The sequence below is a fragment of the Garra rufa genome, chromosome 7 (genome assembly GCF_049309525.1).
Source record: "Garra rufa chromosome 7, GarRuf1.0, whole genome shotgun sequence".
In the NCBI taxonomy this organism is placed as follows: domain Eukaryota; kingdom Metazoa; phylum Chordata; class Actinopteri; order Cypriniformes; family Cyprinidae; genus Garra; species Garra rufa.
This window is the reverse complement of record NC_133367.1, coordinates 43,385,453-43,446,400: the sequence shown is the minus strand read 5'-3', so window position 1 is coordinate 43,446,400 and position 60,948 is coordinate 43,385,453. Positions and strand designations below refer to the sequence as shown.

At 34.9% G+C, this 60,948-nt stretch overlaps 3 protein-coding genes across 8 annotated transcripts in view; 1 reads left to right on the top strand and 2 right to left on the bottom strand.

The window, feature by feature from the left end:
- Positions 1 to 227: 227 nt before the first annotated feature.
- traf5 (Tnf receptor-associated factor 5) lies at positions 228 to 19,927 on the bottom strand. The gene is made up of 11 exons (XM_073844282.1): positions 19,796 to 19,927; positions 11,239 to 11,462; positions 11,071 to 11,128; positions 10,882 to 10,983; positions 10,614 to 10,778; positions 10,454 to 10,531; positions 7,766 to 7,840; positions 7,573 to 7,665; positions 7,309 to 7,428; positions 5,535 to 5,703; positions 228 to 1,400 (listed from the first exon to the last, which is right to left on the bottom strand). The coding sequence occupies exons 2-11, from the start codon at positions 11,454 to 11,456 to the stop codon at positions 835 to 837; spliced, it is 1,644 nt and encodes a 547-aa protein (XP_073700383.1). The 5' UTR covers positions 11,457 to 11,462; positions 19,796 to 19,927; the 3' UTR covers positions 228 to 834.
- Positions 19,928 to 26,688: 6,761 nt separating this feature from the next.
- Positions 26,689 to 43,299, bottom strand: rcor3 (REST corepressor 3). The gene is made up of 12 exons (XM_073844086.1): positions 43,122 to 43,299; positions 42,967 to 43,023; positions 41,968 to 42,045; positions 41,826 to 41,878; positions 41,583 to 41,744; positions 40,030 to 40,154; positions 39,864 to 39,942; positions 39,341 to 39,559; positions 38,225 to 38,302; positions 32,711 to 32,768; positions 32,385 to 32,626; positions 26,689 to 29,103 (listed from the first exon to the last, which is right to left on the bottom strand). Exons 1-12 carry the CDS (start codon positions 43,243 to 43,245, stop codon positions 28,750 to 28,752), a joined length of 1,629 nt encoding a protein of 542 aa, XP_073700187.1. The 5' UTR covers positions 43,246 to 43,299; the 3' UTR covers positions 26,689 to 28,749.
- A 14,763-nt stretch (positions 43,300 to 58,062) lies between these two features.
- Positions 58,063 to 60,948, top strand: part of elavl2 (ELAV like neuron-specific RNA binding protein 2) — a 20,542-nt gene continuing 17,656 nt past the window's right edge. For all 6 annotated transcript variants that reach the window (XM_073844018.1, XM_073844017.1, XM_073844020.1 and 3 more), the window contains exon 1: positions 58,063 to 58,134. In XM_073844018.1, the coding sequence (XP_073700119.1) occupies positions 58,063 to 58,134 (72 nt within the window). The remainder of the gene's footprint in view (positions 58,135 to 60,948) is intronic.

Genomic DNA, 60,948 nt, shown 5'->3' with positions numbered 1-60,948 from the left:
GATTACTTTTTTCAAGTAACTAGTAAAGTAACACATTACTTTTACATTTGCAACAAAATATCTGAGATATTGTTTTAAATAAGTAATACAAGTTCCTTTGTTTTGGCATTTATTCACTGACATCTTTACTGTTCCCATGTTGAGAGGAATTGAGAATAAGTACAGAGTCAGAGGCACTTATTAATGTCACTTTTGGTGTGAAAAGACCCTTACACTTGCCAAAAATATATCACTTGTGTTTTCCTTTATTAAAAACCAAACAAGTAGGCTCAGCTCAGGAGACAAACAGAACTGCAAAAGTAACATAATATACTTTCCACAATATACAATACAACACACAATATTTGAAACTATTTTTTTAATTAACTGGAAATCAGTGCAAAGAGAGAAGGGGGTAGACTAAAAAACATTAAAACCAGGGCCAGAATTGAACCCAGGTATATATGGGCCAACAGGTTGCAGACAAGTGTGCTACAGTACAATCTGCATCACTCAAACGGACAAGACAAAGACCATTAAGCAGACATGGATCTAGGCTTGAAATAACCAGTAGTCATCATAATTGCATAAATGATTATGTTTTGGGCCTTTTGCTAACAACTGACACTTTCATCATGTGCACAATTTCATTCATACACAACCAAATTGATATTTTCATAAATATGGCACCTATGAGCAATACATTCAACACCTTCATCTGGTTTAAAATGATTCAGACTAATCTGTGCATGTAAACATAACCAGTGTTACTACAACAAATATCTTCAACTGGATATTATGTGACACTACAGTGACTCCTGGGACAATTGATTCTTCCTATAGTCAAAATTCATGCTACAAATCCTCTAATCCAGTTGTGTCCACCTTCACTTTGATGAAAAGCGTGTCATCTCTCACATAAACGGCATTTCGAGGGGCCTCCAAGTCGCCATGGGACATGAATCTCGGGAACCCTGTGGCCACATTAGCATCAGATGTTGGCCGACGAAAGCTATCACTGCTGGTATCGGGGGTAAAAGTAATGCTCTGGTGGTTCCTAGAGCCACTTTGATCCAGTAATGTTAATGTTATGTTCTGTCTGAACGGCCATGGTAAGAGCGTGTCGAAGTCTCCACGCATTATCGTGATGTAGAGCGACAGGTGAGTGCCTCTCCCTGAGTTGTCCCCACCGAGGTAGGCTCGCACGCTGAGCTTGTAGCCGCTACGACTTGTGTAGAAGGGGGTTGAGTTGAGGGGGGTGCCGGCCTCTTTCCGGTGCCAGTAGTCACGCACTTTCCAGATCAGCTTCCCGTCGTAGGAAGTGGATTCCAGCTGGCGGAAACGCTGCTCGTTACACTGCAGCTGCTCCACGTGGATGTCTAACAAGCGGGTATGGCGTTGACACGTCTGCTCTAATGCACCTGAGGGGCACAAACACATACAGTTCTACTGTTACCAGTTTTACAAAGAACATCCGGATATTATTGTTCTGTGTGAGACCAGAAACAAACTCTATAATTTACTCTGTCCTGTCTAAGCCAAGACAGACCAACCCGATCTCATGGCAATTCGTACATACAGGTGCATCTCAATAAATTAGAATGTCGTGGAAAAGTTCATTTATTTCAGTAATTCAACTCAAATTGTGAAACTCGTGTAATACATAAATTCAATGCACACAGACTGAAGTAGTTTAAGTCTTTGGTTCTTTTAATTGTGATGATTTGGCTCACATTTAACAAAAACCCACCAATCCAATATCTCAACTAATTAGAACACTTCAGACTAATAAAAACACATTTTTAGTGAATTGTTGGCCTTTTGGAAAGTATGTTCATTTACTGTATATGTACTCAATACTTGGCAGGGGCTCCTTTTGCTTTAATTACTGCCTCAATTTGGTGTGGCATGGAGGTGATCAGTCTGTGGCGCTGCTGAGGTGGTATGGAAGCCCAGGTTTGTTTGACAGTGGCCTTCAGCTCATCTGCATTTTTTGTCTCTTGTTTCTCATTTTCCTCTTGACATTACCCTATAGATTCTCTATGGGGTTCATGGTCATTTAACCTTTTGGCAGTGTGGGCAGGTGGCAAATTCTGCTGGAAAATGAAATCAGCATCTTTAAAAGGCTGGTCAGCAATAGGAAGCACAAAGATGTCTCTGATGTTGTCTGTGATTCAGGAGTGGCTTAACAAGAGGAATACGACAATTGTAGCCACATTTCTTGACACGTCTGTGTGTGGTGGCTCTTGATGCCTTGATCCCAGCCTCAGTCCATTCCTTGTGAAGTTCACCCAAATTCTTGAATCAATTTTGCTTGACAAGCCTCTCAAGGCTGCGGTTCTCTCGGTTGGTTGTGCATTTTTTCCTCAACACTTTTTCCTTCCACTCAACTTTCTGTTAACATGCTTGGATGCAGCACTCTGTGAACAACCAGCTTCTTTGGCAATGAATGTCTGTGGCTTACCCTCCTTGTGAAGGGTGTCAATGATTGTGTTCTGGGCAACTGTCAGATCAGCAGTCTTCCCCATGATTGTGTAGCCTAGTGCAGTGGTTTTCAATCCTGGTCCTGGGGACCCACTGCTCTGCACATTTTGTATGTCTCCCTTATCTGACACACTCAGTTCAGCACATGGATCTCTCTCCTAATGAGATGACAATCTGAATCAGGTGTGTTAAATAAGGGAGACACACAAAATGTGCAGAGCAGTGGGTCCCCAGGACCAGGATTGAAAACCACTGGCCTAGTGAACCAAACTGAGAGACCATTTTGAATGCTCAGGAAAACTTTGCAGGTTTTTTGAGTTGGTTAGCTGATTGGCATGTCACCATATTCTAATTTTTTGAGATAGTGAATTAGTGGGTTTTTGTTAAATGTGAGCCAAATCATCACAATTAAAAGAACCAAAGGTTGTATGAATTCACCACCTCGTAAAATACATACGAACTGGTCGTGAGATAGCGTTGGACACACTGAGCCAGGGGTGTCCAAATTCGGTCCTGCAGCTCAAACTAGAAAAAGTCAAAGAAGTAGAAGTCAAAGAAAATGTCGAAGAGGTAGAAGCCACAAAAACAAGTCAAAGAAGTATAATGGTGCGTTCACACCGGACGCGACTTGCGCGGAAAAAACGTGCTATTCGCGCGTAGTTGAACGCTTGAACATTTGAGTTTACTCGCGCCATTCGCGCGGTAAAATTCGCGTCATTCGCTCGTGACATTTTCTTCACAACAGACGCGAATTCACGTCATGGGAGGGGCTTCTGCCACTCGTCAGCGGGAAAGTAGTTGTAAAATAGGTGAATGAGCTCAATTTGCCAGCTTTAGCTTGCTTGTAGTCTCAATATGTATGTATATGTAGGTCAAATTGAGTAAAGAGCGTTTTTTAAAACTTACCAGATTGTCCGACCTCTTCACTCACTTTCTTCCTACCAAGATCCCTTTTATTCCTGTTTCTACAAAAGTCCAAAGATGTATCGTACAGCTCCGAGGAACCACAGACAGCAACGGTGATTTTGTCCGCCATTGTTGTTTCGGATTTCTGCCTCCGTCACTACTAGAGCAAGCTCCTGATTGGTTAACGCGGCGCGGATTTTCGCCAAAGATCAGATTTTTGAACTCGCGCGTTTCGCGCGATTTGCGCGAATGGCGCGGCAATCGCTTGAAACGCTCAATGCGCGCCGCGCTATTCGCGCCGCCTCATTTGCGCGTTTCGCGCCGCAGGATGGCTATTCGCGTCTTTGCATTGACTTAACATGTAAATCACTCGCGCTTGCCGCTTCATTCGCGTCCGGTGTGAACGCACCTTAAGTCAAAGAAAAAGTTGAAGAGGCAGAAGCTATAGAAGAACCCAAGAAGTAGAAGTCAAAGAAAATGTTGAATAGGCAGATGCAATATAAAAAGTCAAAGAAAAAGTTGAAGAGGCAGAAGCCATAGATGAAGTCGAAGAAGTAGAAGCTACAGAAGAAGTTGAAGTAGAAGTCAAAGAAAATGTTGAAGAGGCAGATGCCATATAAAAAGACAAAAAAAAAGTAAAAGAGGCAGAAGCCACAGAAGAAGTCGAATAAGTAGAAGTTAAAGAAAAAGTTGAAGAGGCAGAAGACATAGAAGAAGTCAAATAAGTAGAAGCCGAAGAAGTAGAAGCCATAGAAGTCAAAGAAGTAGAAGTCGGAGAAAAAGTTGAAGAGGCAGAAACCATAGAAGAAGTCGAAGAAGTAGAAATCGAAGAGGCAGATGTCATAGAGGAAGTCAAAGTAGAAGTTAAAGAAAAACTTGAAGAGGCACAAGACATAAAAGAAGTCAAAGAAATAGAAAGTTACAGAAGGACAAACATCACTGCAACACTCCACTGATTTGGGCTTTATGGTGCTGTGACAAAACTCAATTCTGTCCATGAAAACACATTTGGAATTTACAAAAAAGCACCTAAAGGAGCCTCAGACTCTGAGAAACAAGATTCTGATGAACCTCAATTGTGACCCTGGACCACAAAACTAGTCTTAACTAACACAGATACATTTCTTTTATGCCCAAATCTTTAGGGTATTAAGTGAAGATCATGTTCCAAGAAGATATTTTGTAAATGTCCTACCGTAAATATATCAAAAACTAGTTTTTGATTAGTAATATGCATTGCTAAGAACTTCATTTGGACAACTTTTCTCAATATTTAGATTTTTTTGCACCCTCTGATTTTCAAATAGTTGCATCTTAAGCAAGTATTATCCTATCCTAACAAACCATACATCAATGGAAAGCTTATTTATTCACCTTTCAGATGATGTGTAAATATATTGTTAAAAGGTTGACTCTTATGATTTTTATAGTTTTGTGGTCCAGGGTCACAATTCTAAGCATCATGTTCGAAGGAAACCAGGCACTGCTCATCACCTGCATAGCAGCATCAGTGGCAGAAAACCCAGTCCAGAGCATTCAGAACCTCAGACTGGGCAGATGGTTCATCTTCCAACAGGGCAATGACCCTAAGCACACAGCAAGAGTGTGAGCTTATAGACAACTGTGAATGTTCTTGAGTGGCCCAGCCAGAGCCTGGGCTTAAACCCAATCAAATATTTCTGGGGGAAACCTGAAAATGTCTGCCAGACCCCATTCAAGCTGACAGAGCTTGAGAGGTGAAGAGGTGAATCTAAGCATGGCAGATAATTGCCAAATGTTGATGTGCCAATCTTGTTGCATCATACCCAAAAAGACTTGAGGCTGTTAAGTGCTTCAGCTAAGTACTGAGTTAAGGATGTGAATACTTATGCACTTATTTCAGTGTTTTTGGCTTATCACAACAAGTCTGAGAACACAACATATAATTGTCCATCCATCCGTTTTCCAAACTGCTTGTCATGTAGAGTCATAGGGTTGCTGGAGCCTCTCCCAATATTACATGGATGATTCCATGATGTTTTTGGATTCTGAGGGCAATCAGAAAGCTAAGAGGAACCAGAGACCTTCATTCACCTGAGCCTGAACTTTTGAATGTTTGCATTCTATTAACTTCTATTTAAGTAAATGCTGTCAACATTCCTGTGTCTATGTCAGATTTGACTTACCCAGGTGTTCCCTGAGGCTTTCTGTGACGGCCACCTGCTGTCTGAGGGAGTCCAGTGATGCCCGAAGGCTGGGGAGCTCTTCATTCAATTCAGAGCCCAGAACGCCCCGCAGATCCCTCAGTTCACGCTGCACATTGCAGATCCGCACTTTCTGCTCCTCCACAGACCTCTGGCACACAAACACACATCATACAGCCAACTCCGACTTACATTCAATTGTTATGTAACTACCCTGATAGCACATGTACATCTCGGAGACGTCTGCATTTACATCTGCAAGACGTAGTTTGCTCATCTGCATGACGTTTATTGGACGTTTCTATCAGATGTCAAATAGTCGTCTATTAGATGTCTTTAAGATGTTTATGAGTTAGAATGTATGTAAAACTCTCCAAACTCCAAACACAGGCCAGATCTTCAGACTGATCTGACTCCAGTTGCTGTATCTTTTCTAACTGATCCGACTTACGGTTTTCTTAAAAATTACGATTAAAACTGGGAAAAATGCCATAGACTTACATTCAAACTCATTCAAATTAACTTGCTAATCATGCTAGTAGCATGCTAATTATGCTAGAATCATGCTAACATGCGAGTAACATACTAATCATGCTAGAAACATGCTAATAGCATGCTAATTATGCTAGAATCATGCTGACAACATGCTAGTAACATACCAATCATGCCAGAAACATGCTAGTAGCATGCCAATTATGCTAGAATCATGTTAAAAACATGCTATTAACATACTAAACATGCTAGAAACATGCTAGTAGCATGCTAAAAACATGCTATTAACATACTAATCATGCTAGAGACATTCTAGTAGCATGCTAAAAACATGCTATTAACATGCTAATCATTTTAGAAACAAGATCGCAACTTGTTAATCATGTTAGAATCATGCGAGCAACATGCTAATCATGCTATAAACATATTAACAACTTGCTAATCATGTTAACAACATGCTAACAGTTTGCTAATCATGCTAACAACATGCTAGCAATTTGTTAATCATTTTAGAAACAATATCGCAACTTGTTAATCATGTTAGAATCATGCGAGCAACATGCTAATCATGCTAGACACATGCTAGCAACTTGCTAATCATGCTATAAACATATTAACAACTTGCTAATCATGTTAACAACATGCTAACAGTTTGCTAATCATGCTAACAACATGCTAGCAACGTGCTAATCATGTTATAAACGTGCTAGTAACTTGTTAATCATCTATCTATCATCAACGTTAAGCTTTTTAAACTACTTTAAACTTCAAACTATTTCAGACTTAAACAGTCAAACTTATGTGAAACTTATTAAACTTTTTAAAGCTTTCAAACTTTTCAAACTTTCAGGTCCGGCTTTCTCAAGCCAACTTAAAGTTTGTCTTGACAAACTTTTTTTTATCTAGTTTATTATGTGATTATGTAAAAAGAGCTACATTGACTTCCCTGGTTGCAGATATTTTGTGCCAGTTTTCCAAGAAGAGATGTTTTTGTTCTCTTGAACACAAGATGGAAATTCCAACTTTTTTATTCACTATGAACCAATAATGACCGATGACCACTATGTACATAAATAATGGCAATAATACATTAATATACAACGAATGGTGAGGATTCTCTGAATAACAAAACTCACTTACACCACAGCTGCTACAGGTTCAGAACTTCCTTTAACTTTATATTGTGAGAGTTTATTAGAGATGACTTTATTTCTAAAATGACAGGGTAATTAGCTGTTTTGTATTTAACACAAGGTTTCTTTACCTGTAAGGTAGTAAGTGTGCTGTCACAAAGGGTGAGATCCCGGTCCAGATTGCTGACCACAAGACTTTTGTCCTTCAGCGCTCCCTGCTGGACAAGCATATCCTTCTGCAATTGTTCCACCTACAACCAAGACCATTTGTATGTCATGCAAAAATAACGCTGAGCAAACAGGAATCCCTTTAATCATAGCATTTAATGGGATGTACTATGAACCAGAATATCTCCATGATTATTTATTGCATTTTGCACTGACATGTTTCACACCTGTTTCTCAAGTTTGGTGTTGCTTTCCAGAACAAGCCGAACATGGGAACTGAACTCTGAGTTTTCATGAACTTGCACTTTCCCTCTTTTACCCTGGAAAGAAAGACAGAGGTCAAAGGCTGAGATCTGCAAATGCATTATAGCTCCAGACAAACAGAAACATTTACTGAACAGCAACTGATTGTTTTCTTACTCTGAATGTGCAGCCATAGTTTTTATAAATGCAGTCAGTCTCCACTTCAAGACACTCATCAGCATGAGCCTGCAGCTGTGGGGGATCAACAAGCAGCAATGAGCAAATTAAAATATCGGACTATTCATGGAGCCCCTAAGGGGACATGTTGATGGTAAAACATGAGTTGGAAGGGGAAACTTATATTTTAATGCTCTCAAAACGTTTGCCTCAGCCCGTGAACTCTAAATTAGTTTGCAAATCTTTTGCGTACTTTCCTAACTTTAACAATGCAAAATGAAAAACTGGTGATGGACATTATATGACTAACTTTTTCCAAAGTTTCATGGATGAATGCAATAGCATTGAAAAATGCTGAGTTTCACAGGGGAACCAATCGCAATACTTTTGTGAGGAAACATAAATGTTTTGAAAGAGAAAGTTTCCAAAGGGAACACAATGGTTTTGCATGTAAATGCAAAAGTATTAAAACATAATCTTATGTTTTTTCCATTTTCGTGTCTCCTTAGGGCCTTCGTATTAATCTGAAGAGAGCAATTTGGGTCATTCCTGGGATTCGGCAATATTTCAGTCCCCTAACTTAATTGTTTGAAGCTTTTCACAATACTTTTGTATGCCCACTATAATGAATTAAATAATTTAATAATAATGCATTTTAATATTTTTTTGCATAAAACAATGTCTTATATCCATCTTAAACCAAGCGTTTTGTCATGTCCCTGAAGCACTTAAGTTTGTACTTAGAAAATGATTAACAAAACGTGTGCATAGTGTCTATGATTTTTGACAGTAATGTAACCCTTACGAAAAAGTTTATTCAAGTGTGCTATTAGTATACTTCTTTTTAAACTAAAAATGGGAAAGTATACTTTCAGTCTACTTTTTATGGGCTTCTCAGAAATATACTTAAAATGACATTTAAGTATATTTGAGCTATACTATGCTCTGAGAATCTGTGTTTTCATTGTTATACACTAGGGGCGCTATTGCACTGTATCTTCTGTACAGAATTTCCGAAACACAAGTGAAGAAGAAACCGAAACAACAGATACTTCCACATGTAATCGAACACAATCGTCAGACTTAAAACAGCATCAAAACTTACGAGTATACTTGCAGTATAAAAGACCGAGACTATACTTGTATTGGATTGTAGTGCACTAAAAATGCATAAAAAAGCATTTAATTAGTAAACTATCAGTACACCTATAAGTTCAATTTTAGTATACTTGCAGTACAAACTGAAAACATAGATGTAAACTAGTTGTGTACTCAAAGTTTACTACTGTTATACTTAAAGTATACTTAAAAGTATACTTTTATATACTAGAAAGTGGGCCAATTTAGTCCCAAGGAGTATTGAAATAGTACACTTAATAGTACTGTTACTACTAGTACACTCATATTTGTATACTTACTACATAAAGTGTACTTAAAAAAATACTTGAACTTTACGTAAGTATACTTAATAAAATAAACTTGAAGTATACTTCTTTTTGGTAAGGGATGAGAGACAAAACCAAAAATGAAAACTTAAGGCAATGTAAACCTTCAAATGTGTTACAGACTTTAAACCTATCACACCTTGTCACCTTTATATTTTTGGAAAAATATAGAGAAGACAATTAAGAATAAAAGCATTTCTTGCTGATTACCATCTGACATCCCTTACTGAAAGAAGTATACTTCAAGTTTATTTTATTAAGTATACTTAAGTATATTTTTAAGTATACTTTATGTAGCAAGTATACAAATATCAGTGTACTAGTAGTATACTATTAAGTGTACTATTTCAATACTCATTGGGACTAAATTGGCCCTCTTTCTAGTGTTTAAAAGTATACTTTTAAGTATAACAGTAGTAAACTTTGAGTACACAACTAGTTTACATCTATGTTTTCAGTTTGTACTCCAAGTATACTGAAATATATTTTAGATATACTGATGGTTTACTAATTAAATACTTTTTATGCATTTTTAGTACACTTTGAAGTATAGTCTCAGTAAACTACTAGTTTAGAAGTTTTATAATGCAAGTATACTTGTAAGTGAACTTTACATCAAACTTTAAGTATACTATTATGTCCCTATTTAGGTATTAATTTGTATATATTTTGTTATATGAATATCTGAACACACAAAACATCAAAAGAAAGAACAGAGTATCTGCTTGTAAACAATTTTTTTTTATTTTAGCTTCATGCATCCTTTATTATAAACACTTGAATGTGGGTACGTTTTATAAATAATACATAAACAAACAACATATTGAATTTTGAAAGACTTTTGATGATAATCAAAACGTAGATGGAGCTGATCAACACCCCAAAGCTTGACAGTCATTATTATCTCTTCATGAGTCGACATTTTATTCATTACGTTACTCAGTTTTCCATATCTATGGTTTTGATGCTGTTTTATGTCTGACGATTGTGTTAGATTACATGTGGAAGCATCTGTTGTTTCGGTTTCTTCTTGTGTTTTGGAAATTCTGTTCAGAAGATGTGTAACAGCGCCCCTAGAGAACAAGTATAGCTCAAATATACTTAGACTTAGAAGTATAAGTATACTTAAATGTAATTTTAAGTATATTTCTGAAAAGTTGAAATGTTACCGAATCAGAGAAATGAGCTGAAATGCATGATAGAACTGTTTAACGGTGCATTAAAGTATCTAACGACACCACACCTTCTGTCTTTTGATCATCTGAAGACATTTGTTGGGACACAGGACTTCAAACTCAGGGCATGAAGTCTTCTGATGGACCTGCCATAGTTCAGAGACATAATTATAAACAAACACACCTCAGATGTCTCTATGCAGTATTGAGACAGGGAAACGTTCTGACCAGCAGTTGAGTTACGGGCAACGAAAGCTTGCAATGGTGGCAGGACTCCAGTCGGAAGGAGCAGATGTTCCTCTGATGGTCCATTAGGTTTTTGCGTAACACACTGTCACTGCACCCTATATTCGAACATCGAATTCGCTCGTACTGACAAGCTTTTAGATGATCCTGAGAAAGAGAGGTTGCACTGTTTTTACTCAACTCTGAATAATGGAAACAAGCTGGTTTTATTGTCATTTTACAGCACATTAGGTAATGCTTTGCCTTTTACCTGAAGGTTACATAAGGGAACCCTCTGTGGGCAGTCTGGGGCGTTGCTACAGTAGACCTCTAAGTTTAGCAGTTCCCGTTTACAGCAGTTGTCTTGAAAAATCTGCAAGCATTGCATGTACAATGGAAAATAAAGCTGTGCTTCCGATAAGTGCACATGAATATGCGTATAAAATATTAATGTTCTCACCTCCTCTAGTTTTATGGGAATGCTGTCTAAAGGACATTTCGAACTTCCTCCATTTTCACTGAAAAGAGGAAGGTTTGCACATTGCCAAAGATACCAAGTTATGCACTGTTTATCTTTGTTGATGGGCGACAGATTGTTGGATTTATTCAATGAATGAGTTGTTCTTACATGTAAGCCCTCACACACTGAGCACAGAAGATGTGGCCGCAGCCCGTCTGGTGAGGGTTCAGGACGATCCCGCCGCAGGACGGGCAAATGAACTGTTGCTCTAACCGCAAGACAAAGCGCAGCGTGCGATTGGTCAGAAAGGATTCCAGCTCCCATGACCTCATGGGCTCCGAGTTCTGACGGGACAATCCGGGACACTCGTTCTCCTCTGTGGCCATGAAAACCTGGTAGCATTAACGAAAACTTGATGCAATGCAGAAACCTGCATAGACAAATGCAATTCTATTTCATGTTCCTCTTCTTTTTTTTTAGCATCATTCAAGTTGATCTATAAATGTGACCCTGGACGACAAAACCAGCCTTAAGTAGCAAAGGATATTTGTAGCAATAGCCAAAAATAAATTTTTCTGGCTGGCTTGAGAAAGCCTAGCTTGAAAGTTTAAAGCAGCAGTTTAAAGTTGTAAACTTTATATAGATAAATGATAATGATTAGCATGTTGCTAGCATGATTCGAATGTAGTTAACATGATTCTAACATTTTTCTAGCATGTTTAGTATGTTTCTAGCATGATTAGCAAGTTACTAGCATCATGTTTCTAGCATTATTAGCAAGTTACTAGCATGTCATTAGCATGTTTCTAACATGATTAACAAGTTGCTAGTATGTTTCTAGCATGGTTAGCAAGTTACTGGCATGTTTCTTACATTACTAGCAAGTTGCTGGCATGTTTTTAGCATGATTAGCAAGTTTTTACCATGTTTCTGACATGATTAGCAAGTTGCTAGCATGTTTATTGCATTATTAACAAGCTATTAGCATGTTGTTAGCATGTTTCTAACATGATTAGCAAGTTACTAGCATGTCATTAGCAAGTTTCTAGCATGTTTCTAACATTATTAACCAGTTGCTAGCACTTTTCAAACATGTTTCTATTATGTTCTATCTAGTCAGTTGCTAGCATGTTTCCAGCATGTTTCTAGCATGATTACTAAGTTGCTAGCATGTTTCTAGGTTGACTAACAAGTTGCTAGCATTTCTCTAGCATGTTTGCTAGCATGTTTCTAGCATGATAAGCGAGTTGCTAACGTGTTTCTAGCCTGACTAGCAAGTTGCTAGTATGTTTCTAGCATGGTTAGCAAGTTACTAGCATGTTTCTAACATGATTAGCAAGTTGCAAGCATGTTTATAACATTATTAATAAGCTATTAGCATGCTGTTAGCATGTTTCTAACATGATTAGCAAGTTACTAGCATGTTTTTAACATGATTAGCAAGTTACTAGCATGTTTCTAACATTATTAACCAGTTGCTAGCACTTTTCAAACATGTTTCTATCATGATTAGTCAGTTGCTAGCATGTTTATAGCATTATTAATAAGCTATTAGCATGCTGTTAGCATGTTTCTAACATGATTAGCAAGTTACTAGCATGTTTATTGCATTATTAACAAGCTATTAGCATGTTATTAGCATGTTTCTAACATGATTAGCAAGTTACTAGCATGTCATTATTAAGTTTCTAGCATGTTTCTAACATTATTAACCAGTTGCTAGCACTTTTCAAACATGTTTCTATCATGTTCTATCTAGTCAGTTGCTAGCATGTTTCCAGCATGTTTCTAGCATGATTACTAAGTTGCTAGCATGTTTCTAGGTTGACTAGCAAGTTGCTAGCATGTTTCTAGGTTGACTAGCAAGTTGCTAGCATTTCTCTAGCATGTTTGCTAGCATGTTTCTAGCATTATAAGCGAGTTGCTAACGTGTTTCTAGCCTGACTAGCAAGTTGCTAGTATGTTTCTAGCATGGTTAGCAAGTTACTAGCATGTTTCTAACATGATTAGCAAGTTGCAAGCATGTTTATAGCATTATTAATAAGCTATTAGCATGCTGTTAGCATGTTTCTAACATGATTAGCAAGTTACTAGCATGTTTCTAACACGATTAGCAAGTTACTAGCATGTTTCTAACATTATTAACCAGTTGCTAGCACTTTTCAAACATGTTTCTATCATGATTAGTCAGTTGCTAGCATGTTTATAGCATTATTAATAAGCTATTAGCATGCTGTTAGCATGTTTCTAACATGATTAGCAAGTTACTAGCATGTTTCTAACATGATTAGCAAGTTACTAGCATGTTTTCTAACATTATTAACCAGTTGCTAGCACTTTTCAAACATGTTTCTATCATGATTAGTCAGTTGCTAGCATGTTTTCAGCATGATTAGCAAGTTGCTAGCATGTTTATAGCATTATTAATAAGCTATTCGCATGCTGTTAGCATGTTTCTAACATGATTAGCAAGTTGCAAGCATGTTTATAGCATTATTAATAAGCTGTTAGCATGTTGTTAGCATGTTTCTAACATGATTAGCAAGTTACAAGGAAGTTTCTAACATGATTAGCAAGTTACTAGCATGTTTCTAACATTATTAACCAGTTGCTAGCACTTTTCAAACATGTTTCTATCATGATTAGTCAGTTGCTAGCATGTTTCCAGCACGATTAGCAAGTTGCTAGCATGTTTATAGCATTATTAACAAGCTATTAGCATGCTGTTAGCATGTTTCTAACATGATTAGCAAACTACTAGCATGTCATTAGCAAGTTTCTAGCATGTTTCTAGCATTATTAACCAGTTGCTAGCACTTTTCAAACATGTTTCTATCATGATTAGTCAGTTGCTAGCATGTTTCCAGCATGTTTCTAGCATGATTACTAAGTTGCTAGAATGTTTATAGGTTGACTAGCAAGTTGCTAGCATTTCTCTAGCATGTTTGCTAGCATGTTTCTAGCATGATTAGCAAGGTGCTAGCATGTTTCTAGCATGATTAGCAAGTTTCTACCATGTTCTAGCCCAACTAACACATTGTTAACATGTTTATAGCATCATTAACCCCTTAGCATTCCTGTCAAACTTAACTCAATGCAAAACGTCCTGCCGGTGGAACGTTGGAACGCTAAGGTGTTAACAAGCTATTAGCATGTTGTTAGCATGTTTCTAACATGAATAGCAGGTTACTAGCATGTCATTAGCAAGTTTCTAGCATGTTTCTAACATTATTAACCAGTTGCTAGCACTTTTCAAACATGTTTCTATCATGATTAGTCAGTTGCTAGCATGTTTCCAGCATGTTTATCAAGTTGCTAGCATGTTTCTAACATGATAAGCGAGCTGCTAACGTGTTTCTAGCCTGACTAACAAGTTGCTAGCATGTTTCTAGCATGTTTCTATCATGATTAGTCAGTTGCTAGCATGTTTCCAGCATGTTTCTAGCATGATTACTAAGTTGCTAGCATGTTTCTAGGTTGACTAAAAAGTTGCTAGCATTTCTCTAGCATGTTTCTAGCATGATAAGCGAGTTGTTAACTTGTTTCTAGCCTGACTAACAAGTTGCTAGCATGTTTCCAGCATGTTTCTAGCATGATTACTAAGTTGCTAGCGTGTTTCTAGGTTGACTAGCAAGTTGCTAGCATGTTTCTAGGTTGACTAGCAAGTTGCTAGCATTTCTCTAGCATGTTTGCTAGCATGTTTCTAGCATGATAAGCGAGTTGCTAACGTGTTTCTAGCCTAACTAGCAAGTTGCTAGTATGTTTCTAGCATGGTTAGCAAGTTACTAGCATGTTTCTAGCATGATTAGCAAGTTTCTACCATGTTCTAGCCCAACTAACTCATTGCTAACATGTTTATAGCATCATTAACAAGCTATTAGCATGTTGTTAGCATGTTTCTAACATGATTAGCAGGTTACTAGCATGTCATTAGCAAGTTTCTAGCATGTTTCTAACATTATTAACCAGTTGCTAACACTTTTCAAACATGTTTCTATCATGATTAGTCAGTTGCTAGCATGTTTCTAGCATGATAAGCGAGCTGCTAACGTGTTTCTAGCCAGACTAACAAGTTGCTAGCATGTTTCTAGCATGTTTCTATCATGATTAGTCAGTTGCTAGCATGTTTCCAGCATGTTTCTAGCATGATTACTAAGTTGCTAGCATGTTTCTAGGTTGACTAGAAAGTTGCTAGCATTTCTCTAGCATGTTTCTAGCATGATAAGCGAGTTGCTAACTTGTTTCTAGCCCGACTAACAAGTTGCTAGCATGTTTATAGCATGATTAGCAAGTTGCTAGCATGTTTCTAGCATGATTAACAAGTTGCTAGCATGTTTCTAGCATGATTAGCAAGTTGCTAGCATGTTTCTAGCATGATTAGCAAGTTTCTACCATGTTCTAGCCCAACTAACTCATTGCTAACATGTTTATAGCATCATTAACAAGCTATTAGCATGTTGTTAGCATGTTTCTAACATGATTAGCAGGTTACTAGCATGTCATTAGCAAGTTTCTAACATGTTTCTAACATTATTAACCAGTTGCTAACACTTTTCAAACATGTTTCTATCATGATTAGTCAGTTGCTATCATGTTTCTAGCATGATAAGCGAGCTGCTAACGTGTTTCTAGCCAGACTAACAAGTTGCTAGCATGTTTCTAGCATGTTTCTATCATGATTAGTCAGTTGCTAGCATGTTTCCAGCATGTTTCTAGCATGATTACTAAGTTGCTAGCATGTTTCTAGGTTGACTAGAAAGTTGCTAGCATTTCTCTAGCATGTTTCTAGCATGATAAGCGAGTTGCTAACTTGTTTCTAGTCTGACTAACAAGTTGCTAGCATGTTTCTAGCATGATTAGCAAGTTGCTAGCATGTTTCTAGCATGATTAACAAGTTGCTAGCATGTTTCTAGCATGATTAGCAAGTTGCTAGCATGTTTCTAGCATGATTAGCAAGTTTCTACCATGTTCTAGCCCAACTAACACATTGCTAACATGTTTATAGCATCATTAACCCCTTAGCATTCCTGTCAAACTTAACTCAATGCAAAACGTCCTGCCGGTGGAACGTTGGAACGCTAAGGTGTTAACAAGCTATTAGCATGTTGTTAGCATGTTTCTAACATGATTAGCAGGTTACTAGCATGTCATTAGCAAGTTTCTAGCATGTTTCTAACATTATTAACCAGTTGCTAGCATTTTGCTAGCATGATTAACATGTTACTAGCATGATTGTAGTTGCTAAACTAGGCTAGATAGTTAAATAGATTAGAAATATTAGAAAGAATGGAAGTTTTATTGTATTATAAATCTAGTTGATAGAAGGGCAGTTCGATTGAGTCTCAAGGGATTGTGGGAGTTTTGTCAGTTGGAGTTTGAATTTTGTCAGTTGGAGTTTGAATAGTGTTGATCAGTTGAACATTCCTCAATGTAAGTCTATGGGATTTTTATGATTTTTAATCTTCAATATTATGAAAACTATAAGTCGGATCAGTCTGAAAAGATAGAGCACACTCAGTGAGATCAGTCTGAAGAGCTGGCCTGAGTTCGGTGGTTCTAGTTTGAAAGCTCTAGGAGGAGGAGCGTTCAGAAATGTAGTCTAAGAAGAATAGTAGGTTAGCTTTCTCAAGCCAACCTAACTATGTTCCATTAAGATATTTTATACATTTCCTACCGTAACTATATGAAAACTTAATTGTTGATTAGTAATATGCATTGCTAAGAACTTCATTTGGACAACTTTAAAGGCCATTTTCTCAATATATAGATTTTTAATTTTTGCACCCTCAGATTTTCAAATAGTTGCATCTCGGCCAAATGTTGTCCTATTCTAACAAACCATACATCAGTGGAAAGCTTATTTATTTAATCAGCGTTGAAAAAATTTCCCGGGAATTTTGGAAATATAAACACTTCTTGATATTTGCTAGTTAAACGCGAATACCACAGATCAAATATATTTATATAAATATCCTTGGGCTCAAATGCAGAAAGTGTGAAAAGAGAAAATGGAGGGAATTTCCCCCTTTAGGTGACTAGGGGGGATTGTGTGTGGGGGAGGGTCATTTTTAGATATTATTATTATCTGATCTAAATGTTTGCTCCGTCAGTGCATTTGTTAAGTTGGTTTGAGAAAGCCAGTTTACTGAAATGCTATTTAAACTTATTCTTGTATTCTTATTCTCAGACTGCTCCTCCTCCTCGAGCTTTAACTCTCCAAACTCCAAACTCAGGCCAGATCTTCAGACTGATCTGACTCCAGCTGCTGGATCTTTTCTAACTGATCCGACTTACGGTTTTTCTAAAAATGACGATTAAAACTGGGAAAAATCCCATAGACTTACATTGAGGGAATGTTCAACTGATCAACACTATTCAAACTATTACACAACCTTTTTCATCTCTCGCCCATATATTTATATTCATAGAATGTACTTAATTAGTGTACACAGTAAACATACTATGTACACAAAATCTTTTATTTTGGATGCCATTAGAATATTAGAATAATATATTTAAAAGGTTTACTTCAGTATTAAATTAAATTACGATGGGGTGTTTTTTGAATAGTTTGGATGCCAGCATTTACCCTGCACTGCGAAAGATGATTTTCGTATTTAGTATTTCATGTTTACAAGTATATTTTGTCCCGTTTTCTGAAAAAAGAATTATAAAAATGTTGTTAGTTTCTGCTTAAAGCAAGCAAAAATATCTGTATAGGGTAAGAAAAATATTCTTTATTAAAAGGCTAAACAAGATTATTTGTCTTGCCCCATTGGCAGATATTTTTGCTTGTTATAAGCAAAAACTAACAAAATTTTAATTATTTATTCAGGAAAAATAGACATAATATCTTATATCATTTTAATTGTTAGGTAAATGCATCTGGATTCAATACATTTGAGATATTTATATTAGAAAACAGGACATAAATACTATGGAAGAAAATCATTTTTTGCGGTGTGTGAAGTTACACACACAAAAAAAGGTTTTCTTCTCCGGAAAATAATTTTAATTAGTAATCAATTTAGAATTTTCTTCCTTCTCCTCAATACCAAGTCCTCAATCCATTTTAGTCTTTTATAGCATCGCACAAACTAAAATCAGTTCCTTTTCCTGTTTAGCTTTTACAGCAATCATTTTTGACCATTTTTTTAATACTTTTTTGGTGATTTTGTCACTGTTTGATAAAATTAGAAAGAAAAGAAGCTAACTTTACTTTTAATTCCATCCCATCCTGATTATTTTCTAATGATAACCATTACACCGCAAAAAAATGATTTCTTCCTTAGTATTTACGTGTTTTCTAATATAAATACCTAAAAATTCTTAAATCAATATGCATTTACCTGACAAGTAAAATGACTTAAGATATCATGTCTAGTTTTCTATAAATACTCAAAATTGAGTTATCTGACAGTGGGGCAAGAACAATAATCTTGTTTAGCCTTTTAATTAAGATCTTTTTTCTTACCCCATTGGCAGATATTTTGGCTTGCTTTAAGCAAAAACTAACATAAGATATTTTGTCCTGTTTTCTAAAAAAATATGGTAGTTTTTGCTTAAAGCAAGCCAAAATATTGGCCAATCGGATAAGAAAAATTAAGAACTAAATTTTGATTATTTATTCAGAAAACAGGACAAAATATCTTAAGTCACTTTACTTGTCAAGCGAATGCATCCGGATCCAAGATTTTTGAGATATTTATACTAGAAAACAGGACAAAAATACTTTAAAAAATACTTTTTTTCAGTGTATGTAAAGCAATTCTAAAAAATAATAAGCAAAAATAATTAAAAGGGTTCCAAAAGTCTAGTAAACCTTTTTATAGAAAGACTTCCTTTTACTTTTAGATCAAATAAATCTTATGTTTAGTTAATAAATGCACTATGCGATCTAAAACGAATTAATGTTAAGAAAATATTTGGCTTGGATACAACTATTTGAAAATCTGACATCTGAAGGTGGAAAAAAGTCAAAATATTGAGAAAATCGCCTTTAAAGTTGTTTAAATGAAGTCCTTAGCAATGCATATTAAGTTTGGATATATTTACAGTAGGAAATGTACAAAATATATTCGCAGAACACGATCTTTACTTAATATCCTAATGATTTTCAACAGAAAAGAAAAAGCGATCATTTTGACCCATGCAATGTATTTTTAGCGATTGCCACGAATATATATTGCTACTTAAAACAGGTTTTGTGGTCCAGAGTCACAATTATGGCTGGAAGGTATAGTTTAATTTGACTTTCAGTTTTGTCAAACCTCAAAGTGTAGAAGTGTGAACAAATATCTATTCTTTACTCTTTTCCATGATCAATTGTTCACTTATCATGCAAGTAGATTATGCTATTATAGCCGCAACCAAACGGTAAAAATTAGACCTTTATTTAGTTGCATAACTTTGCTCATGTAGTTTTTAAAGCCCGAGCATGAACACTGCGGGCTGTTCCTGTGTGTGAAAGAGTGCAAACATATGGGGAATCCCCAGTGCAAGAACATGACACTATGAATCTAAACGCAACTAAAGCAGTTTACTATTACATGCCTTTAGAAATGCGCGCATTCACCAACCGGAGCCAAGCCTCGGCGTGCTTATCGTAAAAACGCAACCAGTAACTCAAACAACCATGTATTTCACATTTAAACATTTACTTTCGCTTTGCACTATCAGCAATATAACTCGCAATATTTATTTCAGAATGCATAGGGCTACGTACCTGAGGGTTGATGGCTTTAACATGTCATTTTGACTAATGTGGCAGAGCATTCAGTGGATATAATCCTGAATTATATTATTTGACAGCTCCGCGGCTGAGCGCGCAGTGCCGATGCACTTCGCTTAGTACGTCACTCTTATTTAGCCACGCTTTTAATGCGAACGGAAAACGGAATGACTGATCCTACTACGGCAAGGGCTTGGCTCATGAATATTAATTACGCAACGTCACAGAAGTTACCAAGCAACGTATGCATTAGCTAATGCATATTCATAACGGAAGCCTTGGCTATAGTAGGTTTTGCCCTTTCTTGAACGGAAAGCGCACTGCAGGAAGAGAAACTAAATTAAATGTAGCTGCAAGCAGCAATTACAGGGCCAAGTATCAGAACAGAACAAGTGCAGAAATGAAGAAGTGATTTTAGTCAAAATGGGTGACAAATCATAAAAGCAACCACTAGTAATATGATATAATCAGTTATCACTTTTGACCACAAGGTGGCACTGTGTCAAAACCTTTTGAGTACTTTCAGGTCATGGTCTTGATGGTACATACAAAGTTTTTGTAATGGTACACCAATGCGCATTTGTAAAAATGTAAATGTGTTTAGAATTTTCTATCATAATACTCTATTGTAGTCAATGGCAATTTCGTGTTTTGTTCAATTATAGCGCCAACAAGAGGCACAATCCCGCCAAATTTGGTGTGTGTCCTTAGTGTGTGCTCATACATATGTGTGTAAAATTTGGTGAAGATATCTCATTTTGTTTTGGATGTTTGTAATGTTACACCAATGCATTGATAAAAAATTTAAATTTTTAATCATAACACTCTATTGTAGTCAATGGCAATTTCGCGTTTTGTTCAATTATAGCGCCAACAAGAGGCACAATCCCGCCAAATTTGGTGTGTGTCCTTAGTGTGTGCTCATACATATGTGTGTAAAATTTGATGAAGATATCTCATTTTGTTTTGGAGTTATAGACATTATAGACATTTCTATATTCTATATGAGAAGAGAAGAAATGACCAACAGCTGATTTTGTTTGCATTTTTTTTTTTTTTTGCCACTTACGATCAAAATTTTGTAATGTTTGTAATGTTACACCAATGCATTGATAAAAATTTAACATTTTTAATCATAACACTCTATTGTAGTCAATGGCAATTTCGCGTTTTGTTCAATTATAGCGCCCCCAGGAGGCACAATCCCACCAAATTTGGTGTGTGGTCTTAGAGTGTGCTCATACATACGTGTGTAAAATTTGGTGAAGATATCTCATTTTGTTTTGGAGTTATAGACATTATAGGCATTTCTATATTCTATATGAGAAGAGATGACCAACAGCGGATTTTGTTTGCATTTTTTTTTTTTGGCCACTTACTATCAAAATTTTGTAATGTTTGTAATGTTACACCAATGCATTGATAAAAATGTAGGGTCCCACTTTACGTTAGGTGGCCTTAACTACTATATACTTACATTTAAATTAAGCATTTGGTACAATGTACTTATTGTGTACATACATATTTTTACATTGTACTTATCTTTTCTTAAAAACATATATGTAATTACATTTGTAATTAATTTCTGTAATTACCACTGACCCATCCCTTACACCCTAACCCACCCTTAAACCTACCCAAACCACCAAACCTGTCCCTAACCTTACCCATATCCCACCTTAATAGAAGCAAAAGTGTTTTGCAATGCAATATGACCACATTGAGTGCATTGTACTTATTTTTTAATGTAAGTACATAATAGTTAAGGCCACCTAATATAAAGTGTGACCAAATGTAGCATTTTATATCATAATACTCTATTGTACTCAATGGCAATTTCACCTTTTGTTCAATTATAGCGCCACCAAGAGGCACAATCCCACCAAATTTAGTGTGTGGTCTTAGAGTGTGCCCATACATACTTGTGTAAAAATTTGGTGAAAATATCTCATTTTGTTTTGGAGTTATAGACATTATAGACATTTCTATATTCTATATGAGAAGAGATGACCAACAGCTGACTTTGTGTGCAATTTTTTTTTTTTTTTTTTTTTTTTTGCCACTTACTATCAAAATTTTGGCAATTTGGCACTGCCATATTACCAGCACGATATGTTTCAGAATTTCCTATGGTTGTTTTTGTGTTGATAGATGTAACTGTTTCTAAGATATTGGCAAATGTTTAATAAGCGCTAAAATGCAACATTACACAAACCATAAGGCGAAATAAATGACCAATGGCTGACTTTGTTTGCATTTTTTTGCCAGTTACTATCAAAATTGCCGGCATACTACGTTTCCAAATTTCCTAGGGTGGTTTCGTGTCGATAGGAGTAACGGTTGCTAAGATATTAGCAAATGTTTATTAATCACTAAAATGCAACGTTGCACAAACCATAAGGCAAAACCTGGCATGTTTGGTATCGCTAGACTCGGCAAGGATTCAGGAGTCTAAAAAGGTCACTCCTATGAAAATAAGTCGACCACTCCCAAAGTAATATGCATGTGAATATTTGATTTTACCACTAGGTTGTGTTGGCTTGAAACTTCTCAGGCTCCTTCAGGGTATCGTGCTGATGACCCATACCAAGTTTTGTAACGATACATCAATCAGGTCATAGTCTTGATGGTACATACAAATGTACTGGTGTAATGGTTGTAATGGTACAGCAATGCACTGGTAAAAATGTAGCATTTTATATCATAATACTCCATTGTAGTCAATGGCAATTTCACGTTTTGTTCAATTTTAGTGCCACCAAGAGGCACAATCCCACTAAATTTGGTGTGTGTCCTTAGAGTGTGTCCATACATATGTGTGTCAAATTTGGTGAAAATATCTCATTTTGGTTTGGAGTTATAGACATTTTTCAATATGAGAAGAGAAGAGAAAAAATGACCAACGTCTGACTTTGTTTGCATTTTTTTTGGCACTTACTATCAAAACTTTGCCAATTGGGCATTAGCGTATTGATAGGATAAAATATTGATGCCCATTTTGTGTTGATAGGAGTAATGGTTTCTAAGATACTGGCAAATGTTTTTAAGCGCTAAAATGCAATGTTACACAAACCATAAGGCAAAAACTGGCATGTTTGGTATCGCTAGACTCGGCAAGGATTCAGGAGTCTAAAAAGGTGACTTCTGTGAAAATAAGTCAACCACACCCAAAGTTATAAGCATGTGAATATTTGATTTTACCACTAGGTGGCGCTGACTCGAAACTTCTCAGGCTCCTTCAGGGCATTATGCTGATGAAACATACCAAGTATTGTAATGATACATAAATCAGGTCATGGTCTTGATGGTACATTCAGAGTTTTGTAATGGTACATCAATGCATTGGTAAAAATGTAGCATTTTATGTCTTAACACTCTATTGTAGTCAATGGCAATTTCGCGGTTTGTTCAATTATAGCGCCACAATCCCACCAAATTTGGCGTGTGTCCTTAGAGTGTGCCCATACGTATGTGTGCCAAATTTGGTGAAAATATCTCATTTTGTTTTGGAGTTATAGACATTTTTCTATATGAGAAGAAAAAACGACAGACTTACTATCAAAAATTGGGCATTAGCATATTGATAGGATGTAGTATTGATGGGCATTTCGTGTTGATAGGAGTAACAGTTTCTAAGATGTGGGCAACTGTTTTTTAAATGCTAAAATGCAACGTTGCACAAACCATAAGGCAAAACCTGGCATCGCTGGATTCAGCAAGGATTCAGGAGTCTAAAAAGTCACCCAAAGTTATAAGTATGTGAATATTTGATTTGGCTCGAAACTTCTCAGACTCCTTCGGGGCATCGTGCTGATGACCCATACCGAGTTTTGTAAGGATACCTCAATGCGTTCAAAAATTCGACTAGGCATGATGCACCGAATCTAAAGAGACCAGTTTAGTGATTTTTGGCCAAACCACATGTGTATGGGCACAAACCATTGTTTGTAAGCTAAATTAGCCATTTTTCATATTTCCTGACCACTAGGTGGAACTGTACCAAAACGGTGCAGGTAACCTCGGGTAATGCTTGTTTTAACACACACCAAGTTTGGTCTCAATAGGTCAAACTGTTGCGGAGATATAGCCTCACAATCATTTTTCGTCGAATTTGTTTGCGCATTATTTGAAAACAGTTTGACTAATCCACTTGAATTCCAGAACTGTTTTCCAGCATGGTCTGAAGATGATATGAGCCAATTTTGGTGAAAACCAGAAAAAAGTCTAGGACAAGTTAGAAAAAGTAGGTTTTACGAACTATTGAAAATAGAACTAAAATTAAACCTTACAATTGTTGAAATTTCGACTTCATTTGACTAAGCATGACACTCCAGTGTACAAATTCTAGATGAAATGAAAATGAAATCAGAGTCTGTGTTCAAACGTGTTTTAATGTTTCCATATGACGAGCACATGACACTTCACATATGAACATGCTTTAGGCACAAATTTAGACTTTTCATTATTATACATATAATGCCACCACACTCTGAGCTGCCTACAACCTGAATATTAAAAAGTAAAAACTGAAATTAGGTTGTATAAAATAAAAAAAAAAAAACAAACAGGGATATTAAAAGGAATATCACCCTTAAAAATAAGAAAACTAAAGTTTTCAATTGTTTTCAATATGCAGCCAATCTGAACACAGTAGAAAGTAAGTGCCAGGAGCACAGATATACATATCAAATTCTAGTTAAGACTTCAAAAAACTTCTAAGGAACTACCAGGAAAAGTAGATCAATTATGAATGATTAAAATTGTACACAAGTGAAAAGTGTTTACACAGTGACCGATTGCATGCACAAGAATATTCCAGCATTATTGAAGATTGGTCATATTCTGATTATGTAAATGTCTGACTAGCATAATCAGATTAACATTTCAGATTTTAGAAATCCTGATAAGACCGAACACATATGTCTGTTGTAATCAGCATTTTGAGTCCTGTAAAAAACATATTCAGAATATTCTCCCTAACTGAATATCTGCACATCCAAAGAACTACAAGGTAATTCTGGATCATACAGCTGTGAGAAGTCAGGCTACTAATGGAAAATATTATAGGAGAACTCTTATTTAAGATTCAGTCTTATGTTCCTGTTGCTTAAATTAAATACTAAAACAAATGGCAAGGGGATTATCACTATTTCCAGAAAACGCTCATTACATGTACACAGTGATATTCAGAGCTTTGGATTTTGTAAACATTTTCAGAATAAGGGTTTAACCAGAATATAGACCTTTGAAGGATTAGCTCACTTCCAGAACCAAAATTTACAGATCCAAGAAGTTCATGTCTTTCATTCTTCAGTTGAAAAGAAACTGTTTTTTTGAGGAAAACTTTTCAGATTTCTCTCCATGTAGTGGACTTCTATGGTGCCCAAGAGTTTGAATTTCCAAAATGCAGTTTAGACACAGCTGTAAAGAGCTCTAAATGATCCCAGCCGAAGAAAAACTGTCTTATCTAGCGAAACGATTTTAAAGTGGGAGGAAAAAAAATGAGAAGGGAGTTTTTCGACATACCCTAACTGTATTAAACAGGGGTACGCATGTGCGTCGCAGAGTTAGACAAGATGAGCATTTGAGTTATAAATGTTTAAAATATAAACTGCACATTTGTTTTTTAGAAAATAACCAATCGTTTTGCAAGATAAGACCCTTCTTCCTCAGCTGGGATTGTTTAGAGCCCTTTGAAGCTGCATTTAAACCTCATTTTTTAAGTTTAAACTCGGGGGCACCATAGAAGTCCATTATATGGAGAGAAACCCTGAAATGTTTTCCTCAAAAAACAATTTCTTAAAATAGTCCTTTTTTTTTTTTTTAGAAAATAACCAATCGTTTCGCTAGATGAGACCCTTCTTCCTCAGCTGGGATTGTTTAGAGCCCTTTGAAGCTGCATTTAAACCTCATTTAAGTTCAAACTCGGGGGCACCATAGAAGTCCATTATATGGAGAGAAATCCTGAAATGTTTTCCTCAAAAAACAATTAAAATAGTCTTTTTTTTTTTTTTTTAAGAAAATAACCAATTGTTTCGCTAGATGAGACCCTTCTTCCTCAGCTGGGATTGTTTAGAGCCCTTTGAAGCTGCATTTAAACCTCATTTTTTAAGTTCAAACTCGGGGGCACCATAGAAGTCCATTATATGGAGAGAAATCCTGAAATGTTCTCCCCAAAAAATTTAATTTCGTTAAATTGGATTACTATTATTATTATTAATTTTTTTTAGAAAATAACCAATCGTTTCACTAGATAAGACCCTTCCTCCGCGGCTGGGATCGTTTCGAGTCCCTTGAAGCTGCATTTTGGAAGTTCAAACTCGGGGGCACCATTCAAGTCCACTATATGGAGAGAAATCCTGAAATGTTCTCCTCAAAAAACATAATTTCAATCGTTTCGTTAGATGAGACAGTTTTTCCTCGGCTGGGGTCATTTAGAGTCCTTTGAAGTTGCATTTATACTGCATTTTGGAAGTTCATACTCGGGGGCACCATAGAAGTCCATTATATTAATAAAATTTCTGATACATCTTTTCTTTACGACTGAAGAAAGAAAACAAGACAAACATTTTGGATGATGTAAATTATCTATAACTTTTCAATCTGGTAGTGAACTAATCCTTTAATTGGAAAATGACGTGCACATAACCATGATCTGATAAACTGGTTTCCAAACCACAGGGTAGAAAAAGGGTAACGCTACATGCATATTCTGATTAACGAACAGCACACCACTAATGAAACAACCCAGGTCAACAGCTTAATGTCTGGTTGGAAAATGTGGATCATTTACACTTATTTCTGCAAATCAAACAGGTTTATAAACAAATGCTATTTAACAAAAGGTTGTAAATCACCTTGATAATTGTGTTTTATACTTAAAAGGGACTTGAAGTAGTTTTTGGTATCCATGACCAGTAGAAAAAAAAAAGTTCCATGACTTTCATTAGCAATTAAGTATGAGATTATGTTCTTGTTAAGAGCACTTTGATGGCAAGAGAATCTGGACAGGTGATTTTCTGTCGGTCTGTAGCACCAAATATTAAAATATAAAACACATAAAATGACACGACACAGTAAATCAACCACAAACACACTGATGAACAAAACGACAAGCAAAACCTGTTTAAAGAGGTTTGCGATTTCATCATAGATACTAAAGAACAAGAAAAAGTGCTGAGATAGAACACAATATCTTAAAGAATTAAAGGGATAGTTCACATAAAACTAGAGTTTACCCATGATTGACTCACCCTGAAGCTATCCTACTGCCATAAAATTATTTGCTTACTTAGATTTTTTTTTGTCTTGTTTCCAGCCAAAATATCTAAACAATTTTAAATCAGGAAGTAAAAATTTTATTCTTGTTTTCAGAATAAACAAGTCAAAATTAAGTGAGTTTTTGCTTAGAAAGGGCAAAATAATCCGCCAATGGGGTAAGCAATTTTTTATTTTTTTTTTCAAACAGAATACAAGATAACTTTGCTTACGCCATTGGCAGATTATTTTGCTTGTTTTAAGCAAAAACACTTAATTTCAACTTGTTTTTTTCTGAAAACAAGACAATTTGTACTCGTCTAGAAAATCCTTCTTGATTTAATTTTTTTGGTGATATTTTGGCTGGAAACAAGACCAAAAAAAAAAAAAATCTAAGTAAGAAAAGCATTTTTTGCTGTGTAGGCATTTATGACTTTCTTCTTTCAGACAAATACAATCAGAGTTATATTTAAAAAGATATATAAAGGCAGTGAATGGTTGTTGACATTTACAAGTCCAATAAAGTGCATCCATCCATCAAAAAAGTGCTTCACACAGATCCAAGGCCTTTTGAAGTGAATCGATGGTGTTTGTGTAGGATGCAAAAAAAAATGCTTTTCTTCCATTTTTTCGGCTTGTTTCCAGCCAAAATATCTAAAAATCCTTAAAATCAAGAAGTATTTTCTAGACGAGTAAAAAGTAGTGTTGTTTTCAGAAAAAAAAAACAAGCCAAAATTATTTTTTTATTCCCAAAAGCTTTTACTTGTTTCAAGCAAAAACTAAAACTTAATTTTGGCTTGTTTTTTGAAAACAAGACAATAAGTTTTACTCGTCTAGAAAATCCTTTTTGATTTAAGACTTTAGATATTATGGCTGGAAACAAGACAAAAAAAAATATCTAAGTAAGAAAAGCACTTTTTGCAGTGAGAAAAACATCCATATTTCAAACTTTATAAACTCTAATATCTTGTTTTAAATATGGATATTTTTCTTATATAAACTCAACGATTCTCTTCAGAAGGCCTTTATTAACCACCCAGAGCCATGTGGAGTACTTTTTATGATGGATGGACAAAGTTTTTTGGACTTCAAAATCTCAACGCCCATTCACTGCCATTATAAAGCTTGGAAGAGCTGCCAGGACCATTTTTAATAAAACTCAGATTGCATTAGTCTGAAAGAAGAGTCATATACACTCTTAAAAAATAAAGGTGCTTTAAAACGTTCTTCACAGCGATGCCATAGAAGAACCATTTTTGGTTCCACAAAGAACCATTCAGTCAAAGGATCTTCAAAGAACCATCTCTTTCTTACCTTTTAATATTCTAAAGAACATTCTTTTGCCAACAGAAAGGTTCTTAAAATGTTAAAGGTTCTTTATGGAACCGTTTAAACAAAAAAGGTTCTTCTATGGCATCGTGAAGCACCGTTATTTTTAAGAGTGCACACGTATGGCTTGACAATGAGTAAATCACAGGGTAATTTTCATATTTTGGTTAACTATCCCTTTATAGTATAATGTTACAACATGATTACAAAATCTAAAATAAAATAAAAAATCAGTTCAAATAAATAGAAAGTTACTTAACTAATATATACAGCTTAAAACAATAATTTGTTTCCTAGTATTCACAATGAGAACTGCTAACTAATTATTACCTTCATCTGCAATGTCACAAGTATAAAACACATCAGTGTAGAGAGGAGGAGGGCGTCTCAGACTGGATGCCCACCAGAGTGGGCAGCTGCTGGCCCGGCGCTGCAGAGGCTGTGCTGGGAACAGGTGCTGTGGGTCTGGGGTTGAGGCGTGGAGGGAGCGGGTTGGAGGGTCGAATGAGTGGCGGTGGTTGGTTCAGGGCAGGACGGGGCTGTAGGAAGCGGGCTTGCTGCTGCAGAGGCGGCGGCTGACGGTGTAACGCCGGAGTGGCAGGAAGAGATGGACGCAGAAGCGGTGGAGGCTGGTTGAGAGAGGTGCAGCTGCTGGCTGCTGTTAGGGATGAGGATGTGGCTACAGGAGATGGACCGGAGGCTGGGGTCACCTGACCCTAAATGTGAGAGACAATTACTTTTTAATTTTTTCTTACTTATGCACAAAAAAGAAGAACTAAGATGCAAGGGAAGTGATTTAAAACGTTGACATTTTTTTACAATATACTATAAGCCTACGCAACCGTTCGGGTTGTTCAGTGCACCGGCTACTTTTCAGCGCCTCATGAACCGCATTCTCTGGCCTCATGTTGCATATGCCGCGGCCTATCTAGATGATATTATCATAAATAGCAATGACTGCCGGCATCATATTGAGCATTTGAGGGCAGTTCTGAGAGCGCTGAGGGTAGCCAGACTCAAATTAATAAGATGACGGAAGTTACTATAAAGAAACTTTTACATTTGTATTATTTCAAGTAGTGGTGGGCCGTTATCGGCGTTAACGTGCTGCGTTAACGTGAGACTCTTATCGTGCGATAAAAAAAAATATCGCCGTTAATCTATTCTCAAATTTGGGTTGGGAGCTGGGTCTAAACTACGCAAGCTATGATGACTTTCACCTTGATAGTTTAACGCGGATGTATACCGAAGACTATAGAATATGGTCGCGCGTTTATGTCTCCTCCGCCAAAACACAGACGGGGTCGCGTCGTCCTCCATTCATAAAAACCGAATCTACTATAGCGAAATGCCACGTAAATTCGTAGTTTTTTGGATTCATAAATCAAATGTTGGTCTGTCACTTAATTCAAATCGCGATATGGACTAGTGTATGTGAAAACTGAAATGCAAAAAGACCGTTTTAATATGAATCCGATATGTTCCGTTTGCCTAGCTGTATGTATGAATAATGGAGACGAGCTTTTACTACACGCATACTGAAACACACGTGATGCTCCCGGTAATTTTTGGCATTTTCATCTCACATGAACAGATAAACTCAATCTCCAAAAACTGCTGTGAGTGTCACTTTTACCGTTTCATTTGAGAAAACTAGCATCATATCATACTGTATGACACAGAAACTTCACGGCAACCTGTCAAAATAAAAGTACGGTGTAACATGAACGTAGAAGTAGTGGAAACGTAGGGGAAACACTGGCTACCATAGATATACATACGTAGATGTATATTTTTATCACACTGCACAACAATAATACTGTTTTTTTTATTACAGTAAGGGCTAAATTTAGGGTTGGGTAGGTGTTTCACGTAAAAAAAAAAAAACAATCTAATAGGTAGAAAAAATAATTTCATTGTTAGTTAGTTAGTAAACAGTACATCTTATTGGACATAATTTATTTTCATCAACAAATTATCATAGAACAGCTTTATGAGCTTTATGATCCATTCTCAAAGACTTACTTTTACACTGCATTGTTTTTAGGGTTGGGTATTGTGATTTTTATGGTTTCAATTCGATTCGATTTCGATTCGATTCGATATCGATGAGCTATCAATATTCCATTTAAAAATGTTAGTTTTGCAGACATGGGATCCATATTTTGATATAAATGCTGGTAACTGAAACTCTCCTACTTACGTTTATTACTGAAATACACATCTACACTAATAATAGGGTGCACACAGTTGTTTATTTTAAACAAATTTTATTTTGAATGAACACTGTAACAAGAAGTCATAAATATGTGCATCCATTGTACACCATGTAAACAAACTGCAAAATGCACATTACTGTAAAAAAATAAAAAGACTGTAAATATGCAACAGTGAAATCTATTAAGAACTTCAAACATGTTTAAGAAATAAAACATTTTTCTAAATTCAAAACGTTCAAAACAGGCCCATCATAATAGAAAACATTCTGACTGTCCATAAAACTAACAGTTCTTAACTAAGCCTAATCATTTTTGATCACCAGATTTTTCTGCAAAAAAAGCAGCTGATGGTGACACCTTCAGGACGAGAGGTGAATATTCATATCCTCTTACGTGAAGCTGAAGCACGCGCATTTAGAATCGATTCTGGGATTTCCCGAACCGATATCGTTGCGTTAAAATGAAGATTGATTAAAATCGGAGAATCGATATTTTTTTACCCAGCCCTAATTGTTTTTAGCCCCTTGCAATGAAAACTACAGAGATTTGATTATTAAACCAAGCATTATTGGGAGATGTAGTGACAACTGACATCACTGTAAGTGACTGCTATACTGTTATAGAAATCTCATTGATTTATATCACAAGGTACCAGAATTTTATTAACTTTTGGAGACATACACTACCAGTCAAAAGTTTTTGAACGGTAGGATTTATTTATTTATTTAATTTTTAATGTCTCTACTGCTTACAAAGACTGCATTTATGAAATCCGAAATACAGCAAAAACAGTAATATTGTGAAATATTTTTACTATTTAAAACTACCTTCTATTTGAAAATATTTTAAAATCTAATTTATTCTTGTGATCAAAGCTACATTTCCAGCATAATTACTCCAGGCTTCAGTGTCACACATGATCCTTCAGAAATCATTCTAATATGTTGATTTGCCGTTTAAGAAACGTATTATAATTATTAATATTTAAAACGTTTTTAAAACGTAATTTGATCAGAATTTATATGAAATAAAAAGCTTTTGCAACATTATACACTACACCATTCAAAAGCTTGGAATCGGTATAATGTTTTTTGCAGGGGAAAGAAATTATAGAAATTAATACTTTTATCTAGCAAGGATGCTTTAAATTGATCCAAAGTGATAAATGCATTTATAATGGTTACAGAAGATTTCCATTTCAGATAAACACCGTTCTACTTACCTTTCTATTTAAAGAAACCTAAAAAAAAAAAAAATGAGACTCAGCTGTTTTCAACATAATACATGTTTTTGAGCAGCAAATCAGAATATTCATTAATGTTATGAATGATTTCTAACGGGTTTTGTGACTGGGGTAATGATGCTACAAATTCAGCATTGAAATCATGGAAATAAACTGTATTTTAAAATACATTTAAACAGAAAACAGTTATTTTTAATAGTAAAAATATTTCAGAATTTTGCAGTTTTTGCTGTACTTTGGATCAAATAAATGCAGGTTTAATGAGCAGAAGAGACTAAAAAAAAAAAAAAAAAAAAAAAAAAAACATTAAAAATGGTACCGTTCAAAAACTTTTGACTTGTGTACATACCAGCAACTCATTTGGGACTACTCTCACCTGCTCACAATATGAGCCATAAATGCCTGATGCATCAACTATGATACTCATAAACATGCATGCAAACTTTTGTTTTTAGATTTTAATGTCAGGTCCAATAAAGTTCTACTTGGGATTTCTACTATTATTTTAGAAATTAGACTTAGGATGAATGCCTACCTCTTCCTCCTCCTCATCTGTGCTCTTTCCTGAGGAGGGGTTGCTGTTCTTTCCATCCTCACCAGAGTTGGCTCCGTCTCCATTAGGAGTGTGAGTTCCCTGCTCCGCCTCCCATTCCTGAAGCACCTCGTCCAAGTTAAAGCGCCGCCGATAGTTTACAAAGAAATTCTTCACCTGTCCCACCGTTTTATTCCCGATCACATCAGCAATAGCCTGGAAGTCCTTCCCATATTTTCGCACTCCTGGTTAAATGAGGCAAAAAAATTGTCATTAATTAAATTTTGCATAGGAACAGAGTGAAACTGACGCGTTAACCGTTCACTTACCTTGTACTGCCAAGAGCTGCTCATCTGTCGTCCAGCGTGCATTAATTTTTTGGGTGCACTGGAACAAAAACGTAAAAGTTAGCAAAATGATAATGGTAACATGCAACAGTGTTTACCACTGTGGTGGTACTTGCAAGCAGGGCCTAGAACTAACTTATTGCCACATCTGGAGACTTTTGGCCAAATTACCAGCCATAAATATTTTTTCCTGGCCATTTTTATCACGATACAAACAAAGATGGAACACATGTAGCATGAGCAGCTTTTTTTATTTACATTTGATTGTATCGTTTCAACATCTGAAACAAAAACAGAATGGTCTGACTTGACTTTAGCTTTGTGAAATTAGGCTAAAACCTGTATAAAACAAAAACAGCAGACAGGCTAACTTTCACTCTCTGACAGCAGGTGGCGCTTGTGGAACAGAGGGAAAAAATGGCATTGAAACTCCTCTGAAGTCTGTTCCTGTGCAATTAATCGAAATTAAGTTTCGATTTTGGCTTCAAACGATTAAGAAAATACAATAATGGAGATAAAACGACTATTGCTCCCGATTCCACCCCCTTTGTGCGTTTTCGCTCCTCTATAAAAGCCTAATTGCACATGCAAATCAGGAAAATCATGTAACGCAACTTGCATAAAATAGGATGTGCTTGATTTACTAAAGTTCATTTGATGTTAATGACAATAATCCTGAATATTACTGATGAACTGATTAAAAAGTACGCTACTGTTCTCATGCATTTTACTACTATAGAGTATAGTAATAATTCAGTACTTTTTCCTGTTTTATTGTTTGTTTCCTCTTTTCTGATCATTTGGAATGAGGATAAAAAAACCCCACAAACAAATAAGTTCAAACATCCATTTAATATCCATTATTTCCTGAATATTACTGATGAACTGATGAAAGAGTAGGCTACTGTTCTCATGCGTTTTACTATTATATAGTATAGTAATAATTCAGTACTTTTTCCTGTTTTATTGTTGGTTCTCTCTTTTCTGATCATTTGGAATGAGGATAAAAAAACCCCACAAACAAATAAGTTCAAACATCCATTTAATATCCATTATTTCCTGAATATTACTGATGAACTGATCAAAGAGTAGGCTACTGTTCTCATGCATTTTACTACTATATAGTATAGTAATAATTCAGTACTTTTTCCTGTTTTATTGTTGGTTCTCTCTTTTCTGATCATTTGGAATGAGGATAAAAAAAACCCCACAAACAAATAAGTTCAAACATCCATTTAATATCCATTATTTCCTGAATATTACTGATGAACTGATCAAAAAGTACGCTACTGTTCTCATGCGTTTTACTATTATATAGTATAGTAATAATTCAGTACTTTTTCCTGTTTTATTGTTGGTTCTCTCTTTTCTGATCATTTGGAATGAGGATTAAAAAAACACATGCAAATAAGTTCAAACATCCATTCAATATCCATTATTTCCTGAATATTACTGATGAACTGATCAAAGAGTAGGCTACTGTTCTCATGCGTTTTACTATTATATAGTATAGTAATAATTCAGTACTTTTTCCTGTTTCATTGTTGGTTCTCTCTTTTCTGATCATTTGGAATGAGGATTAAAAAAAAAACCATGCAAATAAGTTCAAACATCCATTTAATATCCATTATTTCCTGAATATTACTGATGAACTGATGAAAGAGTAGGCTACTGTTCTCATGCGTTTTACTATTATATAGTATAGTAATAATTCAGTACTTTTTCCTGTTTTATTGTTGGTTCTCTCTTTTCTGATCATTTGGAATGAGGATAAAAAAAACCCACAAACAAATAAGTTCAAACATCCATTTAATATCCATTATTTCCTGAATATTACTGATGAACTGATCAAAGAGTAGGCTACTGTTCTCATGCATTTTACTACTATATAGTATAGTAATAATTCAGTACTTTTTCCTGTTTTATTGTTGGTTCTCTCTTTTCTGATCATTTGGAATGAGGATAAAAAAAACCCCACAAACAAATAAGTTCAAACATCCATTTAATATCCATTATTTCCTGAATATTACTGATGAACTGATCAAAAAGTACGCTACTGTTCTCATGCGTTTTACTATTATATAGTATAGTAATAATTCAGTACTTTTTCCTGTTTTATTGTTGGTTCTCTCTTTTCTGATCATTTGGAATGAGGATAAAAAAACCCCACAAACAAATAAGTTCAAACATCCATTTAATATCCATTATTTCCTGAATATTACTGATGAACTGATCAAAGAGTAGGCTACTGTTCTCATGCGTTTTACTACTATATAGTAATAATTCAGTACTTTTTCCTGTTTTATTGTTGGTTTCCTCTTTTCTGATCATTTGGAATGAGGATAAAAAAACCCCACAAACAAATAAGTTCAAACATCCATTTAATATCCATTATTTCCTGAATATTACTGATGAACTGATCAAAAAGTACGCTACTGTTCTTATGCGTTTTACTACTATATAGTAATAATTCAGTACTTTTTCCTGTTTTATTGTTGGTTTCCTCTTTTCTGATCATTTGGAATGAGGATTAAAAAAACACATGCAAATAAGTTCAAACATCCATTTAATATCTATTATTTCCTGAATATTACTGATGAACTGATCAAAGAGTAGGCTACTGTTCTTATGCTTTTTACTACTATATAGTAATAATTCAGTACTTTTTCCTGTTTTATTGTTGGTTTCCTCTTTTCTGATCATTTGGAATGAGGATTAAAAAAACCCACAAACAAATAAGTTCAAACATCCATTTAATATCCATTATTTCCTGAATATTACTGATGAACTGATCAAAAAGTACGCTACTGTTCTTATGCGTTTTACTACTATATAGTAATAATTCAGTACTTTTTCCTGTTTTATTGTTGGTTTCCTCTTTTCTGATCATTTGGAATGAGGATTAAAAAAACACATGCAAATAAGTTCAAACATCCATTTAATATCTATTATTTCCTGAATATTACTGATGAACTGATCAAAGAGTAGGCTACTGTTCTTATGCTTTTTACTACTATATAGTAATAATTCAGTACTTTTTCCTGTTTTATTGTTGGTTTCCTCTTTTCTGATCATTTGGAATGAGGATAAAAACCCCCACAAACAAATAAGTTCAAACATCCATTTAATATCCATTATTTCCTGAATATTACTGATGAACTGATCAAAAAGTACGCTACTGTTCTTATGCGTTTTACTATTATATAGAATAGTAATAATTCAGTACTTTTTCCTGTTTTATTGTTTGTTTCCTCTTTTCTGATCATTTGGAATGAGGATAAAAAAAATGCAAATAAGTTCAAAACATCCATTTAATATCCATTATTTCCTGAATATTACTGATGAACTGATCAAAAAGTACGCTACTGTTCTTATGCGTTTTACTACTATATAGTAATAATTCAGTACTTTTTCCTGTTTTATTGTTGGTTTCCTCTTTTCTGATCATTTGGAATGAGGATAAAAAAAAACATGCAAATAAGTTCAAACATCCATTATTTCCTGAATATTACTGATGAACTGATCAAAGAGTAGGCTACTGTTCTTATGCTTTTTACTACTATATAGTAATAATTCAGTACTTTTTCCTGTTTTATTGTTTGTTTCCTCTTTTCTGATCATTTGGAATGAGGATAAAAAACCCCACAAACAAATAAGTTCAAACATCCATTTAATATCCATTATTTCCTGAATATTACTGATGAACTGATCAAAAAGTACGCTACTGTTCTTATGCGTTTTACTATTATATAGTATAGTAATAATTCAGTACTTTTTCCTGTTTTATTGTTGGTTTCCTCTTTTCTGATCATTTGGAATGAGGATAAAAAACCCCACAAACAAATAAGTTCAAACATCCATTTAATATCCATTATTTCCTGAATATTACTGATGAACTGATCAAAAAGTACGCTACTGTTCTTATGCGTTTTACTACTATATAGTAATAATTCAGTACTTTTTCCTGTTTTATTGTTGGTTTCCTCTTTTCTGATCATTTGGAATGAGGATTAAAAAAAAACATGCAAATAAGTTCAAACATCCATTTAATATCCATTATTTCCTGAATATTACTGATGAACTGATCAAAGAGTAGGCTACTGTTCTCATGCGTTTTACTATTATATAGTATAGTAATAATTCAGTACTTTTTCCTGTTTTATTGCTGGTTTCCTCTTTTCTGATCATTTGGAATGAGGATTAAAAAAACACATGCAAATAAGTTCAAACATCCATTCAATATCCATTATTTCCTGAATATTACTGATGAACTGATCAAAGAGTAGGCTACTGTTCTCATGCGTTTTACTATTATATAGTATAGTAATAATTCAGTACTTTTTCCTGTTTTATTGTTTGTTTCCTCTTTTCTGATCATTTGGAATGAGGATAAAAAACCCCACAAACAAATAAGTTCAAACATCCATTTAATATCCATTATTTCCTGAATATTACTGATGAACTGATCAAAGAGTAGGCTACTGTTCTCATGCGTTTTACTATTATATAGTATAGTAATAATTCAGTACTTTTTCCTGTTTTATTGTTGGTTTCCTCTTTTCTGATCATTTGGAATGAGGATAAAAAACCCCACAAACAAATAAGTTCAAACATCCATTTAATATCCATTATTTCCTGAATATTACTGATGAACTGATCAAAAAGTACGCTACTGTTCTTATGCGTTTTACTACTATATAGTAATAATTCAGTACTTTTTCCTGTTTTATTGTTGGTTTCCTCTTTTCTGATCATTTGGAATGAGGATAAAAAACCCCACAAACAAATAAGTTCAAACATCCATTTAATATCCATTATTTCATGAATATTACTGATGAACTGATCAAAGAGTAGGCTACTGTTCTCATGCGTTTTACTATTATATAGTATAGTAATAATTCAGTACTTTTTCCTGTTTTATTGTTGGTTTCCTCTTTTCTGATCATTTGGAATGAGGATAAAAAAAAACACATGCAAATAAGTTCAAACATCCATTCAATATCCATTATTTCATGAATATTACTGATGAACTGATGAAAGAGTAGGCTACTGTTCTCATGCGTTTTACTATTATATAGTATAGTAATAATTCAGTACTTTTTCCTGTTTTATTGCTGGTTTCCTCTTTTCTGATCATTTGGAATGAGGATTAAAAAAAACATGCAAATAAGTTCAAACATCCATTTAATATCCATTATTTCCTGAATATTACTGATGAACTGATCAAAGAGTAGGCTACTGTTCTCATGCATTTTACTATTATATACAATAGTAATACAGTAATAATTTAGTACTTTTTCCCCGTTTTATTGTTGGTTTCCTCTTTTCCTTCTTCTAGATCTGTATCTTTAAGCCCTTTCAAGCCACAAGCTTTCTGAAAACTTGGTGTTTATCAAAACTTGTCATTATTCCAAAAAAATCCCTGGCGCCTAAAGGGTTAACACACACTTCAGATTAAAATGCATATGGAAACGAGTGCAAGCAGAAATGAGTCACCTCAGGCAGTCTGAACTCGTCAATTCCATCTTCGATCTTCTGTTTGAGTCCGCTGTTTAACTGCTTGGCATTCTGAACCTAAAGGAAATCCAGGGAAATTTATGGAGAAAAATATCAGAAATCATCTTCAGAGGTTTTGAACGGCATGAATTAATCCCAAAATGCTTCGTTATCCATTACTTTTTAATAGGGGTGTGACGAGACACTTATACACCGAGACACAAGACTGGGACGAGATGAGATTTAACTTTTTTAAAGAATTCCTCAATAACGAAATATATAGGGAAAGAGAGTATTTTATTCAACTGAAAACCACAAAATGCATGTGCATTTTGATATAAACTTGTACTTTATGAAATTAAAAGCTGCATGATTCTGGATAAATTGAAAATCACAATTTTTTTAAAATAAATTAGAGATCATGATTCCAAAGAGAGAAAAGAGACGGAGCAGAACACGGACATGTAAAGTGATCTTTTAGCTCAAGGTGTGCGCCTAAACGGTCAAATACACGCAAAAATATTTCAAAATAAGGCGCTTGGTGATTATTCACGGAAACCCTTGTCAGTCATGTCTTAAATGATCATAAACAGTTGAATGAAAAAAAACGTGTGTAACAGTATATTAGATCAGCGTGGCTCTTAAAGCGGCAACAAATAATACTCCTTCTGCCGTCTCTGTGCTTAATATTAAAAAAAGTACAAATACAAAGAGAAAAATCACTCACTGCTCTTGAATGAAGGACCTTTGTAGTTTTAATAAGAAACAAAGCACGTTTAATTCTTACAGTGAAGACGCTGTTTTATTTTACATTCAAATAATTACATTCAATTTATGTAGTACTGTTAGACTACTTTAGACTTGCATAGAAGCATTCAGTATTTTCTTAGTCAATCACTAATATAAAGTTTTGGACCCAGTCATAATCGTGTTAAATAACGGTAATTAGACCAAAATCGTCGTAACAGACTCTGCTGAATTGTTGTCATTCAGAAATAAGACCGCGTGGGTGTTTGAATAGAGATCGCAATGTTGTAACGATATTAGAGCTGCTCCAATTATGTTTTCGCGAGGCACATCCCGAATTTGTAATCTTTTAGAGATTCCAGTACGTACCTGTCGTTTCAGGGACACCAGCTCCATGTCCAGTTGACGTAGGACGGAGTTCGCTGCGTTGGAGCTGCAGGAGATGGCCACCACATCCTCCTGCGTGAGGTACATGCCTTTGGGCGGGCGGCACTTGGAGCGCTGGGTGTGGTGACGGTGCTGCAAGGTCTGGTGGTCTCTCCGTCCCAGTCCAATTTTGGAGCTCAGTGTCTGAGGTTCTGGATGACTCTATCAGAGAATAAACCTTTAGACACCTTTTACATACACTCTTAAAAATAAAGTAGAAAAGAAAAGTGCTTCACGATGCCATAGAAGAACCTTTTTTTTCTAAATGGTTCCATAAAGAACCTTTAACAGTTTCACAAAAGGCTCTTTGTTGCGAAAGGTGGTTCTTCAGATTGTAAAAATGCAAGAAAGAGATGGTTCTTTAAAGAACCTTTGACTGAATGATGCTTTGTGGAACCAAAAATGGTTCTTCTGTGGCATCGCTTGAACTTTTTAAAGCACATGTCCGAATAGTTGAAATAATTACCTCTTTCTTCGCCTCTTTTGTAGGGTCATAATCACTGTCATTGGCCTCAATGGGGTTGGCTTCTTCTATCTCTTCCTCACTAAAAAGTCAAAAACAAAAATGAGTACCAGAAACACTAAACTCTTGAATCAACTGATAAAAGATGGAAAAAAATCTCAAAAACCACCTTTCATCTTGATTACTCCGGTTTGCCAGCTTTCGTGCTTGTCGGTCCATCAGGCTTGTCCTGGACCGTGTTTTTTTCCACGAATAGTAGTACTTCACAAGACTGGATATGGATTTGTCCGGCAACTATGATCAATTGTCAAATTCAAGAATTCAAGAACACTCTTTATAAAGTGACATTTTACACCAAAATAAAATGACATTTTTAATACAAAAAAAAAAAATAGAAAAGCAAATTGTATTTTGCAGAAAAAACATGTTTGTAAAAGAAATCAAGGTTAAAACTATTAGATCAAAATACAGTGAAAACATTTAAATGTTTAAATGACCGTTTAGATTTTTCTTTTTTGAAATTTTAAATTATTTCTGTGATGAAAATCTAAATTTTCAGCAGCCATTCATTTAGTCTTCAGTGTCACATGATCCTTCAGAAATCATTCTGATATGCTGATTTGCTGCCGAATTATTAACCTTTATGTGTTATTGGGGACATTTTCATCCACTATGGGGTGTTGATGAGTCTTTATTTGGCCACAACTTTCTCTGCGTTTCAGCAAATGGAATGATTTTTGCTGACAAATCTTATTTTGACACATATTTTAGGGAAATGCTTTGAAAATTTGTGGGCAAATTTACTACCCTCTCGTTCTGCTTTTTTTTTGCACAGGCCTGTCTAAAATGATCAACAGTAAAAATGACAAATTTTAACTCTTCACAACAGGTAAAACCACCAACAATCAAGAATTCATGATTATATGGTGTCATGGCTTTGCAATCAAAAATGTCATTATAACGAAAGTCAATGGGGCAAAAACAGCCACGAAAAATAAATGCGGGAGAAAAAATTAAAATATGAAACTGCGCAAAAACTAACAATGCATGAAAGCCAATATGTTACTAATCTTTCACATGTCCAAGACTGTGACTAAAGGAGAAAAAAAAAGAGTCCACAATTACCATTTATATTGAAAATAATCATTGTGTTTTTTTTTCCCCAAATCAGTGACAATTTATGAACTTGGCAATTAAAGAGTCAAAATATTTATCTGATACATTTTTTTAAGCAGTTAATGGATGTTTTCAATCCCGAACACAACGAAAGGGTAGCGAATTTGAACAACGCAGAAGGGTTAATAATGTATTGTACAAAGTATAATGTACTATCTTATTATCTTATATTATTGCATTTTTTCAAGGAGCCTTCAATGAATAAATCACATCAAATAATTCAATGATCAAAACAACATCTAACCTTTGTTTTCATCAATGATAATAATCAGAAATGTGTCCTGAGCATTAAATCAGCATATATGCTTTCTGAAGGATCTTGTGACACCAAAGCTGAAGATTAAGCTTTGATCACAGCAATCGATTACATTTTAACAAGTACAAGAACAGCAATTTTAAACTTTTAATAATATTTCACAATTGTACTGTTGTAACGGTGTATGTCACAGAAAAACATTAATATTTAAAATGCATTCAAATGCTAAACAAGTCTTTTAAATATTGTCATTTTTACTGGATTTCATATTTACTGTCCTGATGACTCACCATCTGCTGGATCCTATGAAAGCTCTTCCCGTGAAAACTGAACGCTTGTTCAAACAACACCTTGTCCTCCACCGTCCACTCATCTGGGAAAGGGGTGAAGTTCGGGAGATCAGCAAGGGATTTCTCGATGTTGTGTTTATGCCAGAAGAGCATGCCGAGAGCCTGTGGAACGCAGAAAACATCCACACATTAAAAACCATTGACGACAAAGATATCTTTGAAGACCATGTTCCCATAACTCACCTGCTCAACATTGTATCCATGCTTCTCTTTTGCAATTGCGATGTACTCATCCACTGAGGAGAAAAAAAATAGATGCATGATGTTGTCACAATGAAAAAGTACAATATATATTTATATATATATATAAATTGTAAATACTTACATTTAGAATCAACTATTGTGTGGTACGGAGACCAAACCAACATGCCACCATTGTCTTTATCGCTGTATTTCGTGGAGCCTACAAAATTACAATACAAAAAGAAACGAGAAATGAGAAATAAAGCCAGAATTGCAATATAAACTCATAATTCAGACTTTTTTTTTCTCAGGAATTGATGATATAAACTTGCAATTGTGAGAAATGAAGTCAGAATTGCAATACTTCAGACTGTTTTCACTCAGAAATTGATATAAACTCACAATTGTGATAAATAAAGTCAGAATTGCAATATAAACTCATAATTCAGACTTTTTTTTCGTAGAAACTGATTACATAAACTCGCAATCGTCAGAAATAAAGCCAGAATTGCAATATAAACTCATAATTCAGCCTTTTTTCTTACAAATTGATGATATAAACTTGCAATTGTGAATAATAAAGTCAGAATTGCAATATAAACTCATAATTCAGACTTTTTTTTCTCTCAAAATGATGATATAAACCCGCAATTGACAAATTAAGTCAGAATTGCGATAAAAACTTTTTTTCTCAGAAAATAAAAATTCAAAATTAAACCGTTTTCCCAATTCAGATTGAACAGCACACAAAACCGCTATTTTAATCGCCTTACGGAATTTTAGACGTTATAAAGCATTTTATCCCGTTTAAACAGCCTGAATTATAAACGAACAAAAAGCAACATTAAACTCTAGACTCCCGTTCAATCGCATGTCTAAGTTACTGGCTTATATTAGCTGATGAGCGGCTAAGCGAGAAAGCTAACATCCTTTCACAAAAAGCGTTTCCTGACCACATAATCACACACAAACATTAAAAACCGATTGGAAATATTAATACTGCCCGTTCGACACCGGAAATCCTTAAAAGCGAGTTTAAAATAGTGAAAATAGACAAATTGTTAGGCGCGATAGGTGCACCGAGGCTACCACTGTCAGTCAGGTTCTTAAAGGCGGTATGTAGAGCTTATACTTCACCTACCTGGATCAAACTCGGGAATATTCGCTTGGTAATCCGATCCCACACGCATGCCCACATCTGAAAACAAAAACAGCTGTTTTGTTTCGAATTTATTAAGCGATTTGTAAATCGTTAAAACACATAAACAACCTCCGCAGGGGTGTTCGAGGCTATACCGTGCTCGTCGTCGCTGCCGCTCTCGTCCGAAAAATGTCCGTTCGAGGCGTTCGACGGACTTTTCGTTCCGTTCGACCGACCTTTTCCGAGATATTCCGACCCTTTGTCCATCATCCCCGGCATTGTGGCGTTACGCGTGATTACTTTGAGCAAAAAGTGAAATATGTCAACACTACAGCATTTATTCTCTCTCCGGTGGGCTCTGCGCAGCTGCGCCGCTGTGCTCTCCTGTATCCCTCCGCTGTATCGCTCTCGTGTTCCCTTAGCTTCACGGTCTATCTCTTCATTGTTAACATCTGTTATGTATTTTCATCAAATGTTCAAAGTAAATGTCCAGGTTTGGCTGATTTTTGTTCTTCGTTTATCGATAAACTCAAGAGGCCGGGTCTTATTTCCCTCGCGGAAGGATTTGTTACGCATGTAAACAAAGGCGAAGCGCGGCTCTTGAGTGCGCCACTGTTGCATCAGTGCTTTTCAGGCATGTTTTGGTGTTTAAACCGTCTGATTATGTTAGGTTTATATCTACTAATTAATATTACATATTTTTTATGAAACTATTCGTAACGTTTCTATTGCTGGGTAGATTACTTACCAATTGTAATCCGTTACTGATTGCAAATTACATGATGAAAATTGTAGTTAGTAACGTAATCCGTTACCTTACACATTTTAGGTAATGCAATCAGATTACTTTTGACCTAACTTGTTTACCACATTGATTAATCTTGTAGCATATTGATATAAACAAAGAAAGAGTAAGAAAATATATTCCATTCGTTGGTATTAACAACATGAAATGCATTAAACATTATATTTACATAACAGGGGGTTTATGAGTTGAATGGAAAGCTAATAATAATTCAATTCAATTAATAATAATCAAAATGAAGAACCAAAAAAATGTGTTTACCCGCGTCATGTGAACATCAGAGAACCAATAAACATGCAAATGTGATATTTAATTATCAAAATGTTTATTTTTTTAAAATGCTTCAAGTTAATTTATTAGGTAAAAGATGATCAGATGACAAAAAAGGTTTGTGAATTTGTGCAGTTTATTGTGTTTGAAAGGCAAAAGCCTTTCAAAAACATAGAAACACGTGGTTGAATAACCTACAGAGGGATATAAACTAAAAACGAATGTGTTTATCAGTAGTTGATGCAATGTTGAAACGCTTCTCAAACCTGAAATGGTTTTTAGAAAGGATATTTTAGAAAGAAACATTTAAAAAGATGAAAAAGAAGAATTACGGAGACTCAATCATTTATGAATAATTATGAATTACTGTGTGAATAATATCTAATAATGTAATCCATAAAATGTAACTACTGATTACAAGTATTTGAAAATGTTATTTAATCTAATAACAAGTACTTAATTTTTGAAATCTGAATAAAGCAGATGAAACAATTACTGTTTTGTTATGTCTATTAAAATGTACATAAAATGCAGTTTACCTGGCCATATCTCTGTTTAACTTTTTGCAGTCTATAATACTCCAAATGTTTTTCGGGATCCGACCAATTAGTACAGCTCAGAACATGACAATAATTGACCATTTTAAGCAGCTTTAGTTTCATTTGGTTCAGTGGCATTGTTTACATTCAATGCAAAAAGATGTGCTCTGGATCAAATGGTCTTTCAATCTCCAGTGCTAAACACAAGAAAACACAATCACCTCAGGTTTGGCAGAATCTTTTACCAAAGGCAACTCATGTGTGGAAAGCTCATGGAAGGAAATAATACATGCCGTTATGATATTCATGTAAAGAAACAGCAACAGTTTACACTGTGGAAATGAATGGGTTTCAAGCCTTAATCAAAACACTTGATTTGAAGTGAGTGATAATGAGCCACAAGCATTACATTACAACAAATCATTTCTAAAAAGAATGTTAACTTCAGAACACAGAACGTAACAGCAAAAAACAAAATGTTAATTATAATTTGGTAACTTAGAGTGTTAACTTAGGAACAGAGCAGAACATTTATTTTTAGAACAAAACAGAATAGAATGTTAGTTTTAGAATAAAAGAGAGAGAAATGTTAATATCAGAACATAATGTTAACTTTAAGAACCAAATAATGTTAATTTTTAAATACAGTGTGTGCATAATTGTCAGGCACGATGATATTCAGGTCATAAACTCCTTATATTCAGGTGTGCATAATTATCAGGTATGTTTTCTTTTACAGATAAAATGAGCAAAAAAAGAGATTTAACTAAAAAAAATGATAAAAAAAAGCCCATGAGAAAAATGAAATACGAATGCAATACTACAATTTGCAAAATTAGGGGATGACCATTTGACAGCAAAATGCTCATTGGGTCAGCACAGTCACAGATGGGAGAAAAGATACACGTTAAACTGCAAAAGAATTAAGGTGAAGAATTAGTTGTGAAACCTTAAGGAACCATTTTCCAGAACTGCAACCTACCTGGAGTCTCCAGAAGTGCAATGTATCAGGTTCTCAGGGAGTTTGCTTAGGTAAAAAATTCCTAAAAAATGAGCCTCGCTTAATAAGAATAACATGCTGAAGAACACTGATGAAGACCTTTTTTTAGACAGTTAAGATGAGAGTGACTCTTGAAGGACCAGCAGCACATCCTCCTGTACCACTCTTTCAAGAATTTATCTTCCAGAATCTGGCAGGAAGTTTTGAGACTTCATTTTCCTACCATGAAAAGTCTGTCTTGCAAAGATGGACTAAAATGAAATACCAAAACTTACCGGATTCTGTGGAGAGTGGTATAAGAGGATGTGGTGCTGGTCCTTCAAGAGTCACTCTCAGCTTCTCTGTCTATAAAGCCTATGAAGTATTTAACTTAATTTCCCAACACTTCAGCATGTTATTCTTATTAAGTGAGGGTCATTTTTTAGGATTTTTCACCCAAGCAAAGTCTCTGAGAATCTGGCACATTGCACTTCTAGAGACTCCAGGTGGGTTGCAGTTCTGGAAAAAGGTGGCACTTGAGACTAAATGGTCCCTGATGGTTTCACACCTAATACTTCAACTTAATTCTTAATTCTTTTCCACCTGTTTTTTTCTGACCATGCTGAGCCAATGAGCATTTCGCTGTCCAATGGTCATGCCTTAACTTTGCCGTAACTTTTAAAAACCCATTTTATCTATAAAAGAAAACCTGCATAATTATGCACACCTGAACACAAAGAGTTTTCCACTTCCATAGTTTCCAATCATATATCACTTACAAATGATTAAATACAAATGTAATAGTTGTTATTAAGATTGATGTGGATTGGAATTAGTAAAATGCGCTTGGAAAAAAAATATGACCAGAATATCAACCCTGATAGCACATGTACATCTCGGAGATGTCTATTTGACGTCTGCATTTACGTCTGTAAGACGTAGTTTGCTCATCTGCGATACGTCTATTGGGCGTTTCCTATTAGATGTCAAATAGACGTCTATTAGATGTCTTTAAGATGTTTATGAATTAGAATGAATGTAAAACTGACATCTTACAGACGTCTGCCAGACGTTTGTACACAGCAGATCCTTTCCAGATCAACTTCAGAACACAACATTCATTTTAAAACAAAGCAGAAAAGCAAAGAACAGAATGTTAATGTTAGATATACCTCACAATTCTGAATTTTCTTTTCACAAATGCAAGTTTTTATCTCGCAATTCTGACTTCTTTTCAGGAAATTCAGGCTTTTTTCCCCTATAATTGTGGGATACAAAATTCTTTTTTTTTTTTTTTCTCCGAATTGGGTGGTATGAACTTGCAATTGTAAGAAATAATATCAGAATTGCGAGATATAAACTCATAATTCAGACTTTTTTTTCTCAGAAATTGATGATATAAACTCACAATTGTGAGAAATAAAGTCAGAATTGCAATAAAAAACTCATAATTCAGACTTTTTTGTTCAGAAATGGATGATATAAACTTGCAATTGTGAGAAATAAAGTCAGAATCGCAATATAAACTCATAATTCAGACTTTTTTTCTCAGAAATGGATGATATATACTCACAATTGTGAGAAATAAAGTCAGAATTGCAATAAAAAACTCATAATTCAGACTTTTTTGTTCAGAAATGGATGATATAAACTCACAATTGTGAGAAATAAAGTCAGAATCGCAATATAAACTCATAATTCAGACTTTTTTTCTCAGAAATGGATGATATATACTCACAATTGTGAGAAATAAAGTCAGAATTGCAATATAAACTCATAATTCAGACTTTTTTTCTCAGAAATTGATGATATAAACTCACAATTGTGAGAAATAAAGTCAGAATCGCAATAAAAAACTCATAATTCAGACTTTTTTCTCAGAAATGGATGATATATACTCACAATTGTGAGAAATAAAGTCAGAATTGCAATATAAACTCATAATTCAGACTTTTTTGTTCAGAAATGGATGATATATACTCACAATTGTGAGAAATAAAGTCAGAATTGCAATATAAACTCATAATTCAGACTTTTTTGTTCAGAAATGGATGATATAAACTCACAATTGTGAGAAATAAGGTCAGAATTGCAATATAAACTCTTACTTTGACTTTTTTTTCCTCAAAAACGGATGATATAAACTCACAATTGTGAGAAATAAAGTCAGAATTGCAATATAAACTCATAATTCAGACTTTTTTGTTCAGAAATGGATGATATAAACTCACAATTGTGAGAAATAAGGTCAGAATTGCAATATAAACTCTTACTTTGACTTTTTTTTTCTCAAAAACGGATGATATAAACTCACAATTGTGAGAAATAAAGTCAGAATTGCAATACAAAACTCATAATTCAGACTTTTTTGTTCAGAAATGGATGATATAAACTCACAATTGTGAGAAATAAAGTCAGAATTGCAATATAAACTCTTACTTTGACTTTTTTTTTCTCAAAAACGGATGATATAAACTCACAATTGTGAGAAATAAAGCCAGAATTGCAATACAAAACTCATAATTCAGACTTTTTTGTTCAGAAACGGATGAAATAAACTCACAATTGTGAGAAATAAAGCCAGAATTGCAATACAAAACTCATAATTCAGACTTTTTTTCTCAGAAATTGATGATATAAACTCACAATTGTGAGAAATAAAGCCAGAATTGCAATACAAAACTCATAATTCAGACTTTTTTGTTCAGAAACGGATGAAATAAACTCACAATTGTGAGAAATAAAGCCAGAATTGCAATACAAAACTCATAATTCAGACTTTTTTGTTCAGAAATTGATGATATAAACTCACAATTGTGAGAAATAAAGTCAGAATTGCATTAAAAAACATAATTTAGACTTTTTTTTCTCAGAAATGGATAATATAAACTCACAATTGTGAGAAATAAAGTCAGAATTGCAATACAAAACTCATAATTCAGACTTTTTTGTTCAGAAATGGATAATATAAACTCACAATTGTGAGAAATGAAGTCAGAATTGCAATAAAAAACTCATAATTCAGACTTTTTTTTCTCAAAAACGGATGATATAAACTCACAATTGTGAGAAATAAAGCCAGAATTGCATTAAAAAACCTAATTTAGACTTTTTTTTTCTCAGAAATGGATGATATAAACTCACAATTGTGAGAAATAAAGTCAGAATTGCAATATAAACTCTTACTTTGACTTTTTTTTTTTCTTAGAAATGGATAATATAAACTCTCACTTTGCATGTACTTGTACTTTTACTTTCAATACTTAAGTACATTTTAAGATTAAAAAGATACTTTTTGCACTTGCACAAATATGACACACTTTAAGACTTTTACTCAAGTAATATTCTTCAACTTCTACCAAAGTCGTTTTCTGGTAAGATATCTGTACTTTTACTTAAGTATGGCTTTCAGGTGCTCGATACACCACTGACTGTAAATGTAACGCTGCAATAATTGCGCAAGGACCCTTCTGTTCATTTAGGTAACATTGTTGTTAATGAAGGGCTATCCTCATGAGTCATGAGTTGGCGATAGTATGTAGTACTGTATGTAGTATGCAGCACGCTGTTCCTGATTCAGCTCATCACACCTTGATCCGCATCACCTGCGGCTTCACCAAGGTCCCGCTCCTAGTCTTTCATCCACCTGTCATTGTTCAAGCTCGTGCGAAAGAACCGCTACGGAGCTCCGTGATTGGCTCAATCACATGCCAGTTTATTTAGAGTCGCCGTTTCCCGCCATCGCCCCCCTTAACGTGTGAGAGCGGCATCAGCATACGCCATTAATTTATAAACCGAATTAAGGTAAGAAAGACGCTTGATTTTATTTGTTTTGTATATTAAGACTTGTTTTTTTTTAAAAGGGCTGCGTTTGTTTTGCCTTCAAATGAATAAGAGACGCGAGGTTTAACACGTTTCATGTAGTTGTCACTTTGTAAGAACGTGTAAGTTAGTTACTAATGTTTCAGCTGTTAACATTAGTGTTTAACGGTTTCATTATATCTCTACACTTATTGAATGGTCTTAATCTTTCTGTAGAAAGCAGATTAACCGAATTGCGTCGTAAAAAATCACTCGGTTTATTTACCGACGTACACTAGTCTATTAACGTTAATTGTGTTTGTGTGTAACGTTAGTAGCGTGTGCTTATGTTTACATGTGCGTTTACCCGAGTGTACTTTGTTTTTATTTTAAGAAGTTGTAATTGTGTACAATCGAGTTTTGTTTCTTTGTTTCGATTTTGCATTTAATTGAGCGTCTTCCGTTTTTAAGATGATTTGCCAGTGACCTCTGACCTCGTAGGTCGTGAATAATCTAAGCAGACTAGTGTTTTTGTGTGTGTGTGTGTGTGTGTGTGTGTGTGTGTGTGTGTGTGTGTGTTGGTCACAGTTCACTTGATTGAGATTTGGCAAACATTCGTCCAGTTTGTGATTTGTTCAGTTTAATTCTTCAATTTATCTGAATGCGTGTATGACTTGGTGCTGTGGTGTCTGGTGTATTCATTGGCATTCAGGAGATTAATGCTCTCCTCATTTGTGCATTTTACAGCTGTGTATAAAGTACCTGAAAGCCATACTTAAGTTAAAGTACAGATATCTTACCAGAAAACGACTTTGGTAGAAGTTGAAGTCACTGTTTAGAATATTACTTGCGTAAAAGTCTTAAAGCATGTGATGTTTATTGTACTTGGGTACAAAAAGTATTTTCTTTAATCTTAAATTTACTTAAGTATAGAAAGTAAAGGTACAAATAAATGCAATTTTTTTTTTCTGCACTTGCAAGTTTATATCCATTTCTGAGAAAAAAATGTCAGAATAAGAGTTTATAATACAATTCTGACTTTATCACAATTGGGAGTTTGTATCAATTTCTGATAAAAACAGTCTGAATTATGAGTTTACATTGAAATTCTGACTTTATTTCTCACAGTTGTCTTTTTTTTTTTTTTTTTTCCATTTTTGATTAAAGAAAAAGTCTGAATTATGAGTTGATCGCAATTCTGACTTTATTTCTAACAAATGCAAGTTTATATCAATTTCTGAGACAAAAAGTCTGAATTATGAGTTTATATTGCAATTCTGATATTTCTCGCAATTGCAAGTTTATATAATCAATTCGAGGGAAAAAAATTAAGAATTTATTTTGTGTCATGCAATTCTGGGGTAAAAAGCCAGAATTTTCTGAAAAGGCAATTGTGAGATACAAACTTGCATTTGCGAGAAATGTGCGTTTTATCTCGCAATTCTGATTTTTTTTTTTTTATAAAACTGTTTGCTCGCAAAAAATCTTGTGACGGAAATAAAGAGGTGAAAGAGAGAACTAAATTTCAATGCAAATGCAGAAAAAATTGAGGTGAAGGCAATATTTTTGTGAGAATTTTTTTTCATACAGTTTTGCAAAATTAAGAACAAAAAACCTCAAGTACAGTACGGTCCCAAAAAATACTGTAACAAAGTATTACTTTGTTACACTACACCACTGGCATTTTAGTGCCCACATGGGAGGAAATAAACCCTTTATATTCAGGGTTAAATCTAGGCTATGTGATATAAGAGCTTGCACACAAGTAAATCTGGTTTTCCAGACTGCAGTTGTGTACAAACATTGCAGTAATTGTCTGCTCCCTTCTTAGTTGATTTGCATGTAAATCTGCCCTTATAGCTGCCAATAATTCATCCTCCATCAATAGTGGTGTGTCTTCATGTTTTAAGGGCTGAGCAAGTGTTCATGCACTAAAACATGTGAAACGCTGATTCTGGAGGTCCCAGACACTGCACTCTTAAATGCCTGTTTCAGGACACAGAGTCTGAACTAATGAGCTGATGAGTTGAATCAGGTGTTTGATGAGGGAGACATATAAAACTTGCAATGTTGACTAACCTCTAGGACCAGGCTTAGAAAACACTGCTTTGTAGTTTGGTAGCAATGCATGTGAATACACACTTGATTTTAGAAGAGAATGGACTTGAAATTTCAGCACATTCACAGGATTAAGATTTGGTGCGTGCCTAAAAAGAGTACACAGATATTTAATACACCTATATATAAGCAATATAAGCATAAAAAGTTGTAAACCAATTTATTTTGACTAAATTATTTTAATGCAATAGACAGTTCAGACTTGAAAATCAAGTATCACCCCCCATTCTGCGGATGGAGAAACTTGCATACATCTTAAGTCTGTTCTGAGCTTTAATATTTCACCAGCAGGATGATGCAAGTATTTAGATTTCTCATTATTGTTATTATTATGAATTATAAAAAACAATCCAAGTCCTACAGTTTAGCCCCATATAGACCAAATTATACTGCAGTATTAATGTATGCAATTTCCTATTTGTGTGAGTAAATGCACTTAAGGACAGAGATATTTTAAATGCTTATTTTGACACCTTTATTGCATTAAATGCAGCATTCTGTCATTTACTCACTGTCATGCCATTTCAAACCACAAGTTTGATGAAATATAAAACGGGGCATTCAAGGCCTAATGGTTAGAGAGTCTGACTTGTAACCCAAAGGTTGAGGGTTTGAAAACCATCAATTCAAGATGTTTTTATTTGTGCATCAACTGAAACGGATTGATTTGGGGATTTACAAATAAATGTCAGTTCGAATGGAGCTCACTTTTCATTGTAAAATTATTTTTGACTACCACTTTTGGGAATTGATCTTGTCTACTTCTCTCTACAAAACTTTCTTTAAAAAAAAACAACCATTTCAACTTATCAAACCTTTTCTCTCTTTAAAACTTTTTTTTTTTTTTTAAAGAGAATTGCTAGCTTACACTAGCATGTGAAACCAATTTAGGCCACCAGGTGCCTCTATAGCATGACTTTTAATGCTTAGATAGATAGAAGAAAAAAGGATATGGGCACACGAAAGGATCTGTCCAGTTAAATTAGTATAAAATGCTTGAATGTTAGAATTTGTAGTTTTCACAGTGCAGTTGGCTACACAATAAAACAGTTTGAAGTATTTTTTTTTTTTTTTTAATTTTATTTCATTTGCAGCGTTGGGGGTAACGCATTACAAGTAACACAAGTTACATAATATTACTTTTTCCAAGTAACTAGTAAAGTAACGCATCTCTTTTTAATTGACAAAAAAATATCTGAGTTACTTTTTCAAATAAGTAACGCCAGATTTGTTTTCCTTTTTTTATTTCTGAAGAGTTGACATTTTTTCTTCTGTGGTCTTCTGTATAGACACGAATTTACTTTGCAAAAGTAATGCAACCTGTTACTTTCCATAAAAGGTAACTAAGTGACATAATTAGTTATTGTAAGATGCATAAAAAAAACAAAAACAAATCTTTTATATTAATTTTTTTGATTATCTGAAAATCATCTCTAAGCAAAAAGCTGCTGTACAATCGCTTTCTCATTAATTCATTCAAATACATGCTTTCCTTTCAAACCACTTAATCTATATGTCTGACTTAAAGCATGCAGAATGCTAAAAGTAAAAGACTGTTGGCAGTAAAACGCATTGGCTGATTCGTTGCCTCCATGGCATTCATCAAATCGTGTAATGCAAATCCCTACGTTTTCTCTTGCACAAACACCGTTTAAGCAAATTAAGCAAAGTGCAACTAAATTTGAACAATACAATGTCTTTGAACTTGGAAAGCAATATAAACTAGATAAAGTTCAAGACAAACTTTAAGTTGGCTTGAAAAAGCCTGTTCAGAAAGTGTGAAAAAGTGTATAAGTTTTAGAAATTGTAGTGTTGTTGTGTACCAAAAAGTATACTTCAAGTTTATTTCTACTTAAGTAAAGTCACATTACGGCCACAAACATGAATCGGTTTTATTGGAGTTCCACGTGAAAGACCAATACAAAGTGGTGTACACGCGAGAAGTGGAAGGAAAATCACACATGATTCCAAACGTTTTTTACAAATAAAAAACTGAGAAGTGGGGTGTGCGTAATTATTCAGCCCCCTGAGTCAATGCTTTGTAGAACCACCTTTTGCTGCAATTACAGCTGCCAGTCTTTTAGGGTATGTCTCTACCAGCTTTGCACATCTAGAGACTGAAATTCCTGCCCATTCTTCTTTGCGAAACAGCTCCAGCTCAGTCAGATTAGATGGACAGCGTTTGTGAACAGCAGTTTTCAGATCTTGCCACAGATTCTCGATTGGATTTCGATCTGGACTTTGACTGGGCCATTCTAACACATGGATACGTTTCGTTTTAAACCATTCCATTGTTGCCCTGGCTTTATGTTTAGGGTCGTTGTGCTGCTGGAAGGTGAACCTAGTCTCAAGTCTTTTTCCAAGATTGCCCTGTATTTGGCTCCATCCATCTTCCCATCAACTCTGACCAGCTTCCCTGTCCCTGCTGAAGAGAAGCACCCCCAGAGCATGATGCTGCCACCACCATATTTGACAGTGGGCATGGTGTGTTCAGAGTGATGTGCAGTGTTAGTTTTCCGCCACACATGGCGTTTTGCATTTTGGCCAAAAAGTTCCATTTTGGTCTCATTTGACCCCAGAGCACCTTCTTCCACATGTTTGCTGTGTCCCCCACGTGGCTTGTGGCAAACTGCAAACGGGACTTCTTATGGTTTTCTTTTAACAATGGCTTTCTTCTTGCCCCTCTTCCATAAAGGCCAACTTTGTGCAGTGCACGACTAATAGTTGTCCTATGGACAGATTCCCCCACCTGAGCTGTAGATCTCCTTGTTCGGCCTGTGAGTTTCGGTGGACGGCCTTGTCTTGGTAGGTTTACAGTTGTGCCATACTCCTTCCATTTCTGAATGATCGCTTGAACAGTGCTCCGTGGGATGTTCAAGGCTTGGGAAATCTTTTTGTAGCCTAAGCCTGCTTTAAAATTCTCAATAACTTTATCCCTGACCTGTCTGGTGTGTTCTTTGGACTTCATGGTGTTGTTGCTCCCGATATTCTCTTAGACAACCTCTGAGGCCGTCACAGGGCAGCTGTATTTGTACTGACATTAGATTACACACAGGTGCACTCTATTTAGTAGGGCTGGGTAAAAAATATCGATTCTCCGATTTTAATCGATCTTCAGTTTAACGCAACGGTATCGATTCGGGAAATCCCCGAATCGATTCTTAATGCACGTGCTTCACGTAAGAGGATATGACAGTCCCTCCAGGATTTCACGATTTTTTTTTTGTGATTTTTGCGATGAAAATTATAAATTTTGTGGTGGCAAGTCCTAGAAATTTGCGAAAAAATTTTGCGATTTATTTAATTTATTTATTAATAATTAGGATATCACATTTACCATATTTGGTATTATGTTAGAGGCTCAATTCTCATACATAACACAAATCAAACATGAAATTTGTTTATTCTGATACATTTGAACTTTTAAAATAACCTATGGGCAATATTCTTATGTGACCTTTGTAAACATTAACAGCAGGTGTAGAAATGTATACTGTACATAGCCTACTTCATTTCAGTCGCATCTCAGGTACTCTTTACATTTTGGTAGCCCAAAAATTAATTGAACTAGCCCAAATAAAAAAGCTTTTTAATTTTTTTTTTTTTTTTTTTTTAAATATAGAAATTCAAACAGGAGTCTAAATGTCAATCAAATATGTTTTCAATACACAAATATAAACAAATATCAAGGAAGGAATTTTATTTCACTCTTTAGTGTATCTGCAGAATTTTTAAATATCAATTTAAAGCAATGTATGATCCTTTTTAAGAGCTGCACAAGTAAAATGAACAGAATGAGTGGGGTTGGACAATGTAAGGTAGAATTTTAGGTCATAAATTTACATGATTTATAATTCAGATACAGATTCACACGAAAACAATATCTTATACAATGGCATTTCAGCCTTTATACCATTAAAAGGGATAAATCAAGTATATAATTTATCATATTTATTTAAAACATAAATATTACTGTCTTAATTGTTTAGATTTTTTAGAAGGCACATTAAAAACCCTATGTGTTTGCTGCATAAAAACAAACAGCTGAAAAATGTATTGGAAAAAAATTCTAAAAAATTAAAATGAAAAATTCTGTCACAAGGGGGCGCTCTTTAGGAGCGCTGAAATATTATCGTTTCCCTAGTAACGGCTGTATACAAATCAGCTTTACCGCTGTTTTATCAGCATGAAATGAAAATGCCAACGACACGTTTCTGAGGACAGTCGGTTCTACTCAGATACATTCATTTAAAGACATCAGTGCTGCGTTTTGACTTTGAAATGTGCAGGGCTCATATTTATTCAATGACATCATTGCCTTTAGAAGTTTTATCCAGCCCTATCGTGATTCGTCTTTCCGTCCCTAACTGACTTTTAAAATTATAATTAAGACTTTTCTTATACTATTTAACAAATTCAAAACTTTTATGGCGTTCCATTTGCAACAACATATATATATTTATATTTTAAAATCTTTTTATTATTGAAATATTTGAATAACCATTTTTTTGCGATTATTTTGTGGTTAAATGACAAATTATGCAGGATCGCAAAAAAATGCGACATTTTGTTGATTTTGCATTAAATTCAGCGATCGCAGAATCGCGAAAAACCGGAAGGACTGATATGAATATTCACCTCTCGTCCTGAAGGTGTCACTAGTGTTCGTGCTGAGAGAGTTTTCTAATCACAGCGCAAAGGAGCTGCCTTAGATCAGATCAGAACATGTTGATCAGCTGCTTTTTTTGCAGAAAAATCTGGTGATCAAAAATGATTGGGCTGTAGTTAAGAACTGTTAGTTTTATGGACAGTCAGAATGTTTTGTATTATGATGGGCCTGTTTTGAACGTTTAGAATTTAGAAAAATGTTTTATTTCTTAAACATGTTTGAGGTCCTTAATAGATTTCACTGTTGCACATTTACAGTCTTTTTATTTTTTTACAGTAATGTGCATTTTGCAGTTTGTTTACATGGTGTACAATGGATGCACATATTTATGACTTCTTGTTACAGTGTTCATTCAAAATAAAAGTTGTTTAAAATAAACAACTGTGTGCACCCTATTATTAATGTAGATGTGTATTTCAGTAATAAACTTAAGTAGGAGAGTTTCAGTTACCAGCATTTATATCAAAATATGGATCCCATGTCTGCAAAACTAACATTTTTAAATGAAATATTGATATCGAATCGAATCGAAACCATAAAAATAAGAATCGAATCGAATTGCCAAATTGGTCACAATACTATTTAGTCATTAGCACTCATCAGGCAATGTCTATGGGCAACTGACTGCACTCACACCAAAGGGGGCTGAATAATTACGCACACCCCACTTTTCAGTTCTTTATTTGTAAAGAATGTTTGGAATCATGTATGATTTTCGTTCCACTTCTCACGTGTACACCACTTTGTATTGGTCTTTCACGTGGAACTCCAATAAAACCGATTCATGTTTGTGGCTGTAATGTGACAAAATGTGGAAAAGTTCAAGGGGACCGAATACTTTTGCAAGCCACTGTAGGTGTAATGATAGTTTACTAATTGAATTTTATTTGTGCATTTTAGTGCACTCTGATAGTATAGTCTCAGTGAACTACTAGTTTAGTAGTTTTATACTGCAGGTATACTCGTAAGTTCTTTAAGTGAACTTTACATCATACTTTAAGAAAACTACTATGTCCCTATTTAGGTATTAATTTGTATATATTTTGTTATGAGTATCTGAACATATGAAACATCAAAAGAAAAAACTGGGGATGATTACATGTGGGAGTATCTGTTGTTTCGGTTTCTTCTTCACTTGTGTTTTGTAAATTCTGGTCAGAAGATGTGCAATAGCGCCCCTAGTGTATAACAATGAAAACACAGATTCTCAGAGCACAAGTAGAGCTCAAATATACTTCAATATACTACAAATATACTTAAATGTGACCCTGGACCACAAAACCAGTCTTAAGTCGCTGGGGAATGTTTGTAGCAATAGCCAAAAATACATTGCATGGGTCAAAATTATTGATTTTTCTTTTATGCCAAAAATCATTAGGAAATTAAGTAAAGATCATGTTCCATGAAATTTTTTTGTAAAATTCCTACTGTAAATGTATCAAAATGTAATTTTTGATTAGTAATATGCATTGTTAAGAACCTAATTTGGACAACTTTAAAGGTGATTTTCTCAGGATTTAGATTTTTTTTGCACCCTCAGATTCCAGATTTTCAAATAGATGTATCTCGGCCAAATATTGTCCTATCCTAACAAACCATACATCAATAGAAAGCTTAGTTACTGAGCTTTCATATGATCTATACATCTCAGTTTTGTAAAATTTAACCTTATGACTGGTTTTGTGGTCCAGGGTCACAAATGTCACTAAGCACATTTCTGAGAAGCACATAAATTTGAGTTTAAAAGAAATATACTTTTTTTTTTTCGTAAGGGTGCCTTGCCTTACTATTTCTCATGAGTGTGAGTGTGAATCAGCAGTGTTTCCCTAAGTAGGGAGCTGATGATGGAGCAGTGTGCGTGTGTAAGTGACTGACTCTGATGTGCTCTTGTTTGCAGACGTCCTCTCCAGCCGTCATGGCAGTCAGGCTGTGTGATGTGGCTTCTCTTCTGAGAAGTGGCTCGTGGGCAGCCGAGCCGTGGACTGGGGTTTGTGGGATTTCTTTTTCATCACTGTCAAGTCCAGTGTTAGTTCGGGTGTTTATTATTGGAAAACTGCATGGAAATTCATTGGGGCACACATCAGGTCAAAACTGCCGTCAAATCTAAATCTTGCATAAATTTAGAATTGTAGGATGTAAACCTCACAAATGCGAAAATCGCTTTTTACTTTCACTTAAAAAATCAACGTTGTCGTTACGAAGATGTAGTGTATGAATTGTTGAATGCAGCTGAAGATACATATGATTTATGTGCTAAAGCGGTTTAATTTGATCTAAAGAAAAAAAGTAAACTATTTCTAATAGATCTGCTGCAAACATGGACTTTGATTCATGCTTTAAAACGAAAGATTATTACAATTATCAGATACTAATGTTTGTGAAATTTCTACCCTGTTTGTGGAAATGCCACCTTTTCTGCAGTTTTGTTTTTCTTTGTTTGAATGGTTGGAATGACCGTGGTTCTGGTGCTATTGAAGATTGTGTGTTTCCACTTCAATTCATTTTAATAAGTAAAAAAAATATGCTTTAATGATCTTTAATGAGGCAGATATTTGAGATGTACAGTTTCTCACAGATCTTAGATTTTCCCTGCAATTGATCAAGACGTTTATAATCCCAATTCCAGAAAAGTTGGGACGTTTCGTGAAATGCCATCAAATCAAGAATATGTCATCTGTTCATTCTTTTTAACCTTTATTTATTTGGCTAAAGTACAAAGAAACAAATTTGTTTTCAGTGGCCAACATTTAATTCGATTTTAAAACATCTGAAGCAAAAACAGAATGGTAGGACTTTAGCTTTGTGAAATTATGCTACGTAAAACACTTGAACCAAACCAGACGCGAAAGACAACTTTTGTCGCCAAGTTTTTAAAGCACATGCAAATAGTGTACTTATGAGAACTTATCATGAATTATGAGCTTCTATAATGTTGACTCTCTAAGTGAAGTTCTTTTCACAAGTTGAACATATAAATAAAAACAGTATAAAATATAGCTGCAAGCAGCAATTATGGAGCCAAGCACACCAAAGGGAAAACAAGGGGCTAAGCATGGCATGGAGCACCAGACCAACTACAACAATTAGAAAAGGAAGCCATTTTTAGGATGATTTTAGTCAAAATGACAGAAAAATAATGTAGAACTCCTAGCAATATAATGGCTTATCACTTTTGACCAACAGGTGAGTTTAGTGTGAGATTACAAAGGCACACACAAAGTTTGGTGTCATTATGTCAAAGCTCTGCAGAGATGAAGCCTCAGAGTCATTTTGGCCTTAAATTAGTAGAGGTGCTCTACGAACATGGTTTCATCTATCAACTTTTTGTCAGCACAGTCTGAAGATGATCTGACTCGATTTTGGTGAAAATAGAACAAACGGTCTAGGTAGGGTTGGGTATCGTTTGAATTTTATCGATTCTGATTCCGGTTCCGATTCTGCTTATCGATTCCGATTTTTATCGATTCCTAATTCCGATTCCAATATGATAAAAAAAAAAATCCATTAAAAAGTTTTTAGTCAAACATATTTATTCTGTCTTTTACCTATGGTTTTACCAAATAATACCACAGAAAACAAACAACTAGTCTAATATAAATTTCAAACATTAAATTGTTAAAGACAAGTAATAAAATAGGAGCAAATCAATTAGCAATGGCATAAATAAATAAAACTGAACAAATGTCAGGTACAGAAATTGAAATCAAAAGTTTAAAAACACTGCATAGTTTGCTTTTCATAAATAAAATATTGATTAGTCCTCATTAAATTTATAAAAGATATTCAGTCAGTTAATGATTTTCTTTTGTTCTTTGATTAACATTTATGACAGGCGGCACGTTTATTAGACGGCTGTCTCTTTAACACCGAACACAGACCTAAGAATACTGTTACACATGCGTTTTCTTTCTTATCTGTTTACGGTCACTCAAGACAAAAAAAAAAAAAACGCTGTGTTTATGAGGATATGCTGACGTATTTCGTTCATACAGGTCAATAAATGTGAAAGAGAAGTCAGTTCCGGGCCGGAACAACCTTTTCTGCAGTGGAAATGCACGGAACCGTTTCGAGAACGGACACCGCTGTTCTCCGTGCTCGCGTTTCAGATGTGTTCCAACAATGCGCAAGTTCTTTTCTTTCCTCCACTTAAATCGTTTGAAAATCAAATTAAAATGCGAAAGCAGGAATCATTAAGCGGAATCGAAATGCGCGTGTCTTATCGAATACCCGGTTAATGGAAATTTGGAACCGGTTCTAAAATGGAACCGGTTCTCGATACACAACCCTAGGTCTAGGGCGAGTTCGAAACAGTAGGTTTTCTACATAAATCAATGTGGGGGACAGGAAGTTCGGCCAACTATGGTAAAATTGCTATCTATGTTGTCGGCATGACCCAAGGAATAGTTTGAGACCACTCATTACAATAGGCTAATGCTATCAATAGTTATTTGCATTTTTGGAAATTTCATAATTATTGGTTAATGAATGGTTTATTACTCTTGGCCAATAAGTGGCGCTGTTACCAAATTGATGTGGTGTAATGAGTTTGAGGTGACAATGCCACAATCAAAATTTAGACCAAATATCTCAAAGCTTTGCAGAGATACAGCTTCAGATACACTTTAGCATCTTTCCAGCAAATGCGTTAAATGAAAACTGTTTCGAATATCGATATGAAATCCATAGCTTTTTGTCAACATGGACCGAGTCAAATTTGGTGGAAATCGGTCTAGGAGGAGTTCAGAAAAGTAGGTTTGGTACATCAGAATCAAATGGAGGACAGGAAGTTCGGCCAACTTTT

Excerpts from the sequence above, each read along its gene's own strand:
- rcor3 (XM_073844086.1), bottom strand. The coding sequence starts at position 43,245 with ATGCCGGGGATGATGGACAAAGGGTCGGAATATCTCGGAAAAGGTCGG. Across the intron at positions 41,745-41,825 it reads ATGGATACAATGTTGAGCAG|GCTCTCGGCATGCTCTTCTG; the intron begins GTGAGTTATGGG and ends TGCGTTCCACAG. Across the intron at positions 29,104-32,384 it reads CAGATGAGGAGGAGGAAGAG|GGTCAGGTGACCCCAGCCTC; the intron begins GTAGGCATTCAT and ends TCTCACATTTAG.
- traf5 (XM_073844282.1), bottom strand. The coding sequence starts at position 11,456 with ATGGCCACAGAGGAGAACGAGTGTCCCGGATTGTCCCGTCAGAACTCG. Across the intron at positions 10,779-10,881 it reads TTCCCTTATGTAACCTTCAG|GATCATCTAAAAGCTTGTCA; the intron begins GTAAAAGGCAAA and ends TCTCTTTCTCAG. Across the intron at positions 7,666-7,765 it reads ACTATGGCTGCACATTCAGA|GGTAAAAGAGGGAAAGTGCA; the intron begins GTAAGAAAACAA and ends CTTTCTTTCCAG.